At 40.6% G+C, this 72,089-nt stretch overlaps 3 protein-coding genes across 9 annotated transcripts in view; 1 reads left to right on the forward strand and 2 right to left on the reverse strand.

Annotated features, from left to right (window-relative positions):
* Positions 1–2,566: 2,566 nt before the first annotated feature.
* LOC139919462 (dual specificity protein phosphatase 19-like) lies at positions 2,567–10,879 on the reverse strand. Its single transcript, XM_071909216.2, has 5 exons — positions 10,708–10,879; positions 9,913–10,165; positions 6,366–6,412; positions 4,886–5,038; positions 2,567–2,920 (listed from the first exon to the last, which is right to left on the reverse strand). Exons 2-5 carry the CDS (start codon positions 10,139–10,141, stop codon positions 2,738–2,740), a joined length of 612 nt encoding a protein of 203 aa, XP_071765317.1. The 5' UTR covers positions 10,142–10,165; positions 10,708–10,879; the 3' UTR covers positions 2,567–2,737.
* A 962-nt stretch (positions 10,880–11,841) lies between these two features.
* On the forward strand, positions 11,842–49,445 carry nckap1 (NCK-associated protein 1). 7 transcript variants are annotated; one of them, XM_071909202.2, is made up of 32 exons: positions 11,842–12,132; positions 19,663–19,680; positions 24,527–24,637; positions 28,654–28,746; positions 28,832–28,888; positions 29,633–29,775; positions 29,985–30,075; positions 31,014–31,151; positions 31,821–31,869; positions 32,289–32,445; positions 32,695–32,751; positions 33,519–33,615; positions 34,922–35,028; positions 35,182–35,314; positions 35,781–35,862; positions 36,063–36,121; positions 36,866–37,011; positions 37,489–37,621; positions 37,901–38,020; positions 38,716–38,855; positions 39,435–39,566; positions 40,281–40,499; positions 41,901–42,031; positions 42,196–42,293; positions 42,538–42,631; positions 43,484–43,566; positions 43,822–43,902; positions 44,058–44,151; positions 44,278–44,394; positions 45,310–45,419; positions 45,729–45,818; positions 46,551–49,445. In XM_071909202.2, the coding sequence occupies exons 1-32, from the start codon at positions 12,025–12,027 to the stop codon at positions 46,665–46,667; spliced, it is 3,405 nt and encodes a 1,134-aa protein (XP_071765303.2). In that variant the 5' UTR covers positions 11,842–12,024; the 3' UTR covers positions 46,668–49,445. The 7 variants fall into 7 exon arrangements, with proteins under 7 accessions (XP_071765303.2, XP_071765304.2, XP_071765305.2 ...); XM_071909203.2 differs by having other exon boundaries at positions 36,066–36,121; XM_071909204.2 differs by having other exon boundaries at positions 28,660–28,746.
* Positions 49,446–51,802: 2,357 nt separating this feature from the next.
* ppp1r1c (protein phosphatase 1, regulatory (inhibitor) subunit 1C) overlaps positions 51,803–72,089 on the reverse strand; it is a 21,837-nt gene continuing 1,550 nt past the window's right edge. Inside the window, exons 2-11 of the mRNA XM_071909209.2 lie at positions 71,168–71,238; positions 70,894–70,966; positions 70,584–70,669; positions 69,382–69,696; positions 63,917–64,006; positions 61,444–61,504; positions 59,584–59,621; positions 58,788–58,842; positions 55,205–55,408; positions 51,803–51,852 (exon numbers count right to left, since the gene is read on the reverse strand). Coding sequence (XP_071765310.2) covers positions 51,803–51,852; positions 55,205–55,408; positions 58,788–58,842; positions 59,584–59,621; positions 61,444–61,504; positions 63,917–64,006; positions 69,382–69,696; positions 70,584–70,669; positions 70,894–70,966; positions 71,168–71,176 — 981 coding nt within the window. The 5' untranslated portion in view covers positions 71,177–71,238. The remainder of the gene's footprint in view (positions 51,853–55,204; positions 55,409–58,787; positions 58,843–59,583; positions 59,622–61,443; positions 61,505–63,916; positions 64,007–69,381; positions 69,697–70,583; positions 70,670–70,893; positions 70,967–71,167; positions 71,239–72,089) is intronic.

Consider the following 72,089-nt stretch of genomic DNA (forward strand, 5'->3'; position numbering starts at 1 on the left):
CAGATGTATTCCAAATTGAAGAGTGGACCCGTATGATTTGGAAAAGGTCTTTAGTCATGTTCTAGGAGGTACTGCATGTTTGCCAAGAAGCAAGGCAACGTTAAAATGTCAAACTGCGGCATGCAGTTTGGTCAGTGCAATGTGAGAGTGTAAGAGAAAATGAGAGAATCAGGACTAATGTAACCCAGATTCCCTGAAGGAAGGTTATGATTACAAGATAGATGTGTATAGCAAATGAGAAAAATATGAGAATATGATGAAATTTGTGGATTTACAGCATATATACAGGATGTGCGTTGTATGTGTGTTGCATTTCAAAAAGTATCTAAAACATGCATGGTAATAAATGTCACCTTATCAAATTTATTCATTTCACAGATGTAGGTAAATATGTACACAACACTCAGATTTACATATGTGCAATACGAGCTTTTCACCTCATCATAAGCTCCAGATGGAGGTTCCATAGGTACAGAAAAGGTGATAATGTGCAAGGGTGCATGTGCATTGCTGTCTGTTCTCATTGTCAGAACATATAGATGGAGGTAGCATGCATTCAGAGATATGCACTGACTCATATGCTCAGAATGTATAGAAATGTGTGTAAGCTGATGTATAGAATACTTCTCAGCATATAGGAAGGCAAAAAAAAGCAGTTCAGGATTCTCCATAGTTCAATCCTGCGGTTCACTAAACCTATTAAGGGCCAACAAGCCTCCTATCGTTGTACTGCTTTAAGGGATACATTTGTAACCCACCTTTCCCTGTCAGTTAATACTCTCCTACATAGGAGAACGCAGCATCCTGCTCTGACGAGGCTGCACAGACTGAGATGGTGGTTCTGCCCCATGAGACCCTGCAGATGGGACAGCTTGTGCCATACTGTGGGCCATCACATCCAGACGGTAAAATGTCACAAAAATGTCAGGGGAAACCCAGTTGGCTGCATAGCAGACACTTTTCAGTGACACACCATTGAACAACACCAAAGAAAAGGCCATACTCCCCTACACTGAAGTGGTGTCAGAGATTGCATATTGGCACAGTTGCCATTAGTCAGACAGTGTTTCAATTTTTTATTTGCCAGCTTTTCTTTCTTTTCTCAAAGCAACTATAATGAGAGTTAAAACTTAGCTGTTGGCCCCAAATATTTGGTTATTGAGTAGTGTGACAGAGGCATGATTTTGGTAATCAATCATGGAGTGGAAATTTGCTTTTAAGAGGTATAAAGTAATCGATGACCTTTATAGGACCACTAGGAATTGCAACCACATTGGCAGAACTTATCAAGCCTCTGGCAGAGCACCAACCTCCACCCCTCCCCTCCCCTCCTCTGGAGCTATGGTAGCCAACTGATACAAAAAATACAAAGCTGCATTTTCAAAATAGAGACGAGTAAGCTAATTAGAGCTGAAATCCAACAGAAACGTCTAGTGAAGAGGTAACATATCACAATGCAAAATACTGTAATAATACTAGTACTGTCATCCATTGTCGAGAAGTTTGTTTCAAAACAGAGTTCGGCCAGGAAAGTGAGTTCTGAAAGTTAGAAATCTCAGCTCCTGGCGAAGCAATCACTGAGTCACTGGAATTAATCAGCAACCCTCTATATTATGGCCATTTTGTGCTATGGGGCAGTAAAACCTTCCCTTATTTCCTGCTTTAACACTGAACCCTACCCAGAGCATGTATGTTCTGATGAAGGTGTTATAGACCGAAAGCCTAATCAATGTAAATTGCATAGACCAAAGTGTGTGGGAGGTCTTTTTCATTGTAGATTTGACTGGTAACTCCAGCAAAGACTCTCAGCCAAACCTTACTTATTTCCCCCTTCAACACTGAAGATTAGAACACCTCACCGACCTTTTCTGTCCATGAAATCATGTGCGAGTGCTCAAGGACACACAAACACATGATGAACATGGCAGGGAGTTTGTGGTGTTAGGAGCACATCCTAGCATTATTTGTTGATTAGTGGCCAAGCCAACTGGATCCTCCCTCATAATTTAACAAGCTAATTACAAGCTAATCATTTGAAGGGGATGAGGGAGGCGTTACAACACGGCCAAAGCTGCAAAATGGATAGAAACAATGCTACAGCGAAGACAATCGGCAGAATGGATTTTACAACTGTTTATATAGTTAAAGGAATCAAGCTGTAACTCAATTAGAAAACTGAATTTATACTGAAACTAAAATATCTGACACCAAAATTAACTGATTCCTTTAATCTTTATCTACTGTTAAGTGAGAGACAGAATGATCCCAGTGTTGGCAAACAGTTTTTTTAATTTACTAATTGTATTTAGACAAGCAACGGCAAGCAAAGGAGAGTGTTGAAAATTACCCACTGAACACACACACACACACACACACATACAGGGCATATGCATGGCATGGCATACAGACAAACACACACTATTACTATGTGTGTGCTATTTCCTGACAAAAAATGTTCTTTAAATGGCAGTGTATTTAAATTATCTTCCAACTGTTGTAGGCCTTGCAATTTGATGACATCCTACATTTATATTTTCTTTGATCATGTAACGACATCACAAAATGGTACAACAGAAAAAATACTTTTATTGTTTTAGTATTTGCTAGAGAAAAAACACACCCCAAAAATACATTTTGGTGGAATTGTCCTTCAAGTTCTGTAGGTGTTGGCAGTTCCCCAGGGTTTGGGTCTCATAGTCCTTCAAGGCTCGTTTTTAAAGTAGGGATTTGTAGTTCTTTAAGGCTTGTAGTTCTGTAGTTGCTGGTAGAAGCCAGGGTTGGGGCAAACCGAGGGCCTCGCCTGCTTCACCTGTCTGTACGCATCATCAAACGACAGCCCCTCCCTCAACATCAGGTAGCCAATCACGATGGAGGATGAGCGTGACACGCCGGCGTTACAGTGGACCAGCACCACACCGCTCTGAGGAAAGAGAGAGAATGTTAGCAAGCGTAAGTGCAACTTTACATTTCAAATTTATGTTTACCACACAGGTGTTTTGATGGATTTAAGGTCATGTAATGTGACCAAATCCACGGGTCCAAGCCGGCTCCAAAAAGACTCAACTCCATGCAAGTCAATGGGACCACAACCCAACTTCTCACTCACAATATAAAGTCAATACATTTTTTCAACAAGACATTATGGTCTCAGTAGCTAATTTCACTTCTTCTCATGTGTGTCCTTATGGCGATTTTCAAAATAATTGTGTCATTAACGGGATAGAATGGTTTTCCTAGTGATTGACAGGTCGCCTGTCCAGTGATTGACAGGTTGCTGATTCTGAGCCAATAGCAGGAGGCGTGGCGGACAATCCTTGGCAGCGCTGGCTCCAAAAAATTTTAACTTGGCGGTGATTGTAAACCCAATCTCCAGGCTTCAAAACACCCTTCAGAAACCTATGGGTGACGTCACACTCACTACGTCCATCTTTTTTTTTTTACAGTCTATGTGTATGCCGCAATGTTGCCATGACGTCAGATAACTGCAATTTGGAAAAAACAGGGTTGAAAAATCTTGTTGAGTTTTCTACATGTGACTTGAAGGGCCGTTCCATTGCATTTTTCCCAGTTGGAAGTCCGAATTTTTGACTTTCTGACATCTCTGAAACGCAGCATTAGACAGAGAGACAGAGAAAGACAGGGACAGAGAGAGAAAATGAATCTGTGGTTGTGTGTGAGTGCGCGCGCGTGTGTGTGTGTGTGTGTGTGTGTGTGTGTGTGTGTGTGTGTGTGTGCGTGTGAGTGTGCATGTTTCATAGTTGGTGCTATTATTAATATTAATGTTGATATAATTATTTTACTGCCTAGAGTGTCAGGCTGGAAATCAGATAAATTGTTAAAATTCCAGCCACAATGTGCGCTGGCCCACAGCTCATTTGTGAAGCTCACTGTATTGACATATTTGTCACTGACATTCAGTATGGAACCTCCCATCACAGAGGAAAGTCTCTTTTTCTGGCTGAAATAGAGTGGAATAAAAAGTTCAGTCTCACTCTTGGATTTTAGATGTCACCCAATGCCCATCAAGGGACAAGAGTTTCAAATTAGCTTCGGCTACACACACATACAGCACTTTGGATGCTGTAATTGATGCCATATCACTGTTATCTATGCTTGTTCCTTGAAAATATAGCAAGTAAAGAGTAGCTACAGTCGAACAGACAGGCTAAAACAAAAGACTTTAAAGGATAATATCAGGGTTTTGTTTGTGCTAATCATCTCCGTTTCCCCTCTCCTTTGCATTATTCCTGCTGCCGTCTGCACACAGTCAGCATAGTTGGAGATGTCAGCTCTGCTTACTGTCAATCACCAGGACACCCACAGGAAGAAATGGAAGTCTCCGCCTGGAAATAATCCCTCAAAAACACGTCGCCTTACAAACTTCATTGTCACATCCATGTCTTTTTTTTATTTAGGGCATCAGGACAGTAGTTCATTTCAAGTCCAGTCTGACGCTATTTTAGAAATGCCGAAAAACAAGTAAATGTTCAAAAATCTAATTGCATATGGCATGAATTGCAAAATAATTGAGGGAAATGTAAACGCAGATGGTGGTAAATGTGGCTGTAACTCTAAATGACAACGGCATTCTCCTTTAATAGGTTACAGTGGATTACAGCATGTATAGGCAGGTCTTCTGGCCACCGAATGTGTCTTTGTCAGTGAGGTAGCAGAAAAATATTATGACACTACGAATTGGCCAGCAGATCATCTAAAATGCATTTTTAAGCGCTTACCAGTATATCCAGGAAGATTTAAATATATTTGATACATTTTTACCTGCTAAAACGATCAACTTCTGGTGTGTGGGTGTGACTGTCTATGTATGTGTGTGTCTGCATCTGTCATTGTGTGTGTGTGTGTGTGTGTGTGTGTGTGTGTGTACCTGCTCTCGGGCCTGGTCTATGAAAGAGCTGCAGTCCCCGAGATAGGAGGTGATGTCGGTGTCTGGGAGGTCCAGGATGTGGAGTGTCTTATAAACCAACTGATCTGGGAACAGATTGGCGACTCCGTAGGCCACATTCAACACATGAGACACCTGGCAGAGAGGAAGGGAGAGAGAGAGACAGGCAGAGAGAGAGAGAGAGAGAGAGAGAGACATGAGACTCCTGAGTGAAAGACGGAATGTCACAAAATATGGGACCATTTTATATAGCCTAGCTCTAATATTCTGTGCAATATTTATTGTATTATCTTGTTTCAAAGGCTGTTCTTGCTTTAGCAATATTGTAAAATTACAGGTGTGACTGGTAGAGCCTTTATATATGTGTCACTGAGGAAAATGTGATTGTAACGTTTGACACAGACTTTGGATTCTTGGCATGACACTTCGAATTTCGTACTGGAATTTACGCACCTGTGTCAAGAATTGATCATATTTGTGCGCAACAACAGTCCTCTCTATTAAAATTACAGTTGTGCCAGTAAACTTCTTATTTTGACTTTTGGAGAGAGTGAGAGAGAGAGAGAGGCGTGTACTGTCGGCCATATTGAAAACATGACACACCTGAACGAGACAGAGAGGGAGAGAGAGAGAGAGGCGTGTACTGTTGGCCATATTGAAAACATGACACACCTGAACGAGACAGACAGAGAGAGAGAGAGACTAAATTCCCTCTCTACCTCTTAGCACCGTCCTGTTGTCCCCTGCCCTATTTCTGTGCAAGGCTGCTTGTAACATGAATTCCATTTCCACAAGTTAACAACAACATAAGACGCTATAAAAAAACATTTCATCACTAATTGCTGCATTGTCTGTGTTGATCATACATTTGATTTCCCCACCCCCTAAACTAATATGCATTGTAAGTAATATTACATGTTCGAAAAGGAGGAGGAAGAAGCAAACACTTATTTCGTCCTACCCCCTTTCTTTATAATCACATCACATAAATATATCCATATAACCATAAAAGTTATAAAGGTAAAAACAGATCATTTTACCAGCTGGCCCCCTGTCCCTGGGTTAAGCTATGTGAGAATCCCTGGTCAGTTATTATGCAGCTTGGCAAGTCAAGTCCCAGAAACCGGAAGAGAGGGTAACTCTACTCCCTCCCATGTATCGTCCTGAGACTGCATGGGCAGCAGCATGAGCGACCTGTGAGCAGCCACTGCAGAGAGCAGCAGGCGTATATATATTCTGTGATGTGGAGAAGCGGTGCTGGGACGACGGTAATCATTTACTCCCTCTACTGAGCTAAACTGTCACTGCATGTGTCAACCGTCTCCTCCACCTATCGGCGGGCTGGCTGGCTGCTGCCGAACCCCAGAGGGAAACGCACCGACATGCCTGCCTCTGATCTCATGTCACCGCTCATGCTATCAGAGCAAGGGCATGCCCGCTCTATTGATCTCTCTGCACCGACCTTATACCTCTGCAGAGTGTCAATGTCATGGGCCGCGTCCTGAGAGGCTGAAAAAGCAGAAACATCTAGATGAAAAGACACATTTTTAAAACACATCCCCCATGCTGACACTGATAACCAAGTTATGAAATGATCAAATGCACCTCCTCCCCCTTGTTCACATGAATAATTAACACCCTCTCCCTTATTAACTTCATATTTTAGGAAAAAAAGCATCCGCCAGCTCGACACAGCTATACTATAAATATCACCTGCCTTTCAATTGTGATGATGATGGTGGTGATGAGTTTTACTGATAATGTTGACAGTTGTGTTGCTGCTGATTTTGTTAAAAATTATGCTTTTTTTTTTTTTTTACAATAAAATACACCAGGGAAAGAACATGTGCTTCATAAAGGGAGCAAAATAACTCCACATAAATCTGTATTTCTTAAGAAGTCAGGCATGTGGAATTCAGCAGCAGGTCGTAAAGATTGCAGGATATCAGGACCTGGAGGAAGAAGGCAAACATTCGCACTGAAAAGCCCGTCTGAGGAGCGGGGAAGCCAAGGAGGGAAAAGCATCAGCAGGTAGAAACCAACAGTACAATGGCTTAAAGCTATACTGAAGAAAGGGGAATAGGAATCAGCTAACACTGCTTTGGATAACAGGAGAGAATAGACTATTCAATATTATCTACAACTGCAGAGAAGAAAGCTTCGGAGTTCATGAAAAAAACAGAGAGAGAAGGCAGTTTCACAACAACAAAAACAGGCTGGCCAACAGCAAGAGATTGGATGACTAATGCAGGAGAAGAAGCAGGTCAAGAGACAATGGAGGAAAGCTTCAAAAACATGAGAAAGAAGGCAACATACTACAAGCAAGCATGAAGAAGCGTCTGCGTTGAGAAGAGCAGACAAGAGAAAGGATGAACTCGGACATTGTTTTACAAGAACCCCTTTCAATTTGTCTAATAACTCTTCACCGAGGACAGCAGTGGTACTCTTAAAGGATTAAAGCAGCAAGGAAATTACCTTGAAAAGACTCACATGGATAGGGAATAGAGTAGGGAGGTAGGCCTTTCCCAGATATCCCACCAAATCAAAGCCTTCTGTGGGTAGCATTTGATTTCTTTTGAGTAACAAATGTCATAAAACATCTGGTTAAAGCCTATATCCACTATCAGTCGGGCACTAAAGTGGGTTGAAGGTGGAGATATAACTGTGACAACCGCATCCTGGACCAAAAAGCCGCCTGCCAAGTTGAATGATACCCTAAAATAGGCTTGGATAAAAGAAAAAAAAACCATGCAAATCAACAAGCATCTCTACTGTCAAGGGGAAACTGTCAGACGAAAGATTCAACACTTGACAAAAAGGCAATTCCAACAATATAGATGCCAGTCAAAAGTTGAACTAGATGGTTTAAACCTTACAAAGAGCCGATTCAGGGGTTAAAAGAGCATGTCATGAGAAGTTTAGAGTAAATAGTGTCTACAGTTTGGGCTGATGTGACCGTGGACGGTGTATAAGATTCCCAACATGAAGGTAGAGACATTAGAGAGCATTAGATTACCTCGTATGTTAGGAAATCACTAAAGGAGTCCCATGCAGTGTAGCACTGTATGGGAAGTGGTGTCCTTGAGTCACCTCTATCTCGCCTAACAGATGTAATATTTTATTGATCCCCGTAGAGAAATTATCTTTTTGCTTGCTCTCCTCCAGTGAGGTCAGAGTGCAGCGTCGGCCACAGAGCAGGGAAAGCACCCTGCAGCTGGTATAGGGATTCAATGTCAGGCTCTAGGACACTTCAGCAGGGTGGAGGCTTGCTGACATCGGGAGCTTGAACCTTTTTCTCTGGCTGAAGAATTGTCTTTTTACCCAAAAGGAATTCAAGTATTTATGAAATGGTTTTATCTGGAAACAAACCAGGACCTATAGCGTCTGGAGGACTGGAATAGTGAAATGACGAGACGCTACACACACATTTAAAACCTCCACACGCTCCAGCAGGGCCTTCTCTCTACGACTGGCACTGTGCTGCCTCAACCTATACTAGGGCTGGGTGATACGTTTGAAATCAATATCACGATAATCATAAGGATTTTTTTCCCGATAACGATATATATATCACGATACGGCTCACGTATGCAAAATCACATGTTAAATAATCAAATAAATGTTCATCCCGTTGAACCGAATGGTAATGTTGGGATGCAATGTCACTGACACTGAACACTGAAAATTTCAAATAATTTTCGTACCATACCTCATTTTATCCGAGTTTTTGAATAAAATGTGCTTGTTATCATCAGTTCAGACAGCAGAAATGTGCGTCAAGATATCCTAAAATCTCCATATCATCACGATATGATTCCACTGAAAGACGATACACGATAATATTGAATTATTGCCCAGCCCTAACCCATCAACGTGTATGTAAAATGTTTGTGTAATATGTCAGGAGGGAAAGTCATTTAAATAATACTAGTAGTAGTAGTAATAGTAGTAGTAGTAGTAGTAGTAGTAGTAGAAACCAAACCCCCTTAGTTTTATCCCTGAAATGTTCTCATTACATAAACATGAATTATCCATTAAAAAATAACATAGCTTTAAAAAAGTAAGGTTACTTTCATGGGTTTTTAATGGATTTATTCATGGGTTGGTTCGTGGAAACACTAGAAATTATTTTTTTATGCCTTTTCTGCAGGTTTACAGGGTTATTAATGAGTTACTAATGGAAAGTTCCTGTTTCCCTGAATTTTACATTAAATTAGAAAGTAAGGAGTCAAACATTAAGGGGTGTTTAAGGTGGTTTTGAAGGGGTCTCCTCCATTAATAACTCCCTTAACTCATTTTAAAGGGGATTTTGCATGAATTAAGGGGATGAATTAATGTAAATGTAAGGTTATTTTAAGGTATTACTGGTTCGTAGAGAGTAGTAGTAGTAGTAGTAGTAGTAGTAGTAGTAGTAGAAGTAGTAGTAGTGCTAGTAATGATAGTAGTAGTAGTAGTAGTAGTAGTAGTAGTAGTAGTAGTAGAAACCAAACCCCCTTAGTTTTATCCCTGAAATGTTCTCATTACATAAACATGAATTATCCATTAAAAAATAACATAGCTTTAAAAAAGTAAGGTTACTTTCATGGGTTTTTAATGGATTTATTCATGGGTTGGTTCGTGGAAACACTAGAAATTATTTTTTTATGCCTTTTCTGCAGGTTTACAGGGTTATTAATGAGTTACTAATGGAAAGTTCCTGTTTCCCTGAATTTTACATTAAATTAGAAAGTAAGGAGTCAAACATTAAGGGGTGTTTAAGGTGGTTTTGAAGGGGTCTCCTCCATTAATAACTCCCTTAACTCATTTTAAAGGGGATTTTGCATGAATTAAGGGGATGAATTAATGTAAATGTAAGGTTATTTTAAGGTATTACTGGTTCGTAGAGAGTAGTAGTAGTAGTAGTAGTAGTAGTAGTAGTAGTAGTGCTAGTAATGGTAGTAGTAGTAGTAGTAGTAGTAGTAGTAGTAGCAGTAGCAGTAGTAGTAGACAGTAATAATAGTATATGTTACCCAGCAGTAGAAAGGGTCTGACGATCCCGACTTGAAGGTCCAGGCTCTTGTCTTGAACAAAACCACATCCTGTCTCCTCCTCCAGCTCCTCCACCTCCTCCGTCTCTCCCTCCGCTCCATCCCTCCTCCTCTCCACCAGCCTTTTACCCATCACTGTGGTCACATGAGTACACTGTTTCTTCAGACGGGTTTTGGAGAAGCCTTGGATCTCCTGGGCCAGCGAATGCATCACGTCAGGGTTGACAGGACTCAGCTGAAACAAACCAAGGGGGGGTTACATAGCCAGATTACTATCAAAATGATTTGGTTATATACAGTGATGCAGTGGTAAATAAAAAAGGTGGGGAAACTATAACCTCCAGTCTGCGATTTTCTTGATGCAAAAAAAAACACCAATATAAACAAAAATAAATTATTTTTTTATTCAGGAAAAAGCAGTAATTTATGCTTTTTTTAAAGACACTGTCCTCGTTTAACTTCATAAAGATTTATATCAGCCTAAATGGTGGATAAACTCTATTCTACAAATAAAAGAGGTGGGTAAACTGAACATACAGTAGGTAGGTTTACCCTCCATTACATTAGTACTATCTTAAAATGATTTGTGAAGTTTTGGATTTAAATCTGCAAAACCAAAACTGAGCATTAGGTTATGGAATATCAATTAGTCATATTGAAGATGACCACTGATACTGAACAAAACAAGAAGAAAAAGAAGGATTCATGGTATCTTTACAGTTATATCTGCCTAGCTGTGTAATAATAGCCTACTGCCTCGTGCATTACAACACCCACCTGGTCCTAAATGTTTTGAATTCAGGCGATCGGCTGCAAAAACGTTCGCCCACCACTGCTCTAAGCCTAACTATACAGTGTTGTAAGCTGTGTTTTTCAATATAGTACCAGTATTATGTGAGAAATAGAGCTTATTTTGATAAAGGTTTTAAAGGGAACTGTCAGCTGGCAGCCTCATAAAGTCGGAAGCTGCGTCAACAAAATGGTGCGTTCAAGTACTCCTCGTAAAATAGTAAATTAGTTTATTTATTTAATTGCCAACTTATATGAGATGACAGCCCCAGCAGCCTCACAGTGTCGCCGTTAGTGTGTGTATTTAGTTAGACAACTTGGGGTGCAACAGGTTTTGATACAATGAAATTGCCATCAAGCACCACCACACAATGTGTGAACTGAAATAAAAATAAAATGGTGCAACAGAGCAGAAAAAAAGAGGTCTCTATACGATATTATCCAAAAAGTATTCCTAAACTGCCCCCTTCTGCTTTCTTGCCCGCTACCAATGCCATCCAATGTTCAATCTTTGGAAACACAAACACAGCCGACTATATTTATAATTTTCACTCGAAAAAGTGACAGGTCAGTCATTCGTTACAATGGGTAAAGTCTTTTTAATAAACAACAACTTTCCCCAACACAAAAACACCATAATATTCCTATAATATTGTTATAGGGACTTACTATTACATGGTGTGTTTGTTGCACTCACTGGTGAGTTTACAGTGACCTTATGGTATTTATGGTATTTTTATCACCTATGTTATCACTATAATATTCCTATAGGGACTTATAGTTTTGGTGTGATATTTGTATAGAGCTCTAAAATGTATTATAGTTTGTTTGACAGTTTTGGTTACAGGGTAGTACATCACTGAAACCAGTACACAAATAGGATAGGAAATAATATGAACATCATGCCAGGGAAAGGTTACAATATAGATCTTATAAGACAAGCATAGTATACCTACGAAATTTGAATATTGTGGAAATCAAATTAATCTCCATGTAGTTTGTATGACTTTACCAATTAACGAGGCTCACCTGAACGCACCGGGAGTCGTTCCATCGGTTTGCAGGAAAAGAGCCTCGTTGTGAAAACCAGGACAACTCCTCTCATCCCTGTGGCAGAAAAAAAAACACAGACAGGCTGGGAGACGGTGGGGTGGAGTACAGGAAGCTGTTGTCCCCGAACATCTGAACATGGGCGAAATCTAATCACTGCATAAATCACTGCTTTTTTTCTCTGCTTACGGACCACAAGCCGCGGAGATTTGAGATTTTTTTTCGGTTGAATTGGTGATTTAATCGAACAGCAAGATGTCTCGGGGAGTGATTCAACCCAGCCAGCAGAAACTGGCAGAAAAACTCACCATCCTCAACGACAGAGGCATCGGGATGTTGACCCGGGTTTACAATATTAAAAAGGTTCGCACACTCACAGTTATATCTGCATCAACCACATAAGACTGTTAACAGCTAGACTGTATTAATTATATCTGCACCTGCACCTTATACGACTGTCAGAGTAGGCTATAGCTAGCTAACGTTAGTCAAACTGTGTAAGGATGCCCCTCATGAATGCTTGATTTGCACTGACTGTTAAACCACATAATGTTAGCTTTAGTTAGACAGTTTAGTTTAGCCTTGACATTTTGGACATTTATTAGGGGAAAGATACGTGTATTGACACTTAAGTTAGTCTAAAAATGTCTTGTTAGCTTTCCTCGCTGCAATCTTCGGGTTCTGCTAGCCACAAGCTATCGCGTTAGCTTGCAGTTTGCGGTACCCATTGGTTTTAGCGAGGAATGCGTATTAATAAGCCGTTTTTAGGGTAGGTTAAATACAAATGTGGCAGTTTGCTCCGCACAGTGTGACAAGTGTCTACTAAATACAAACAACTACTCAATTTTAAACTGAAAAATAACGCCCCATGAGCTAATTTATATCGGCAAAACCGGGAGACTGTTGTATCAGTCCAGGCCTGCAGTAGCTTTACCTAGTTAGCTAACGATGGCTGGTAATGGCGGCTGCTAGCTAAGCTAACCAACGCTAGCACTCGGTCGGGCGTCGTCTCTGTCCCACAAAACACAGCAGCTACCAAACACATATTTGATGCTACTACAGTTATCAACGCTAGCCAGCTAGTTTTATAGCTTTTGCACATCTAAGTCGGAAACGTTAGCTACATGTACTTCCCACAAATGTAGGGGAATCAGTTGAAACGAATTTATGTATGGCACTAGATAGTTATTTGGTATGTTAGCTGTAGCCATTTGGCCCTTTCCCTGGTTGTTGTGGGTGTGATGCCCTACTTAGCTATCGCTATAGCACAGGCGGTGATGCCCAGATTGACAGGGCGAGGTTGGTATTTTAAATCTAAATCCATTCTCAGTCCCTGAGATTTAACACTGCAACAGACAGAAGTAGACACACAGACTATTAAGTTTAATATAAAATTCATTAATGTTATTGAATCTCTAACCGTCTATTTACATTATTACACCAACTGCTTGTGTGTGACAAATAGTAAGAGGTCTGTGTGTGTAAGTGAGGGAGTGTTTGTGCCTGGGTGTGTATGATGAATAAAAAGAGGGTCGGAGAGAGGGAGTTCAGTCATATCCTACTAAAGTCTTTCACAGTACAGAGTACTGTCAGACTGTCTGAAAGCCCATACTGTTTCCTATTTATTGGGCATTTTGAGACTACTGGCTCTCATACTGTTGGACAGTTATTTTCAGTGTACTGAAAGGCATCTTCAGATTACAATCTTATCTTTAACTCAAATAAAACATTACATTAGAAATTGAAGCAATCATAGAAGACACGTGCTTGACTACAATCTTTTACTTTGCATGATGCATTGATAATGTGTTAGTTGCCTTAGTCTATTCTCAGTGCATGTTATTTAGAAGATCTGTCAGACGCAGCCACTGAGATTTCCCCACTAATTACTCTTCTTGAAACGCTCTTCCCTTCTTCCCTCCTTCCTTCCTTTTTCTTTCTCTCTGTCCCATCACCTTCACATTTCTTCTTCCATCAGCTATCCCGATCTGCCTCCATAGGGCTTTTGAACTGAAAGGGGAATGTCCACCCTGAAATGCTGTTCATATGTTTTGTTTTGTTTTTTCCCTTGTGATATTGGGCAATTTTCCAACATCTATTAACATTAACAACGGCATCCCAAAGCTAGACAGCAAAGAACCAGGACATTAATCGGTGATATCATCAACAGACTCATTGTGGATTGGCACCATCAGTAGCGAATTGGAGACTACTTTTGTGGACCTAGAAAGTTTGAGCCTTAAACCCAATGAGTTTAATTTTATTATAATAAATGTTAACAATTTTGAAATGCCTCCAGAAGCCACCCTGGGCACTGACAAAATGTCCACAAAGTTGTCTCTAATTCATTGACAATGGTCTCTTCATGAAATCACAGATGACAGACTTGGTTGTATGGTTTCTGCCTTTGGGATAGAGTTATTCATGCTCACTAATACGATAATATTGTCCAAGATCATAGTAATTTTATTTTCCATTTTAAACCTATCTACTCATCATTACACATCAGTGGCTAGTTGCAGAAAAACATAAACTGTATTCCTTAACTTTTCCTTAATGGTCACATTATTCTTGGCTGAGCATAAAACTTATTTTTTGCTGTGCTTATCTTTCAGCTGAGGGACCTTCCTTCTAACATCATTTTTTGTGTTGCATATAGCACTTAACGGTATTTATTTTCCTTAAATGCTCAGGTAACCTCCATTGTCTCTTAACTAAGTGTGCAGTTAGGTAATAACTGATATTTCCAAATATATCAATACAACATTCAAAGAACAGGCTGCATTTTGTGAATGGAGAGTTAAGACAGTCAGATATTGTTAACAGACTGATAGTTCTGTAATTAACAGTGCAATCTTACAAGCTAAAAATGGCTGTATAAATGTTTCCTTTTCAACTAGCTAGCAATTATCCACCCATTTGTTCAAATTACTCAGAAGATAAACAGGTTTCCGAGAAAATAATTATGCACGACATCAATCAATATCAAATACACTTGCTTGCAGTGTGTTCCATAAGAATAGCCAGTCAGGGGGGTCTGATTAAGGATAAGAAATTAACTTTTTATTTTTATTTTTTTTCAGAAGGATTTTTTTTTTTGGCAAATAAACACTCTATTTGTACCACTACGAGTGATCTTATTTTAAAGCAAGCATAATACATACTTTAGAGGATGGTGTCGTTTCCACCACATCCCCAACCAGTCCATCTTCCGTCCCTTGATTATTGAGGGTTTTTTTTTCTTTCTTTTTTTACAATTTTGGTAGTTTTATTTTTTGTTGACACAGTGGTTTGTGTGTGATCAGCATTTTCTTCTGCTGGCTACATGGTGCCAACATTTTCTACTGCTTCAGGCTGCCTACTTGGTGGTTTTCTGATCAAAATCCGCTAAATTTTACTCGCCCCGAACACACTGGAAAGAATCGCTTGGTCATAGGCTCCCACAAATCACCTATGGTGGCCCACAGAGGACAGTAGTAGCAGAAAGTGTGAATAATTGACCACTCAAAGAAAAAAGTTTGAACAGGGTGAAATGCAAAAAAGGGTATTCTAATTACCAGGGGCATTTTTTGACCCCTCATTTTTATTTCAAGAGCATTTTTGCCCTGATCCCTCATTAATTTCTGACCCTGGTCTGATAGCATGCTCCCCTGGGAAAAAAATGCATACAAGCTCAATTTTAGTCTATTGCACATTGAAAGGATTTTTTAATTTTTGAAATTAGGAGGGACTTGACATACCAGTCTGTTAGATGGTAGCAAACCTCTAAACATGGAGGCTATGTATATGCAGTGGTCACAATGTTTGCTGCAGGTACCCATTAAGTAATGTGATTCTGAGTAAACACATACAGAAGTAAGTGTTAGTGTGTGTGTGTGTGTATTACAGGCATTAGTAAAGGGTACCGTAGGAAAGAGGATCTATACATCAACTCAGAATTGAGTAAATTTTTCCTCCTTATTTTTAGGGTTATTTAATTTAGTTACTGAGAGGCTATTTCCACATTGAAGAAAAGGATGAAATGAGAGTAGCCTAAACTTAATTCAAAAGTTGCTGAGCCTCTTAAGGTGTAGAGAAGAAGAAAATAAATGTATGTTAGATGCTAAATAAAAAAATTAATTGGATGACAGTAGTGTTAATACCTCACCCTGATTGGAAAATTCCCCTTGTCTCACTGTTCTTTCTGTCTCTCGGCCATTTTGTCTCGCTCTGTCTCTGCTGTCTTTCTTTCCTTGACTTTCCCTGTCCCCCTTTTTCTTCAGCTTCCTAAAAAACCAACAGATAGGAAAGTTGATATATCAAATCATACATTTTGTAGTTAATGTTGCATGTTTATATTGATGCTTAAATCATTGAAAACTTAAACTGTTGACACTGTTGAAACTTTGCACTTTATTGCATACATTAGACAACCTTTTTTTAAAGCAATATTCCACTTAGTTTTAACATGGGGGTTATTCAGCCCTTGACCGCCATGAAAACCCTAATTTGAATGAGGCCACGAAAATAGCCTGAAAACTTACATTTAACACGTTCGTGAACAGATTCAACAATCGATCTCGCTACTGTACTATTTTCAATTGACTGTTGGTTGAACGTTTTAGAACATAATTTCGCTTAATTGCATTTTTATTGATAGAAGAGAACATAGCAGAGGGATACCATTTAGGAGAAATAGTTCCTGTTTGGGAGACCGGATCTACTTTTATTTTTGAATACTAATTTTAGTGTAAACCAAGAATAGAAATGCAAAATGATGACCGACCAATTACTACTTTATTGTCTTAAAAGCGGGATGTTGTTGAATCTGTTTTTGTTGAAAAAGTTTTCAGGCTATTTTCGTGGCCTCATTCAAACGGTAGAAACTCGTCCAGCTGCATCCAATCTTGGTGAGTAGTTTATATTCTGGTTTTCATGGCGGTCAAGTGCCAAATAACCCCCATGTTAAAATTAAGTGGAATATTGCTTTAAGGCCAAAAGGGCACCAAAGATCAGCTAATAGCAGACAGCAATTTCAGTAGCATGCTTTTTATCATTACATGTCAGGCTTTACACAGATTTGAGTTTGGGGTTTAGCTAATCTTTAATTCTGGGTTTCTTCAGCGGTTTCATCCTGGGTGGGAGTCACCCAGGAGTCCAGCAGGGGGGCGTGGCTTTGAAGCCAGGCCTTGACAAAGCGAGGGAATTTTGCAGTGTTGGCCATATCTAACACACACCAATACAAATCTCTTGCTGGTAAAAGCGCAAAATAAATGATAATTCCCATTATTTTCAACCTGGGCCTTATTTTCCTAGCTTTTGCCATAATGATGATTGATTGTGTTCAAAATTTAGTCACTTCATTGCAGAGCTCTACGTACCCCTCAGCTACAGAGAGAGCTGCTCTCCAATACACACCCACAGGGCCAATGCAAACTCCAACAGTTGAACCCAAAAAGTGATTAAAACATGCCCTTTCCACACAGTAACGCTCACACTGAAATGGGACCTGCCTACATCTGATTTTCCGATTATTCAAGGCCTGAAACTTGCGTATATTGCGGTAATAGATGTTATCTCAACTAGCACGCTAGTTAAGTTAGGCAAGTAGATTATTCAAGTACTCTGATGCTGCGTTCATGTCATATCAGATTTACTGTAAATATGAACTATCTATCTAATACAAACTATATGAATTATCCTTTAAATCGGGCAGTAGACCATCATTCATTGGTGCACTGTTATCTTATAGCAAGCCAGCTGAGCTGGGATTGACGCTAATGTTAAAGGGAAAATCCACTTGTTGCACTTGTTGTTTGGTGGTGTATTTTTCTGGCCAAAGGTAGACATGATGTCACGTCAAGATATTTCCAGCACAGCTACAATGGGGTTTAACAGCAGAACAGTTTTCAGCACTCTAAACCATCAACGGTAAACATAAGGTTTTGGTGTCAGTCCCTCACAATCAAAGAGTTGCCATTTTGCACCAATGTTCAACAATCATACAGGGAGAAATCCATCATAGATGAGGAATAGATAACGGCTTCTACACCAACAGTAACCTCAATAGACCAGAATGCAATGTAGCCACAAGACATGTTGCGTTTTTATTAAGGGTGCAACTCTTGCTTTTTCTTGAAAGGAAAAACCCACTCTCTTGCTCTTACTATTGGTATTGCTATTGCTCTTTCCACCCAACCAACAGCTGGATTCAGCAAGGTCAGGCATGTTCTGAGGGTTGTTGAAAGGCATTTTGTGAAAAGTAGGAAATCACTTACTGAACTACACAGGACAGGTTGAGGGGCAAGTGGCTACAACATCACAAAATAACTCCTGGAATATATTGAATATCACAGATTGATGATATATAACGGTGTAAGAGTATCCAAGGGTAGAATTTTCGTTTAATGCATTACTTCTGATAGGCAGAGCTGACTACAGCAGTGACTCTAGTATTAAGGTACTTTTAATTGGCATAGCTTTGTACAGGCTCGACTTGCATGCAACTAATGTGGCAGGAACAGGCTACAGCAGCATGGCTGCAAAAACACATAGGCCTAAATAGTGACAGAAATTGACTCAAAATTGCACTTTAGGATCGAATAACAGAAGCTTAATCTATTCCTGTATCAGTTCAGTCAGCAGGGACCTCAAGGTTTGATTTTGATTCAGAGAACTATGATTGGTTTATAAAACAATTTTTGATGAATCGGTTCTAAAATTGAATATATGGTTATAAAGGTTAAGCAAGTATATACAGTATATCTACAATATATCTCATACCACAACTCTTGTTAAATGGGGACCCTAAAACATACAAGTACTCTTGTCATGTGGAGACTCGCCCGAAATAGTTCTGTGACCCATCATAGGTCCTAGTCCTAGTCTAGTTTAAGACACACTGCTTTAAAGCTAAGTGTTTTCATTGTAAGGGGTTATGGGAGCAGAGGTGTGCATGTTAGTGTAACCTTAAGCTGTGATCCTGCCCAGCCATGCCTCCTAGCTTTTGGTCCACACACCGCAGATCTGAAAACAACTGAACAGGACTCGGCAACATGACTGCCACTCCACCACCAGACTGGACCCACTCTCAACAGCCCGAACACAACTCCACGTCAAAGCGCCAAAACAACAAAGATCCCCTAAAAATACCACCACAGTCCCATTGGAATACAATAGAACTTGGATGTTTTTTAGAGCCGAGATGGATTTGGGAGACTGGGACCGGACCAGAGCCGTAGACAGTAATAAGCGCACCCAGTTGCTGCATGTCGATACAACTAGGAAATGACGGCTTTAAACATGTATCAGTGCCTTCCATAGCATCACCAGCAATGAAATGCCCAGCCACTCTAAAGATGAGGAAACACAGCATTACCAGTTACTAAGCAACAGCCATGGAACAGAATTGTGCAGCTAATACTGCAGCCAATGATAAATGTGCAGGGTCCAAAACTTTGTCTGCATACAGCTTTGGATAAGACTGTTGAGATGCTGACAGCTGGAGTGTCAGCCATATTGTTTCAGCCCGTCCACACTCTTAAATTGGAGTTGTCATTTTCAACGCACCTGAGCGCCTAGGTAGCGACACCACACCTTGTGTTACTTTCAAGACAACATGCGTTATAGATGTGGTAATAGCAGCACATGTTGTCACAGCATGTGTTGTTATTCACACGTGTTGTGTTGAAAAGTAACACACGATGGGTCATCCCTATCTAAGCACTCGGATGCGCAGAAAATCATCATATCCTTTATGAGTGCAGCTGTTTTGAGACCTGTGTGTGTTTGTTGTATATATGTGTGTGTGTGGGCGTGTGGACCAATGAGCTAGCAGTTTGTCTGGGTGGGCTCTTTGTTTTGATTTCTTCTCTTCTTCTCTCCGTTCCAATGCTTCCCCCCTCTCCTATGCAGCAAGGACAAGTTTGGAAGGTTTGCAAAGTTTATCACCTTCCACTGATGAAACCCCCTTCACCCTTCCTCAACTCCTTCCCTCCCTACCTTCCTCCCTCTCCTTCCTCCTGGCTACCTGTACTGATCTGTTGCTCCTCTCCTTTGTGCCTCACTCCTCTTCATGTTTCAATCTGAATGCTGGGAGCAGGGCTGGGCTCCATTCACTGTCAGTTTTACCAATTCACAGTGGAAATTTAAAGTGTAATTCATGTGCTTATGATAGAGCATTCATTCGTACACTAACAGTTTTTCTGTGTTACAACTGTGGAAAGGAAGTGTGACTTATTTCAGTGCAGATGTATGTTATGTAAGAAGCTAACCAGCCAGTATAACAATAGATATGGGCCAAAAAGAGATTTAATTGACACCCTTTTATTGTGTATGCCAAAAATGTGCAACCCCTGCTTAACTGAAGTGATGGATGGCTTATCTATTTCACCAATGAATATAACATGTTAATGTGCCATTTGGTGAATGCTTTGATCCAAAGTGCCTTACAGTATGAGTAACCTACATATATTTTTAGTATGGGTGTCCTCATACCCCCTAACCATGACAGTGTGCCATGTTTAACTTCTGCTCAGCCATAGAAATTTGGTGATTTGTTCTGGCAACTCTGTATGTAGCTTACATTTTGTTAACTGAGTAATATCTGATATCTTTTATCATGTATATATAATCTAATATATTGCTAACTAATACATCACCCAGCAATTAATCACCCAGTCAGTTAACCAGCCCCATCCTAAGTTTTGATTGTGAAGAAAATCCACTTCCTGAATTGATTGAATTGACAGTCAACTGAGCCCAGCCCAGCTGTAGGAGGGACATTCAGCCTCAGAGCAGCTGAACTGAGCAGAGTTCCCCAAGGACATCTTAGCACTAATATCAACATCATCCCAACAGTGAGTCATTGTAGGAAATAGCGTAGTTACAATTCAGCTGATGCTTTTATCCTGAGGAAGTTGGCCCACAGCAGAATGTCAGAATTTGTGAATTACACAAGTCCAAGTATCCTAGTAAAGAACAAGTACAATACAGTGCTGAGAATGGAAAAGGAGGGTGAGGATAACACTATAGCCAGCCAGTTAGCAAGCTAGGCAGGCAGCCAGCACTTGTTAGGTTTTACTGGGTCTATTCCCAACTGTGTGAGACCATCCATACTTTACAAGCTCTCTTTTCTTTTCACAGCAGTTGATCTCACCTTGTGAAAATGAGAGAGCTCACACGACCAGGAATGTCACAGACGAACGCTAATTCATCCCCTTGAGGACAAGTTTGTTTTGCATTATATCTCGCTGGTTCTCAACGCGGAGTACGGGGACTCCCAGGGATCACTGAAAGCGTCCCAGGGGGCCGTCTGATTATTTCATTCAGTAATTAGCAGTCGTGATTAGCACATTGAAACACAGTTTTCAAATGTAGGTTTCCTTGGCCCAAAGCTATGTATTCGGGGGTCCCCTGCCATATGTCGATCTATGTGGGGGCCCTTTGAGAAGCTCAGTTGTTACCAGCTGTTGGTTGGAGACCGGAGTGGAGAAACGATGGTGGAGCCGAGAATAAGGTCTGTTCTGGTATCCAGGCAACAGCCCCCTTACTCCTCCCTGACTCCTGCTGGTTCTCAGCTTATTCCCATGCCCCATCCCTCCATTCACTGCGCCCCTCCTTCCATCCATCCTTCCATCCAGCCCCCACCCCACCCCACCCCAACCCAGCCGGCCAGCTTTTTGCACTAGCCACCACCACTAATGGACAGTGCCACTCCATTTAAATGACAGAAAATGCTTTATAAGGCCTGTTTGGTTTTTGTTCTGTGATGCCCAGCAGCGAGTTAGCCGTTTCTGTTGTTTGCTTGTTATGTTAGTAAAATAGTTAAGGATAAATCTACCACAGTAAGTAAACTAGTTGAGGTTAAATCAACTAAATTTACAAAAATAAAGCTAGCTCGCTTGTCTAGGCTAGTCCTGTGGTAGTTAAACTCAGTTTTTTGCCGTAGTTAAGCTAGCACACTGATATGAACTAGTAAATGGACAGTGTTTTTTTCCCCCCACAGTTTCCCAGGGCGGGTCAAAGGGTAACTTCATTATAGTAACCAATCAGCAGGCTAGTTTGCCGTGTAGGGCGACGCTAGTGTTATGTTAGAACACCAGTTAGCATTGTGATAGCGAAATAGCAAGGCTTGTGCTTTTAAAATTGCATGGATTTCAGCAGTCACATCTTGGTACCTTGTTTCTCATTTTGTATATTTAAAAAATCAGGCTGCCTCTCACACACCTAAATGGAATTTCATTGGCCTATAGCAGTTGAGTAGACATACAATAACACCATGTCCTCTCAATGAGCACTGAAGGCCATTGAAGTTTGTAATTTGGTCCGGTGTGAGGGAAGAGGGCACGAGGAAACAAGTTGAGACTCAAGGTCCAGTCTGTGTCATCGATGGGTATTGAAACCATGTTGTTGTTGTTTCCTGTGTGTCGTATCCCCCGGTCCCAGTGCTGTGTCCCAGACCCTGCAGTAGTGTGTGTGTTTTAAGACCCAACTCTACAGAGCTCAGCATGCTCGGTTCTGTTGTAATGCTCCAGCTTTCAAGATGAAGGCTTTAATTGGTGAGCTAGCTACAGGCGTACAGACTCTTTGACAGACTAAACTAGCTGCATACTCGATAGAATAGGAAGCTAGCTTATTAAATACTCTTTTGTTGACCTAGCTAGCCAGCTATGCTTTTTTTTGTCAGACTTTTTTCCAGTGAGTTAAATAAGGGTTTATTTTACGCTTGCACCATTTTGCATCCCTAGTTCAATTATAGCAGATGCTTACTAGAAGAGATGCAAAATGGCAGCAGATACTGATCAGTGTTGCCTCTCAAACTCCCAGTGAAACATGAACATCCACGCCAGTGGCATTGATATGGTTTTACAGCAGCTTTAGCTAGCCAGTGTTTCTGTTCCAAGTGTGAGACCTTGTTATCTGCCGTGCTTGTGTTAAATAGCATGTGTCGCTGTTTCGTGGTTTCATTTTGTACTGGCTGATGCTGGAAATGTTTCAGCGCCATACAAACTGAAATCCCAGTTTGTGGTTGTGGTGCTGTTTCAGGCTTGAAGCCTGTTGGTTCGTTAGCTGTGACATGTCACATTACATCGGGTCAAAATATTACGTTCGTAGCATAGTTCTGTGACATAGCTTTCATTTTGTAATCCTGTGTGACCTTTGTGGCTTTTCTAAATGTGTGCTTCCACTTTCTAAACTTAAACCGTAAACGCTAGGGATGGGATCCTCAGAACGGCCGGTTCGCCTCAAAGGCTGGACCGTGCGGCAGCCATATTGGTGTGCCGCACTGGCCCCTTCTAGGATTCCTCCTCTATGCTGGCAGCCTGCAAAGTTTATACAGACACTCTGTTTATGGCACATGCATGGACCACATCCTCCTCACCATTCACTACTACACTACCCATAATGCATGAGTGCTGTTGCTTCCTGCCAGCTTCAGGGCAGCCAGTCTGATACAGAGACACCTGGAGGAGGAGGAGGATAGAGTAATAAGAAAAACAGCAGTGCAGTTGTAGTGAAGTCATTACACTGTTGCTCTCTGCAGACAGACACAGCTCTAGTTAGGTTTGTAGGACACAGGGAACATTAGCAAGGGCTTTCTCTCTGTCTGCTTTTCTCTCTCTTTTTCCCACTCACTTTGTCTTTCTGCCTCTCTCCGCCATCTTCTCTGTCTTCGTTTCCCCTTCATTCTCAAGATCTCTCCCCGTCTTCCCTTTCTCTGCTTCTTTCTGTATCTCTGTTTCTCCCCTTCCATTCAGTCCCTCCTCCACTCTACCTGTTCATCACTCTGCCTGTCATTCAGTTTGTCTGTGGTACTAACCAGTGATGGCTCAGAGGAACAGTTTGAAATGGAAACCCTCTCATGCCTGGGTCTCTCTCAGTGGTTCTCAACCCTTTTGTGTTGTGGTTAACTTCGGCACAAATTCCATGGCTCACCAAATTCCTGGCTGATCAGAATAAGGCACACCAAGTTACAGATTGGAACAAGGCACACCAAATTATTGGTTGGTTTGGACATTTCACACAAAGCTTATGGTTATCATAAAGGGGGGCCAGCAAACACAATAAGCTGTTGGACAAGGCTGATATTTCTATATAATCTAAAGGAAAAAAGGTGTGATTATATGATAAGGTAAGAATGTAATACAAGTTAATGTCATATTTCTGTTTGATATTGAACATTTTAATATTTAGGCACAGCTGAGCTCACTCCACAGCACAGCAGTTGAGGACCACTGATCAATTTGGGCTCTTGTTCAAACTTTTACAACAGTCGAACCTGGTTTATCCAATCCTCAAAACCTCAGACTTGCAAACTTCCCATTCTAGTGAATGGACTTAAGATGAATTCAGCAATATGGAAAATCTGCCCTGTTGATTGCGCATAATTGCTGGAATCTCCTTGTTGACATGTGCATCTAAACAACAAATTAGACTGTACAGGTCACAGCAAAATGTTTGTGTGTGTATTTTCATGTGTTGAATACACTTCTGGTCTGGAATTTCACTACATGTCAATGTTGTGAACATTTCATTCCTCTTAACTCTCCCCATTTCTGGGGCCGGGATAAACCAGTTTTCACTGTTGGCACTAAATGTTTCCCTGGTGATGACCACACATCTAACATGCCTGACCATGAAAAAAGAAAAGGAAAACAGAAAATCAGACAGAAATACAGAAAGAAGACTTGCTGTTTCCGTAGCAGAAGTGCACTGACCATTTTTTCTTGTTCTGTCTCTCCTCTCCTCCTCACCTCCTCTCTCTTCTCCTTTCTAGGCGTGTGGCGATCCCAAGGCTAAGCCCTCCTATCTGGTTGATAAGAACTTGGAGTCGGCTGTTAAATTTATCGTCAGGAAGTTCCCTGCTGTGGAGACACGGAACAATAACGTAAGAACGGCTGCGTGCGTGTGTGTGTGTGTGTGTGACTGTATGTGAGAGAGGGAGAGAAAGAGGAAGAGAATGAATGAGTATTCACACACGGGTGTGGTTGTTTGTGTTGAGGTGTGTGGGTGTGTGTGTATTCAAGTCCACATTGACTGTGATACCTTGAAATCTTGAATGTAGGCTGTAGGCAAAATTTTCTACACCCAGAATTTGCCACAATATGGGGAACAAATTGCGATTGCTGCGTCGGTTCTTCAGCCACACTAAAAGTTCTTAAGGTTGTTAGGAGACGATTGCGTTGGGACGACGTTTCCAAAGCAAATCAACTTGCTCAACACAAGAATTTTCTGGAAAAAGTATGGAAAATACATTTGATCATTTCCACGACTTGAAAAGGTTGCGAGTTGCACAAAAACAAATGAAAAATCTGGAAATGTTTATTTTTTCCTGATAAACATACTTATTTTATGTAGTTGTAGACCCACTGTCACCTCACACATTGTGATATTAGTTGTTGACAATAATCAGAGTGATATGGCCTGGTAGTCGTATTAGCCATATTACGTAGCCACTATCAGAATATATCATACTTGCCAAAATATCCAAATCCAGTTAATAAATTAAGGTCTGGAAAAAGTATATAATTTTTTCAATATTATTCATCCTTATTTCAGTATACTGTTACTGGTTCAGGAAAAATTTCGAAACAAGTGAAAGAGCTATGAACAAATGAAACTTACTCACTCCAGTGACAGATTTTTTTGTGTGAATGTTTTAAGAAAAATATGATTTTAAGACTCACCACAAGATTTGTTGTAACCTGTTGGGATGTCGAGATGTTTTAGATGCTTCACTGTGTACTACCCCTTGATAATTAGAACTTTTTAAAAGAGAGAAAGCTTTGATTGAACAATCCTCAGGGACATGATGGAATGATGGACAAATTCAGCCATCCGCTCATTCCTGTTTGTTTACATTGTTTAGTACATAGTAGGTACCATAAGTTGAAAGCTAATGAGCTAGCTGACAGCTAGCAGGACCGCATGGTTTTATTGAAGAGTGCCAACAATGCTGAGAGTATTTGGTTATCTGTAGTGAAAAATGTGAAAGCAAAATAAGAGTATTTTCAAAATTTTAAAATATCCCTCCCTGTGCACTAAAGGGTGTGTGTGTACACCGAGTGAACTGAACTGACTCATTGCTCATCCAATGTTTCTTTCAGCTTTAACTGTTAGCTTAGCTCGTAGCTTCTGGCGTGTGTGTTTGTGTGAAACTGTCATTCAGCAAACTGCTGTGAGTGTGTGTATGTGAGTGTGTGTGTGTGTGTGTGTGTGTGTGTGTGTATGTACCTGTGTCTAGCTAACTGCTTTATTCAGTATAACTGTGCCAAAATTGTCTCTTACGTTGTTTTCTGCTTTGTTTCTGTGTTTGTTTGTGTTTTGTTTTGCATGCTAAACTTGGCTTATTCCGGACTTGTGCTTTTTGGTAAGTTTTTGTATCTAAGTTTTTGTAACTGAGTTTTTGTATCTTAGTTTATGTATCTAAGTTTTGTGATAATGTAATTTTTTGTAGCTATTTTGGAGTGTGTTTTGCTTTGCTCTGCCTTCTCTTTCCTCTCCTCTCTGCTGGCAGCATTTTTACTTTCTCTCTTTCATCCCCTGAGTGACTGTGTGGCTGGTTAACTGCCTGGTTTGCCAGCCAGCTGACTGCTAGTTGGCTGACTGGCTGGATGACTGGCTGGCTGGCTGACTGGCTGCACTAAGGAGTCTTACTTGTTATTGTGTCTTGATAAAATACAGCTCAAATATTGCCAGCCTGTATTGTTTCCTGCTAGTCCTATAAAGTTTATATGGGCACTTAATCTGACCATTAATTCCTTAATCACATCTCAGATTCTTAGAGGTTTTACATACGCAACTTCAAATTGTTCCAAATTTTTAATTAACTTACAGTGTACCCCCCCCAAACTCTAACTGGACATGACCACCGCATCCTCTCCTTTGTTTTTACTCGGTGTCATGGACGGAGACGTCGGCTCCTTGGTGCAGCAGCGGTGTCACACGCCGCCTAAACCTTGTCATTTCTTACACTTATTCCTCTGGTCCTGGTGTGTGGAGTAGCAGGGGTTCAGACAACAGTCTGTACCTCTGACCTCAGCTCAGATAGATGAAGTGAGCTTACAGCTAACCAATAACGCACAGAGCTTCAGGGCTGCGCTCAATTCACGTTTACCTCAGTCATTTCAGCTGTGTGAAATAGAAACAGCAAAAATCATCAGCTAAGGATAGAGCTTTCATTTTCAATTGCGTCTTACATTTATATATTTTCTAACCTGTTAAAAGATCGATATGACAACCTTCTCAAGACAAAAAGTTTTTAATTCTTGGGAGTTTGAAAGAAAAAAAAAAAGCACACTGAGCTGACTGAATAGAAAGGGAATTGAACCAGCTCCTCTGAACACGGTATCCATAGCAACAGCTGTTTCGATACCAACAAGCGCGGGGAAAGTTTTGTTTCTTTGGGCTTCATTTGCTTACACTGATTGTAGTTTCCAATCTTGCCTCTGTCTCTGTCTCTAAACTCTGACCTCTAGAAAACTCGATACAAGATGCTGTTGGGTGGACTGGTTAGCTTTGCTTTGAAAGTCAGATTTTACTTTGGTACAACGTTTTCATTTTCCTGCACGTTCTCCTCAACCTGTCACCATGAACAGTCAATTTACAATACAAGCTGCCTTTGAGTTATTTATTCACCACAGACTTTCTTCTGACTCTGGTTATCCAAAATTATAAACAATGATAACTTGAAAAAGGCGACAAAGAAAACTGAAAATATGACTTCATATATGTTAGAAGTATGATTTAGAAACGTTCTACCAAAGTGAAATGACTTTATATATCTTTGGGATATTGGAGAGGGTTATTGATTTTTTTTTTTTTATTAATCTTTCTATCTAGGTATCTATGTTCCTATCTGTCTGTCTTAAGGAAGGAAAGCCAGAGCTTTGCTAGCCCAACATCAATGAATTATTCAACATCAGTATCTGATTTATTTCTTCTCCACCAGGGCTGGGCTCAGTTTGCTGTTAATTCTGTCAGATCAAAATGAAAACAGAAACTGTAATTCATTTAAGATGAGATAAACTGTATTGATCCCCGAAGCAAAACTGAGTAATTGGGAACATTTGCTAATGAGAGAACATTTGTCCACCATTAATTCCTAATGGCTTGCAATCATTCATATGCCAATCTTCTCATTCCAGTTTTTCAAGATTTGGGTGTGGAAGAAAATCACTTCCAGAGCTGAGTTGTGAACCCAGCCCTGATTTGCATGAGAGCAGCTGGGTGTGCGCTTATTTTAGAGATGCTCTGATTGAGTTTTTTCAAGCTTTTCAAACTAATCTAATCACCGCTTAATTTAAATAAGACAATTGGCCAATACAGATCTTTATACCCATGCTTTTTTTTTTAACAATACTGTATCTAGTCTTTTGTCTGATGGAGTATGCCAGAAAAAAAAGTTTAACCCTCAATACACATCTTTTCTGGTAACATCATAACACTTTTTCAACAGAAAAAAAAAATCTTACTTTAATGTGTGAGTCTGTAAATTTGATCCTGCGCTCATAGATGGTTGAATTTACAGTCTCTCACCTGTAACAGATAGTAGTCAAGGCACCACACGGATGAAGCAAACTGTTGACAATCTCTGCTTCACAGAATCAGATTGCACTATGGGTAGGCCAATCACCAAGCTTATATTTAAAGATACTTCCCCCCCCCTCCCTTTTTTTTTTAGATTTAGCTTCTTTAGGTGCATTTTTAGGTGTACTCTGTGCACTAGGGCACAAAGAAAGTGAAATAATAACATCTCATTTCTATTACCATGATCAATCAGAACATCCCTAAGAGCAAATGGGTTTCACTGATACATATAGATCAGATCTATATATCTATTTATTGTAGATTTTTTCATAACATTTTTGTAACTGCACCTGTTCTGCAATGTGGTTTTTACAGCAACAGCTGGCTCAGCTGCAGAAGGAGAAGTCAGAGATTCTCAAGAACCTGGCTCTGTACTATTTCACCTTCGTAGATGTCATGGAGTTCAAGGTAGGAAAACACACACACACAATAATGATGATGATGGTAGTGGTGGTGACTGTGATGAATGTGTTTTTATATCAACCTTTTACAGGACCACGTGTGTGAGCTGCTGAACACCATTGATGCCTGCCAGGTCTTCTTTGACATCGTAAGTTCAATACCCAAATGACTCAAAGACTTGTATAACTGTTGTTGTTTTTTGTTGTTATTTTATAGCTCTTCTTTAGGAATAACTGGCCACCTGTGATATTTGTTGAAAAAGTTTGTATAGATAAGAGAAAAATACAACATGTTCTTGGCTTCCCTGAGAATTGCAAAAAATGCAAACAAGACATGTTTAGGGTAGATTTGCAGGAAATACCCAGTGACACATTAAAGTTGAAAATGTGTGTTTCCTTTTAAATTGCATTAATATACACCACAAAAATTAAGTCATTGTAACACATTAAGGTTATTTCTAAGGTGATTTAAGTCCTATCTTTTGTCGTAACCAGATAAATAATTTCTTCCAAGAAATGCTTCATATCCCCTCTCCCATATCCTCCTCCTCTTCTCAGTCTAATATGCCTCTGTCTTGAAGAAACCCACTGACCTGTTCTCTCTTTTCTCCTCAGTTCTTATTTCTTTACCCAGCACTTCTGTATCATACACGACCTTTTTAGGGTCACAGGAATATTTAGTTAAATCTGTTGTCTGGGTGTCCAGGCGATGACCTTTGCACTGCTTACTATAAGTCGCTTGTAATGATGGTTATCTTGGCATTGATGCTTATTCTACTGTTGTATTCAATTTAATTCTCTCAGCGTAAGAGCATCTTCAATGTAAAATATAATTTCACCGTGAAGAAAATCAGCACTTTTTTTAATCGTGTTGCCTTTGTGTTTCCTGTCAGACGGTGAACTTTGACCTGACCAAGAACTACCTGGACCTGGTGGTGACCTACACTACTCTGATGATGCTGCTGTCGCGCATAGAGGAGAGGAAAGCCATCATAGGACTGTACAACTACGCCCATGAGATGACACACGGGGCTAGGTAACTAAAACACACACACACACACACATATAGATGAAAGTGTATCTTTTGCCCCATACAAACGCACACAGACTCGGAACAGAAATTGTAAAGTGTAAACTATCCACATGTTAACAGTTCGAAGTCAAGTGGTAACTATAGTAACCATGGAGTCTTGGGGTCTGTGCGGTATCCGTGGTAACTGGTGGTGTGTGTGCTGGTTCTCACAGTGACAGGGAGTACCCCAGGTTGGGCCAGATGATCGTGGATTATGAGAACCCGTTGAAGAAGATGATGGAGGAGTTTGTTCCACATGGAAAGGTAAGAGAACAGGGCCCGTGTGCATGTGGAACAATGTTGATACTCAGTCGTTTTTTGTTCTTATTGTCCTTTGTATTTGTAGTTTTGTGTCTTTTGTTTTCTGTAAATCACTGTGTGACAATCTCATTTGTTCAAAGTGCTCTAAATAAACTTGACATTCAAGTTAGTTGTACACGTTCTGCAATTTAGAATGGATTTCATGGTTTTTTTTTTTACCACGGGACGGTTGCCATAGCACCATGGTCCTCAAGTGCCGAATTCAAGTCAGTCAGGGTGAAACACTGCTGTGATACAGTGATACATGGTGATATATATAGCTAAATCTTTTGATAATTGCAACACATTCAGGGCACAGACAACACTTTTTTTTTTTCATCATGTTACTATTTATTAAAATATGAGAGCATGATAGAGTGTACAACTTCTCCAATATAATAATTTCATGTCATTCAGTTATTGATGAAAATATGTCAAAATGAAAAACACTGCAGAAGAATATTATCATAACTATCCTTGAGAAAGACGACACATTTTATAACAAATACATCGTTGTATAAGCAGTGCAGCAGTGTAACTAGCAAGCCAAGTAGCCTAACACTACCGTTTCTCCATTAAAGAGATCAAGGCAACTTATTAACTAGGGAGCCAGAAAGCTGAGATCACATTCAAATACACAGATAATTAATTAGGCCTGTACTTCATTGGCACAAATGCACCGTGGGACAGAAAATGTACTTTTTAACTTATTTTATTCAGTTGTGATTTCATTAATATTGAAATGAATTTCCTTTGCTCCTCTCTCATCCTCTCCTCTCTTCCCCTCATTTACCCTCTACTCTGTTCCTTTCCTCTCTCATCTTCTCCTCCTCTCCTCTCTCATCCTCTCCTCCTCCTCTCCTCTCCTCCCCTTCCTCCTCTCCTGCCCTCCTGTTATCCAGTCTCTGTCAGATGCGTTGATCAGTCTTCAGATGGTCTATCCCAGGAGGAATCTGTCGGCTGACCAATGGAGGAACGCCCAGCTGCTCTCTCTCATCTCTGCCCCCTCCACCATGCTCAACCCTGCTCAGTCAGACACTGTTAGTATGGAGAGGGCTTCACGATTATGGCTAGAATGATAATCCCAATTATTTTGTCAGATATTACAATCATGATTACTAATCACAATTCTTAGAGGAACACATTTGGCATCTGGTATCAGCAGTTTGACTGTTTTCAACCACAGTGGGCATTTTAAATGAAATGTTTAAAATTTGCAGATACTCCAATATTCAATGATTAGTAATTTTGGAAACTGAAAGACAACATACGATAATACAGGATTATTGCGCACCCCTACTTTGAAGACCTTGCAATTATAGTTACTTATGGATTTTTCTGGTCCTTGCACAGAAAAAGGTTCACTTTTGGGGTTAGAAAATGAATGCTGCAAGTATAAATTCCCACATTGTGTGTGTGCAACAAGCAGTAGACAGTGGCCAAAATACCCGTTGAGAAGAGTTGGCATTGGTTGTGTAGCCTTGGCTTTATCCAGACATATGACACATTCCCCTCAATGTGCTCTGTCCTTGGTTTTTACTCGGCGTCACAGCGCCCCTCTGTGGCAGATTTTTGTATTCCTCCTAGTGATTATTCTGTCAAACTAATAGTTTGATTCAACTGCAAAGCAAAATGGCATCAGTGAAACCAACTGATTACTGATACATCTCTCTCTCTCTCACACTCTCCCTCACTTTGTTTGCCTTTAGATGCCATGTGAATACTTGTCACTGGACACAATGGAGAAGTGGATTGTCTGTAAGTACACCCCTCCATGTTTTGTGTTTCTGATGCGTTTGTTAGGGCATGTTTATCTTAACTGGTTGCCAATTTATCATAATTGATAATAACTGATAATGAGTACTTTGGCTTCTGACTGCACTTAAGCTTCCCGCTGATAATCAATCTCTCTGTCCATCCTCTTTCAATCCCTCCCTTTCTCTCTCTTTCTCTCTATTGTTGGTAATAACTCGAGCAAACTGACTAGATTTAATATGATGTAAAGATATTTCACTTTGATAACAATCTGTCTCTCTCTTTGAAAGTGTGTTAATTTCTTTCCTTCTCTCATCTCTCTCTCTCTCTCTCCCTCCCTCCCTCCCTCTCCCTCCCTCTCCCTCCCTCCCTCCCTCCCTCCCTCTCCCCCTCCCTCTCCCTCCCTCTCCCTCCCTCTCTAGTTGGTTTCATCCTGTGCCATGCGGTGCTGAACAGCGACGCAGCAGCGTTGTCGTTGTGGAAGCTGGCTCTGCAGAGTTCCTCCTGTCTCTGCCTGTTCAGGGATGAAGTTTTCCACATCCACAAGGCCGCAGAGGACCTGTTTGTTAACATCAGAGGGTAGGGGCATCTGTAAATGTAGACACACACACACACAGACAAACGCACACTTAAACCGCATTCACAACATGGCAGAGTCCCTGTTGGACACACAGATTTATGTGACACATCCACAAGGAGCGCAAATGCAGAGTGCCTCTTTGGTACGAACACATAGATATAGAGCACATCTGCATATAAAGCTTTACAAATATTTTCTTACAGTACACTCTCTGTCATCCATTGTTAACGTGTGTGTGTGTTTTTCAGGTACAACAAACGCATCAATGACATCAGAGAGTGCAAGGAACAGGCTCTGTCTCACGCGTACGTACAAAATCTTATTATTAATCCCAACCAGGGTTTGTATGCCACTTTTACTCTTCGCTCCTCACACACAAACACTTATTTATTATTCATTATTCATGGTATTCATGTTTGTTCACGTTTCTTGGTTTTATTCATTGCCCTACATTTTCATTTATCTTGTAAAGAACTTAACACTCAAGAACTTGTAACACTGTTTTGATAAGTTCTCTAAAAATAAAGATATTAATATCATTATTGCATATACTGTATATCCCCATCTCCTTCTCTCACTCCACTTCATCTCTCCTTCCATTTCATTTGCACCCTGTCACCAGAGTAAGCTGTCTCACATGTAGCTACATCATGTCATTCATTCGCATTCATTCTCATTCTCTCTTCTCTGCTTTCCATCTTTCTCTACCTCCGTCTCTTCAACCATCATTCTAGCTCTGCCTCTAGCCTCTTGTCTCTCCTCTCCATCACATTAGAAAGTCTCACACATAGCTACTTTCTCTCTATCCCTCATTCCTCTTTCATGTCTTTTTTCCTTTCCTCTTCATCTCATCCCTCCTTCTCTGCACTTCTCTCCTCATTACTTATTCTCTCCTCCCCTCTTATCTTCGTCCTTCTCCCTCTGTCACTGTCATCTTCCCTCCTCTCACCCCCCCTTCTTTCTCTTCTTATGGCACCATCCTGAAAGTGTTAAACTATCATCATTTAATGATTGTGATTGTGTGTTTTGACATCCCACCGTCCATTCTGACTTTGTGTGTGTGTCTCTGCAGTGGCTCCATGCACAGAGAGAGACGCAAGTTCCTCAGGTCAGCTCTAAAGGAGTTGGCTACTGTCTTAGCTGACCAGCCTGGACTGTTGGGACCTAAGGTAACATATAATACCACCTTAAAACACTAAAGTACCACCTTAAATAGTTCCTCAGTTTAGGTCTGAAGGAGTTGGCTGCCATCTTAACTGACCAACCTGAATTACCGAGACCTAAGGTTATATGTAATAACACCTTAAAACACCAAAATACCACCTTAAGTAATGCTACAGAAGTTTCTTAGCTGACCAACCTGAATTACTGAGACCTAAGGTAGGCATTGTATGTAGCACCTTAAAACACCCATAATACTACCTTAAATAGCCCTACAGAAGTGTCTCAGGTCCACCTTGAAACACTAAAATACCACCTTAAATAGCTCAGTTCCTTAAGTTCCTCAGATCAGCTCTGAAGGAATTGGCTGCTGTCTTAGCTGACCAACCTGGATTACTGAGACCTAAGGTAATAAGCAATACCACCTTAAAATGCTAAAATACCACCTTAAATAACCCTACACAAGTCTCTCAACTCTGCTATAAAAGAGTGAGCTACTGTCTAAGCAGACCAACCTGGATTACTGAGACCTAAGATAGGTCTAATATGTAATACCACCTTAAAACACCCATAATACAAGCTTTAATAGCCCACAGAAGTGTCTCAGGTCAGCTTTAAAGGAGTTGGCTACTGTCTTAGCCGACAAGCCTGGACTATTAGGACCTAAGGTAACATATAAAAACACTAAAATACCACCTAAAATACTGTAGCTCTACATAAGTCTCACAGCTCTGCTCTAAAGGAGTGAACTAGTGTCTAAGCAGAGCAGCTTGGACTATTGGGTCCTCTGGTTACATATAATGCCACCTTAAAACACTATACCACTTTAAAACGCTACAATACCACCTTAAGTCACGCTACATAAGTTTCTCAGATCTAAAAGAGGTAGCTGTTGTCTTAGCTGACATGCCTGGACTACTGGGATCTAAGGTAACATATAGTACCACCTTTAAATACCACATCAAGTAAGTCCATCAACTGTCTTAACTAACCGGCCTGGGCCATTAGAACCTAAAGAAATAGATTTTACCGCCTTAAAAAGCCCTGTATAATGTATGTTCTACTGGCCAGCTGGAGGCCTTTATAAATGTATTACAGAAGATATTTGATATGCAAGACTGACTTTTTAAACAGATTGCATATTAGTTAAGAGACAGACTGCAAGAAACCCATGTGGTTTTTGCCAATTACACTTGGTAATTTATCTTGGAATTATTCTGGAGAGATTTTCTGACATTTCCTTTCCCCTTCTTTCTATCTGTGTCTCGCTCTACTCTCTTCCACATCTCTCTCTCTCTCTCTCTGCCTCGCTAGGCGTTGTTTGTGTTCATGGCGCTGTCGTTTGCCCGTGACGAGATCATCTGGCTGCTTCGACATGCAGACAACATCCAGAAGAAAAGCACAGATGACTTCATAGACAAGTACGCACGCATACACACACACAAACACACAAACACACACTCCTTTTCTTATTTTCCACTTGATGCTCGTGTTGCTCTAGTTCCAAGTCCGTTGACAAGTGTGTGTCTATGTGCATGCGTGCTTACATTTGTGTGTGTGTGTGTGTTGTGCAGACACATAGCGGAGCTGATCTTCTACATGGAGGAGCTCAGAGCTCATGTCAGGAAGTACGGCCCTGTGATGCAGCGATATTATGTCCAGTACCTGTCTGGCTTTGATGCTGTGGTGCTCAATGAACTGGTGCAGGTAGTAACACATGCACTCTAAACACACACACTCTGAAAACATAAAAACTAACACACATACTCCAAACACAGATATACATGCACTCTCTCTAAAATACAAACACAAATACTAACACAAATACTTGCACAGACACTCTAAACTCACACGTAGATTGATACACACTTTCTAAATACACATAGTTAACACAAACACACGCTCACTCACACTTAATTAGATGGCATTTTTTTTTTATCACACTGCTTGAGTTTCACAAAATCATACTGAAACTGAACACATTGACAGGATGGGAAATGCACATTTTTGTCCTTGTTTGAAAGATGAATTCAGTGTCCTACCGCATGAACTATTTTATCAGATAGACTGGGTTTTAGAGTAGACTAGAATAGACAAATTTACAATTGGTAATTCCCCATTTCCTGCATGCAGTTTTCTCTAACCAGTCTGATAACCTCTCTGTGTCTCTTAGAACCTGTCTGTGTGTCCAGAGGATGAGTCTATCATCATGTCTTCCTTTGTCAACACTATGACCTCTCTCAGCGTCAAACAAGGTAAACTGTTACTATTTGTAATATCAGTCATGAGAGAAGGAGTAGTACTAAGAGTAGTAGTAGTAGTATTTGTAGAACTAGTAACTGGTCTAATATTAAGTACCAAAATGTGAGTGTCATGTCAGTTATCAAACTAACCACAGGTGTGGGAAATGTAATCTGTATAATTTTGACTGAATTGTCCCTTTTGTGTGTTGCAGTAGAGGATGGAGACGTGTTTGACTTCAGAGGCATGAGACTGGACTGGTTCAGATTGCAGGTAGACACAAACAAAGGGGCTGAGGTTATGGAGTTGGATGAGAGAATGGTAGAAGTGATGGAGAGGTACTGCGTTGTGACTAATAGCATTGGCAAAGTGCTAACTGTTGTTCATACTAATTATAAACGTACTCATTTGCCTACAATTTATATCTCAATTGAAATCCACTCTGATAAATTCCCATTCTTTGTTGTAGACTGCGGCTTAGTAAATAAGATTATAAACGAGCACTAGAATTGGAATATGGCCATCTAACTTCCTAAATATAATCTAAACACTATATAAAACTTCTGTAGACTAAATATGAACAAACAAAAGTAAAAAGGAACTAGATTAGTCTTATAAAATGGTAGAAGAATGAAAAATTCAGACAGTCACACAGCTGGCTCTGACAAGTTTGAAAATGAGCAGGACGGTAATCGTTGCATTGATGATTTCACACATCTTTTATTGAACCGATGTCCAGTAATAATACTTTTCACCGTATAGAAGGCAAACAAACAAGTTTAGATATTGACAAATGTGAGTTAGGGTTTAATTGAATTTTGAGACATGACGCTAGTAACTGGCGAGACAAGCACAAAATCTCAGCCTGTACCAGTGTAGTTAAAGCCAGTCTGGTGCAGCTGACCATGAGAAGTTTGGTAAAATGATGACCTCCATTATCCAAATATATCACGCTCTCTCTCTCTTTCTATTCCATTATCCCTTCCTCCACACTTCTGTCTGTCTCGCGTCCTGCAGGCCTATACCAGTGTCTCTAAAGCCAGTCTGGGTATAGCCGATCACAGGGAGCTGGGTAAGATGATGAACACCATCATCTTCCACACCAAGATGGTGGACTCCCTGGTGGAGATGCTGGTTGAGACGTCGGACCTGTCCATATTCTGGTGAGACGGACACACGCACATAAACATACACACTTAAGTATGTACGCATGCACATACACAAGTCCAGCTCGTATTCAAGATGAACTGAAACCATTTCCAAGCTTTTATTTAGATTTATGGGTATGTTTCAGATAGGGCAGCATTCATTATGGCTAAAACGATAAACCTGATTATTTTGTTGGATACAGAGATAATAATTATTTTCTCAGGATGATTTGGGGGATAAAATGCACAAGCTACTAAGATGTACTTTTAGCATCTTTTATCAACAACTCAACTATTTTCAAGTGCACTGAGTGTTGTAAATTAAATTAAATGTTAATGCCAATATCTTGCAGCATTGCATCATTCATTGCATCAAACATTTTAAGATATTTTGACTTTGAGGAACTTATTTGAAACGGGTGTGTATCTCTTGTTTATTTCTCTCTTTCTGTGTGTTTTAATGTGTGTGTGTGTGTGTGTGTCTGTGCGTAGTTTCTACAGCCGTGCGTTTGAGAAGATGTTCCAGCAGTGCCTGGAGCTTCCCTCCCAGAGCAGACACTCCATCTGCTTCCCTCTGCTCTGCACACACTTCATGTCCTGTACACACGAGCTCTGTCCCGAGGAGGTAACTACACACACACACACACACACACACACGCAGATAGATACACACACTCTCTTTCTCATACACAGATGCATACAGATGGGAAACATGCAAAACATACATACTAATCTCACTTGTTAATTGCTGGTCGTCCACCGTGACGTTCCTACACACAGATCGACAAAGACACACACTCTTCACACACTTTCACACATCAACCTAAGCATAATGATAAGGATAATAATGATTTTTCTTTGTGTGTGTCTGCGTGTGTTTTTAATCTTCTTTTTTTTTTTCCAGCGTCACCACATAGGGGATCGAAGCCTGTCGTTGTGCAACATGTTTCTGGATGAGATGGCCAAACAGGCCAGGAACCTGATCACTGACATCTGCACTGAACAATGTACACTCAGCGACCAGGTAGAAACACACACACACACACACACACACACACAAGTTGGGAGCACCTGTTATATAAATGTACTTACACCATTCGCAATAATACTCCAGAGGTTGTACCTATGATCACAAACAAGAACAGAGTTGTGGGTGTTAAGGCTTTTATGCAACAGTTACCAACACGTATACTCACCGAATAGTTTTCTTGAAAGTATACTTAAGAATTAAAATCGAGAGAAACCAAGAAAGATCACTAACAAGCTCCCTGGTTACCACCATACTTGGCATAGCAACATGTACCATATTTGAACACATGGCTAGCTGTGAGCTTTGAGGGAACTAACAGCTCGGTTGAAATCTTTGACCGATCAAATTATTTGGTCTGTAGTACCTATTTTATAATATAACACACTGTTGAATTAATGTTGTGATTCCTTTGTTGATGCATGGCATTAAAAGCTGCTAAACTGTACCTCTGTATGTCTGTTTAGCTTCTTACTTAAAGAACTATCCAAAAAACATCAACCAGACCATTAATAATAATCTCTTTCTCAATCTCTGTTTTTCCCATCTGTCTCTCTTTGTCTCAATCTCTCTTTCCGCCTTGTCTTTCTTTCTCTCGCCATCCGTCTGTCTCTCTTCCTCCGTCTGTCTCTCTTCCTCCGTCTGTCTCTCTTCCTCTGCCTGTCTCTCTTCCTCTGCCTGTCTCTCTCTAGCTGCTTCCCAAGCACTGTGCGAAGACCATCAGCCAGGCAGTGAACAAGAAGAGCAAGAAGGCGACGGGGAAGAAGGGCGAGCCGGAGAGAGAGAAACCAGGAGTGGAGAGCATGAGGAAGAACAGACTACTGGTCACCAAGTTAGTAACACTCACATGCACACACACAAATATACAAAAGAAATTCAAAGACTTCGCTCTCTACTTCCCCAGGCTTTGGTAGCTACAAGAACACTCTCCGTCTTTGTATCTATTGGTATCTATTCCTATCCATCTGTCTCTGTTTATGCATCCATTAATAATCCTGTAATCATTGTTAATAATAGATTAACAACCCTGTTTTTTATTTTCATTGTGATAAAATTCCCCACATCACTGACTGAACTGTTTCTCCAACTATGTTCATGACAATAATATTAACAGTAACATTTAGCTATAATTACCCTCATATTTTGATATATTTTGGTATGTATTCCACACTTACTGTTTCTTTGCCCCACTGTTGTTATTTTGCACACCTTAAAATGTTGTAGTTCATACCATTTCCCAATTATTTATGCATTCTACTTCTTATGTTCTGGTGTTGAAATTGTCAATTACACAACCCCCATATGCTCTACTCTTGCTTATATTCTGTTGTCTGTTTATGTTGTATTTTTCTCCACTGTATCCTATTTTCATCTTATCTTAGTCAACCTTGTTGTTTTCTTCTTCTTCCAGCCTGGATAAACTCCACACAGCGTTATCTGAACTCTGCTTCTCCATCAACTACGTTCCCAACATGGTGGTCTGGGAGCACACGTTCACACCGAGAGAGTACCTCACCTCGCATCTGGAGATACGATTTACCAAGTAAGCATGCAGATCCATACCCATACACACACACACACACACACACACACACACAGATGTATAGTTAACCCTGATAGTTGTCTCTTCCTTCCCTTTCTCTGCCCTCCCACATCTCTCTCTCCCACCACTCTGTACATTTACATTAACACTGCATATTATTAAGCTGGCACTCTTATCCAGACTGACGTACAATGAGTACAACAGTAGAATAAGCATTAATTCCTGGATCACCATCATCACAAGCAGCCATCCGTAAGGAGTTGCGAGGGTTAGAGTCATAGTGCTTTGACAGCAGATTTAACAATATTCCTCTGACAAATGAATGAGCATGTTGGAGATCAGTGCTGGGAAAGGAAATAAGAGCAAAAAAGAGGGCATCTACAAGGGAATCACAACATTAAAAGAGGGAGGAGGGTATGATTTTGTTATTTTTATCAAGATAAGAACATACTGGCATATTGGAGCAAAAAGAGGAGGAATGTGTGGGTTGCTCACTCTCTCTGACTCTACAGTGGAAAAAAAAGTTCTGACTGTATGTATTTAAATTTCATTTGTCCCTGAGTAGATTTCTGGTGCTGTAGATTTTGTTATGTTATTTTCTTGTGCACTCTGTCTGTGGGAGTTGATGAGGTTTTAAGGTGTTTTTAGCCACTTTTTCCTCTGTTCTGTGGTGGGATGTCCCGTCTCTGACTGTCTGACTCGCTCTCTCTCCAGGTCTATAGTGGGGATGACCATGTATAACCAGGCTACTCAGGAGATAGCCAAGCCCAGCGAACTGCTGACCAGCGTCCGGGCCTACATGACCGTGCTGCAGTCCATAGAGAACTACGTCACCATCGACATCACCAGGGTCTTCAACAACGTCCTCCTGCAGCAGACGCAGCACCTAGACAGCCACGGGGAACCCACCATCACCAGTCTATACACCAACTGGTGAGTTAGCTGCATTAGTCTCACTGGAGGAAGTCAAGTCATTTTCATAGGGATTGGACGATATGCTTATCTCAGGATATAATTCGATACACGATATGGGGTTCATAATTCAATGCAACGGCGTTACAATATAATAAATGAAAGATCAGTGACAACAAAACATGACTGCGCAGAATTATAGCAATGGCACTGGCCTGGTAGAATGTAAACACCAATTTAAAAATGTCATTACAAAGTGCAAATAATATAATTTCGATGGAGAGCTTGTGAAATTGTGATGGCTAATACATGTCATTTGTGATTACTACAGCAGAATAAAATGTAGTTAATATTGCGATTCATTTTTCTGCCCCATGATACGTATTGTCACATTTTTTGTATTGCGATATATTGAATTTCGATATATCGTCCCTATGCCTACATTTTCACAAATGTAATTGAGTGATTTTCGAGGCACCATGAGGGGATAGGAACACAAGTTGAAGCAGAAGTATGTCCAAAAACATTGTTTGGATCGCTAGAATACAAACACATTTCCTTGTGGATGGCAAAAGTGTAGAATAAAGGATTCAGTTAGTACTTAGAAGTTTCCTTGACTTCTCCCAGTCAAAACTGTGAGATCTCGCACTGCAAAAGCACTCTAAGCTGTTGAGAGACGGCTCCCACAAACAACATCACCTTAGAGCGTAATCAGTCAAAATTGGAGCCCACATCCACCAATTACCAATTGTTAGAAACCCTTTTATCAGCCCAACTGATAAATTGGTCGACCTCTAAATTTTAGTCCCATGCAGATGGGTGTCATTAGTGATTGTTACGGGGCGTGTGTCCCAGCGGGAGTTATAGTAGCAGGACAAAAAACTAAATGTTTTTCAGGCATCTCCTATGTTCTCTGACAGTTCTAGTGCTGTCTGGATCGTGTTTGGTGCAAATCAACAATGTTAATTAAAAAATTCAACCCACTGTTTATACCCACTGGCTTGGCACCCTCTGCTTGAGTTGTATGTCTGCAATACTAATCACATGCAGGCAGGGCTTATTTAGACACAAACGACTGGAATATTTTGCTTGCATTTGCTATCAAACTAAGTGTAAAATTTAAGAGATTTTTATTTTTTTATTATTTTGGGGACACCTTCAGGTCACTAAGTGCTTGTGTTCTACCATTAAAACAAACTGTCTGAGTCGGTGCATTATTGCAATAAAAAGACACCCATTCATCTGCCTTGGTGGTCTGATAGGAATAGCTGCTAGCATGAATGATGTACAGCACATTTAAAATGATTTTCCTAAAACAGACACACTGATAGACGGATAGAGAGGCAGAGACCTGGAGCCCATATTGAGCAACTCCCTCCTCTGTATGTGTGTGTGTGTGTGTGTGTGTGTGTGTGTGTGTAGGTACTTGGAGACGTTGCTCCGTCAGGTCAGTAACGGACACATCGCCTACTTCCCCGCCATGAAGGCCTTCGTCAACCTGCCCACCGAGAACGAACTGACATTCAACGCTGAGGAATACTCCGACATCTCTGGTATGAACACAGACACACAATACCTAGACAGTCTAATGAGAGAGGGAACTACTTATTTGATCCAGGTTTTATTTCTGTTGTCAACCGCACATTTTGTCTTTTCTGCTGAAAGCATCTGCAGCGATGGGCTGTCTTTGTAATTTGGTGTGTTTTTTTTTTTCCAGAGATGCGCTCTCTATCGGAGCTGCTGGGGCCGTACGGCATGAAGTTCCTCAGTGAGAGTCTGATGTGGCACATCTCCTCACAGGTTGCTGAGCTGAAGGTAGGCACACACACACACACACACACACACACACACACACACAATAGGTGGAAACTACAGAATTACAGGATACAGAATAGTTTTTCATTTTCATACAATAGCCTGCTTAGTTTAACACCCATAATAGAATAGAAATCATAGAAAAAAGGATAATGCTTGTAATATAAAAGTGAAGTGAAATATCAGTTTTAATGCTCATTGTTTATCTGTGTGTGTGTGTATGTGTTTTTGTGTGTGTGTGTAGAAACTGGTGGTAGACAACGTGGAGGTGTTGACCCAGATGAGGACGAGCTTCGACAAACCAGACCACATGGCAGCTCTCTTCAAGAAACTCACCTGTAATCACAAGCACACACTTAACACACACACACTTGTGCACATACACATGCTCATGTTTGTTAGTACCATTTCATTCAAATGCAATATTTTGCTATTTTTTAAACTTCAATTAGATACCAAATACCGACAAAATAGTGCAAATCATAACTGTTTAGCCCAAACAACGCTTTATATTCACCATGCACTGCTTCAGTTTGTTTGATATGGAAATTTTCTGAAGTAACATATCATATCTGATCGCTAATGTTGGACTAAATTCACACACAAAACACTTTGATTACACTGTTTTTCTAGTACTGTTGTTGCCTCTCTTCTGACCGGCTGGCTTGTTTTCTTGTTTTCTTTCACGTCTGTGTAAAAGTGATTGGAGTTAATTTGTGAAACTATGTCTGTAATTCTGGATACAAAATTCTTGAATACAAATTTGTTAGTGCTTGTTGTAAAGTTAATAGTTGCTGGGCAAAAAATGATTCAGAAATAATTCAAATCCAATGCAAAGATTCGGCAAAGTACAGCACAGCCAAGCCAAATGTTTGTAATACAAGACATTTTAAAGGAAAGTGAGATTACAGACGTTTGGATGTGTGTTAACAGATTATTAGAATATAATGAAGGGTGAACAGGTCGTCTAATCTGCTGCCGTCTTCCTCAACGTACCCACTTTACTCCTAAGGGTTTAATAAATTGATAAATGATATTGATTGTGTGTGTGTGATGTACGGCTGTGGACAGGACAGAGGAAGACCGTCACTGACTAACTGATCAGTTTGTTAGATTCGTTTGATAGCTGCATTTGTTAAATGTTTAATTGATGTATTTTTGATTGATTTTGTGTGTTTGTTTGTTTGTAGCTGTGGACAGTGTTTTGAAGAGAATGACTATCATCGGAGTCATCCTGTCCTTCCGCTCCCTGGCTCAGGAGGCTCTGAGAGACGTAAGACACACACACACACGCCCTCACGCATATAGACATGCATGTAGACACACATAACGCATGCAAAGACTGTTACACACAACACACAGGCACAGCTGAAAGGTAAAACATCAAAAACACACGGGTGCCAATCAGGAAATGGACCTGTCCCTGTTCCTAAAAAGTCATTTTACGCTGATGCTGATCTCTCTCTCTCTCTCCCTCTCCCTCCCTCCCTCCCCCCTCATCTGCCTCTGTTTGACTCTCTATCTCTAGGTTTTGTCTTGTCATATTCCATTCCTGGTCAGTTCAGTGGAGGATTTCAAGGACCACATCCCCCGAGAGACAGACATGAAGGTAACACACTGGACACAAATACTGGAAACAGTCCAAATTGCGTTCAAACCTGTTGTCTGTGTGTAATTTGCTTTCTCTCTCCTTTGTATGTATGCATCTTTGTGTCTGTGTGTGTGTGTGTGTGTCTGTCTGTGTGTGTGTGTGTGTGTGTGTAGGTGGCAATGAATGTCTATGAGCTGTCGTCGGCAGCAGGTTTACCCTGCGAGATCGACCCTGCACTGGTGGTGGCACTGTCTTCACAAAAGAGTGGTAAGATACACACACAGAAACACACAAATAAACACACACACACACATGACAAACACACATACAAGCAGGCAGCCACGCACCCCGTCTCCTAATGGTTGTCCTGTGTGTGTGTGTGTGTTTGTGTAGAGAACATCAGTCCAGAGGAGGAGTACAAGATCGCCTGCCTGCTGATGGTGTTTGTGGCCGTTTCCATGCCAACGCTGGCTAGCAACGTGATGTCGCAGTACAGCCCCGCCATAGAAGGTAGGTCGCCATGTTGGAACGCATCAACAACTGTATGTAATATCAGGCTAATACCAGGATAACACAGGGGACTGGTACGGAGCGCAGGAGAAAATAATATATAGATCTCATAGTTTACTGCATGAAGGGCGTGAGATGTATCGCATGCACATGATAAACTTCACGCCCTTGTCTTCATAAATTCACAAGATGCAAGATTCATCATGCCCTCACCTTTAGTATGTATGTTTTTTAAAGTTTGTGCAAACCAAGTGATTTATTTTGTTATATATATATATATACAGTTGAATGGCACTTTTGATAAGGTGTCATGGACAGAAATTAGTTAAGAGTTTTGCTCAAGGTAAAAAACTCGGAGGAGTTATGAAGTCATTACCTATTGACAACCTTGAGATGAAAGGCGTCGTTGTTGTTGGTAACAAACATTTGACAAGGATAATGAGAGCTAATGGGCTCTACTGTTGTCAATATGCAGACTTGAGGAATGTTGTAGAATTAAGTTTCAGTTGTAATGATTTGTTTCGATCAGCATTTAGAGTTGTCCAGTGTTCAGAAAAGTGTTTGGTGCGGCTGTACTGCCACTAAATATTAACTTATAATTACATGATAACATTTTATATCTATTTGCACTCTTTTTATGAAACTCAAGCGCAGGTTTTATATATCGTGCACACACAATAGCGTGTCGTGTGTCAGTATGAAATACTAAACCAGAATAATCTATTTCCCCTCAGGATGGCCTGTCCCAGGCTCTATATGTTGGAAAATTTCTCCAGTTCTATCCAAAAAAAGACATACACATAACATGTCAGAAATCGAAACAAAGTTACTTGATTTTCTCATAGCAAGGTTCTCTTGTTCTTCCTCTTGCTGTTCTTCTTCTTCTACTAAGTGTGTGTTTGCTGCCCCCAACAGGCCACTGTAACAACATCCACTGCCTGGCCAAAGCCATCAACCAGATCGCTGCGGCTCTCTTCACCATCCACAAGGGAAGCATCGAGGATCGCCTGAAAGAGTTCCTGGCTGTAAGACACATACAAGCAATTTAATTGTTACTGATTTTATTTTCTTTCTTTTTTTCCCAGTTCATTTTATTTTCTTCATATGATTGGATTAAATATTCTCATTTTAAAATCTGTATGTAATGTATTCAATTCTTGATTCTAAATCTTTATTTGCAGCTGTCACATCTGAACTACTAGGTTAACAAATGAACATTAAACACACATGCAGAGTAAGATAGACAGTGACACACATGCACTATTTCTGTATCATAACTGTTTTCTTTGTGCGTGTGTGTGTGTGTGTGTGTGTGTGTGTGTGTGTGTGTGTAGCTGGCCTCATCCAGCCTGTTGAAGATTGGTCAGGAGACGGACAAGATGACGACACGCAACCGAGAATCTGTCTACCTGCTGCTGGATATGGTGAGAGAGAGAGAATGAGACACAGGAGATGGAGAGGGAGGGGAAGTGAGGGGAGGGAGTTGATTGGCCGGAAGAGAGAAAGACAGAGAGTGTGAGTGAGATCTGACGAGTGAAAAGCAGAGAGTGATGGGAGTTTTCCCAGCTGGTAGCTCTCTCTGTCTCCCTCGTGCCGGCTTTATTCCCTGTGTGGAGTTCAATGATTTTCTTTTTTTTTTAGGAACAATTATTGACATTATGCTTAGAGATGTGCAAACCTACAGAAATGTAAATTTAATTGCTCAGAAGTAAGCAAACATATGGACAGCGCAGCGACTTGTTTAATGTGTTCGTTCAAGATAAGAAATTTGTATTTTTCTCCCTTAAAAGTTCATAATATTACTACATAGGTTGAAACGTTTGCACTAACACAAAATATGATTTGATTTATTTATGTAATAGGGACAGTGCATATAAGTGAACATTTAAAACCAAATGTAAATATGATCCACCAGGCTAATTTTCATCTGTTGTCCCTTGGCAGGTTGATGTCACAGTTACAATACATGCCACAGTTTAATGAATCTACACCAAATAATTATAGTATAATAGCATAAATAAATCTGGTTACACTCCTAATGAACCAATAGCAGAATCATTCTGGTTTCTTCCTCTGCGTCTAAGCATGCCACTTCCTTTTATATTTCTATTTATCAGTGATATGAACCAGGTTTCCGTCTGCCTCTTGTGTTCCAGATCGTCCAGGAGTCTCCCTTCCTGACCATGGACCTGCTGGAGTCGTGTTTCCCCTACGTTCTGCTGCGTAACGCCTACCACGCCGTCTACAAACAGAGCATCAGCGCCAACGCATAGACACACACCCACTAAACGATTCCTACCACGCTGTCTCTGAACAGCAGTAGCGCTAATGCATAGACACACACACACTAAACACACAGCGAAACGCCTTCCGTGCTGTCTGCCGTCGGAGCATCGGTGCTCACGCATCGACACACACACACAGCAAATACACACTAAACGATGCCTGCCATCTTCAAACAGCGTTAGTGCAAACACATCAGCGCACAAGACACACACTAAATCCAAACTAAACACACTGAACACAGTAAACTATGCCTACAGTGCCATCACCTACCACTCTGTCGACAAAGCAGCATCAGCGTTAACGACAACACAACCACGTTAACACGCACTGAACGTCTACCTTACAAACGACGCCGACAATGCATTAGCGCTAACGCGAAAACACACCGCGCTAAATACGAACAAATACACTAAATGCAAACACACTTAAAACGCCACAAGAACGTACAAAACGTCTACAGCGCTGTGTACGAAGACCGCAGAGGCACACACACTCGACACTAAAAGTACAGACCGATGTGAAATACACACTAAACACACACACGCTAGCTGGATGAAGTTGGGGGATCAGTGTCTTTATTTTAATCATTGTACTTTTTTCATGATGTTGCCAGGGACCATAACCATAGCAACACAAATATACCATACGTTTGGTTGGTTTAAAAGAACAAAAATATAAATATATATATATATAGTTGACACTACTAAAATATTCCTTCTTTGTTTTTGTTTTTTTTGGGACGAAAGATTTGAGATTTTCAGCATATTTGTGGTGATGATTTGGATGCTTTGTTTTGGAATGGAAATGATTCTGATGTAATGCGGGGGTTTGATTTTATCGGGGCGGGTAATGATTCCTGTGTTGATAATGAAAGACATGTTGCTTGTTAATGTAAGTTTACACACACACACACACACACACACACTGACAGACATACTGAACACACGTATACATGCACACTAATCTTCCAACAATTCATAATGAACACACACACACACACACACACTTATATAACATGGTGATGTTTTCTTTCTTTTTTTCTAGCTAGTCGTAACATGAACTTTTTGTGGGTAAAAATATAATATCTGTATTCTACTTTGATGTGAACTGAACTCGTCTGTTTTTAATGTTTATGTTTTGTTATTTTTATGATGACGACAATGATGACGATTTTGCCAAATGTGTTGACACTAAAAACATGCATCAGGGCTTGGAAGTGGAGTGTTTGGATGTTATTGGGTGAAAAGCGTTTGGACGGTAAAACCCTCTGGTTGTTCTGGAAACAATCCGCCTGACTCTGTGGCAGCTCGGTTAAGAGGAGGAGGGGATTACACAGGCGTTTCTCCAGTGGGAACCATCTTTAAAATACTGCAGTAGTACTACAGTGATAGCTGTGGTAAAGGCCTCCTGTCTTGCATTCATGTACTTTCCCTACACCTGAAAATACTCCCCTCGGTTATCGCTGTCAGTAAGAGTTTGTTAGTCATCTCTCCTGGTTAAATAAAGGTCGAATAGGTTCTCCAGTGTAAAGTAGAACTGAACAAGCCAGTATAAAACAATTCATTCCTCTCATGCGGTTTCTTGCAAGATGATTCCTCGCACCTTCCGGCTGCTGAAAAGAGATTGAATTTTCCGTTTTTGTTGACCTTTATTTATCCAGGGAAGGTTTGCTGAGCGCACACAGACACACTTTTTCAGCAATGCCCCAGCTTCACATTCTCAGTTACACACACACACACACAGTCTCTGAAGCAGCTGGGGGCGAAGCGCCTTGCACAAAGGCACCTCGGCAGCAGCTGTCGAGCGAGGGGAGAGCATTTCTCATTCACCATCTACACTCCATGGTTAGATGGATGTGTTGCCAACTATTTAACTGTAATCGGAGCGAATAAACTAAAGCTAACCAGTGCCATCCAAGCAGAATAAAAGCGAATACTGACCGGTAACACATTCTCAGACCTGTTAGACCCGTAAAAGTCTTAACACACGAAAAGCTGGAGCCGCAATAAAACAAAAATTCAATTGATGTATTCTCTATTGCTGCTCGCACACTGAAACTTTCATGTAACGACGGGGGGGAAAAACACAAATATTTTTTAGACGTTCCACTGGATTTTAACCTGCGGTCGACGGGGCATCCCTGCATGTTGTGCGGGACCTTATAGGACAGACAGATGGGGAAAACCTTTATAAAAGTGCAGTCTGATTTTTATTATCAACGCATGGCAAGGGCTACATACAGAGACACGAACACAAACCACGCTCCCTCTATGCTGGCCCTCTGCTGATGTAGTACTAACACCGGGACTCTGTCTGGAAGCTCATATTGCATACTAGCCAGTCAGTATCTTTCAATATACTTCTAGTTTAGAGCAGTTTGAAGTTTAATAGAAGTAAAAACCAGAAAAAGCAGATGTTGCAGTTGCATAATGCATTGACATTTATGTAGTAGGAATACACTAAAAACTATTTAGTAGCTATTGTGTCTTTCTGCATACTGTGTAGTATGTGTATGCCTACTGCGTACTATCAAGTATGTAACGTGTGTATTCCTACTGCATACTTTGCAGTAGGTTCTGTGTATATTTCCACTGCATAATTGGTAATGGGTATGCATTATCAGCGTGACGGGACAGGTCCATGGAGACATTCTGCCATTTGATGTGGAATGGTTGCTGTTTTCTCTCTAACCTCTTTTTTGTGTCTCTGATTCCACCGTGTAACTTTAATGACATGAATAAAATAAACTTTAGGGCTGTGTCAGACTCCAGCTGTGAGTGTCTGTGGGTGGATGGACGGATTTATCGGTGGTTAGTCTCAACAGTCAGACTCGAGTCACAATTTTTTGTTGCTTGAGACTTGACTTGATGCATGAAGAGAATATTTGAGACTTTGACTTGGGTTCTGGTGACTTGACTTTGACTTTGACTTTCTAAAGTCTTGACAAAAGATCTTGTGTTTGTGTAAATGACTTGGATTGAAAGTGATGAGATTTGTTCCACCAGATGACTGAATTTAAATTCTGTTTTCTGAATTTGTGTGGAATGATTGTATTGAAAAGTCCTAGACATTTAGGTTTCTTAAAGATATTAAATGGATTTTTTCTGACTTGATGTTCTACATTTAGACTTGACATTACTGACATGGACTTGATTTGGTAATCTACATTTAGACTTGGGACTTGACTTGGCCACACCTCTGGTACAAACACATTACATGTATTGAAATTTGCCGTCTGCCATCTCATTGGTTCATACTTAATAAATTATTGCCAAGTACGGACATCTACACCTGCAGGGGTCAAGACAGGTCTAAACCAGTCTTGCTGTGTCCTAGAAGAACCACCAGGGGGCTCCACAAGAGCACTAACAGTTCACATCACAAAACTGGAATGGATAGAACAGGAATTCACATTTACCTATATATTTTTGTCAGGTAAAATTTATTTTTCACTTCTAAAAACAGTACATAGTGTGTCATCATACAAGACAATCTATGCTGACATGGTATTGCTGGTTTTGGTATTAAATCACAAGGATACAGACAAGATGAAAAGGTGAAAAGAAACAAAACGTCAATAAAAACGGACACACAACCCCCTTGATTATCACAGTTACCCACCATGCCACGATAGAGTGAAACAGAACTGAACAAAAACATCTTCCCACTTCCAGTTTTTCATTTAAATGTTTTGAAAAGAAGTGAAAACCTGTGCTGGTAAACCTTTAAAGAGATATTTCATTTTGGTGTAATTATTGCAGTTTTTGGCGTCCCTAAAATATGGAACAGCCTGCCTGAGGAAACACAAATAACAAATTCTGTATCTTGATTTAACACACAATTGAAAATTATTTTAAACATGCATTTAACTGGCACTTTGTTTTACTCCTGATGCTGTAGTATTGTTAATTTGAATTCAAACCTGATTGCTGATGTCTGTTTTGTCCCTTTATTTCACATACAGTTATTAATTGTTATATTCCCATGAATGATTAGCCACCAATATCACTCATCCAAGTCATTCATTTGCTCTGGGTTTGCTTCTGTTAGCATGAAAATCAAAATCAGACCCCGTACAACATGGCAGACGGGGAGTCATTCAGTGTTTTTGTTTGTGTTCTGGTGAATAAAATACTCCAGTAATGGAGGCAGTCAGAGTCTTTATGGAGTCATGTTGAGGTGAATGTGCTGAAAAATGACAATGTACAAGTAACAGTCAGTTGGAAACAAAACAAAAAACAATTTATTCACATTGCAGTCAGTTTGAACACTTGGGATGGGAAACTACCTGGAAGAGCAAGTCCAGCCAAGCTCTGTGCTACTGTTGTGTACCAAGATACATCAGACAAACATTTATCATTTCACAGATTCCCCACTGAAAAACTTAGAAATAAATGGATATAGAATCCGGAGGGATAGGTTTGAATTGTAATATTTGTTCCATTATCGCTAGCTACCAAGCCTAGCTAGCTACTAAACTAACTAGCTACCTAGCTAACTAACTTCCTCGTTGTTGTTGTTCTGGAGACTGCTAGCTAATTTGATAACTGTTAGGTCTATGTGAAGTCCTTACTTATGTGTTTAAGTATAGAGAGCCTAAGTCCCTCCCCTTCCGGTGGACCACCATGGGACCTTATTTCGGAAAAAATATGTACAGTAGTCAATGGCGAGAGACAAATAATTGTTTAATCCCGTTTGAATTGTGCCATGAATTACACATATGATGTTTTGTCAATTTAAAAGATAATTTTGCAAGTCAAGAATGTCTCTCACCGTTGACTACCATACATATTTTTTCCGAAATAAGGTCCCACGGGGGACAGCGGAAGGGGAGGGACTTAGGCTCTCTATTGCTAGCTATATGCCAAAGTTTCCCACCCAAGTGTTCAAAATGGCCGCTGTGTGAGGTCAGTTGTTTGGACCAGTATGAACCCAGGCTGGTTCAGAGAGAGTAGAAGGTCAACAGTCTGCCAACAGTCATACAATGTCCCGTCATTTAGCTGCTACATAAGATGGCTGCCATACACGGGTTGTTCAGAGAAAATTATTGCTGTTCAGAGTGTATGGGGGAGGAAAAAATGGCCGCCTTTGTTGCAGAGTGATTTTTCTCTCCGTCAGACCATCAGACATCCTGAGGGCTGGCTTCCTCGTCTTCTTCAGGCAGAGAACATTCTGGTTGGACACACATTCAGAATTGTCAGTTAAGATGTTAATTCTGTCATACGATCACATCAGCATGTATTGAAGGATAATACCGGTGTTTCTCCAGTGGCTAACACTGACTTTCATTGTTGCCTTTGTGTTTTTGCAATGCTCCTATCTATAAACATTTGGCTTGTCAATCAGCTTTGGTTTAGCTACGCTGCATGTGTGATTTGTCTTGTACAGCAGGTCTACTGCGCTTTCTTATTCTATAAAGTATGCTACCAGTTGTCAAATATACCATTTAAAGGGACCCTACTATTGGACTTCAAATTGTCCTCTATATGCATGTATGATCAAAGATGTTTAGTGAAGACGCTGTTAATTAGATTTTGTCTGAGTGGTTAAATCTAAAGTTATTGCATTTTCAAAAATCACCTTTTTTAACAGGCAGATGAACTTCAGTCAATGCATCACTACAGGTCTTGCTCTTGATTGGCTCCCCTCACTAAAAAACAATTAATATCCTTCCAATCAAGCACGTTTGCAGCATTTTAATTGACAAACCATCTGTAAAGCCTCCACTCAGCAGGTTTACCTCATTTTTGAATTAGAAGAGCTGCTGCTGTCGGCCAATCGGAGTCCAGTATCGTAACTGTGAGGACTTTGTCTTGCAATTTATTCAATAAATACCCCTTTAACTAAACTACAAATATTTGCAGGAAGAACATTATTCTTATCCTGAGCCACAGTATATTTGAAAATCATGAAACCGAATAATATGGGACCTTTACTAAAAGAAGGAAGGAAGGAATCGTTGGCAGTAAAGTGTGAGCAGCGCACAGCGAGACTAATCCTCCTGCTCCCAGTCCCACTGCATTCGTTTTGGACGCAGCATCAACAGGAAATACCTGCTAGTCCTCAAAGACGGGCAGGAAAGAGTAAGACGGGCAGAGATGGAATAAACAGCCACAGGAGAGCCATGATGGACTTTTTCAGGTCAAGTGTGGAAGCCCAGAGATTTCATAAAATCAGATTTATGTGATTGTTTCTCAGAAATCACATTTAAATTACAAGTTGACAAGGAAAACAGGTCTGCTATACTTACAGGTTTGGAGATGATAGATAGATAGATAAATAGATAGATAGATAGATAGATAGATAGATAGATAGACAGACAGATAGATAGATAGATAGATAGATAGATAGATAGACAGATAGATAGATAGATAGATAGATAGATAGATAGATAGATAGACAGATAGATAGACTCAGTGTCTTCCTTTCTTTCTGTTTTTTCCCCCCATCCCATCTGTGAATGTTTTGCCTCTCAGGCCACAGTGGGACACATGTTGCATAAATCACACACAAACACACACACACACACACACACACACTTAAGTTGTTAGTGCAGTTACAGGGGAAGTTGAGGATGTTGATCTGCAAACAGTGAGGTCAGGCAGATGTAACACTATTTATATGGTGCATATTGCAAAAACAAAATCATGTCCTCTTTCCTCTTAAAACCTGATTTTTTAGTCTTTTAACCTTTTAATATTTTAATCTTTTAATGGTTGTTGACTTTGAAGAAGACATCCCTGCACTTTGTTCTGTCCCCTTTTGGTTTAGATGTCTCATTTTTTGAACTCTTTGATAAGAGAGGTAGAGATCATCACAGTTACATTTAAGATATGTCACCAATATTCATTAAATTCAACTTGATTTTTGATATTTGCAGGGAAATATTTGGGTGAAGACTCTCTCGACTCCTTTAAACAGACTGAAGGATACTCAGATATTCAGTACATATTTCAATATAATACAACTTTATTCACAGCCATCTCTTTCACAAGCACAACCTCATCATCATCACCTACAGTACTAACTTAAGACTGATTTAATACATTTAAATAAAACCTCTTATTGTCTGAGTGTGTATGTGTGTGAGAGAGAGATCAAATAAGTGATACAATATTTGTGTGTATGTTAACGCACGGTTAAGTGAAGCGGTGTGTTAATGGTATGAGAAGAGGAGGATGAGAAAGAGACAGAGGAGGGAGACGGTGGTTATGGAGAGACAAAGAGAGAACGACAGAGCTAGAGAGAAAGAGAGAGAGAGAGAGAGAGAAGGTGGAAAGGTGGCTATCGAGAGACGGAGCCGGGACTGGACACTTCCTCTTTTTGGTCACATGACAAGTCTGAGAAGGAGAGAGAGAGAGAGAGAGAGAGAGAGAGGTGGAAGATAATATGAAATAGAAAGACCATGCAAAACCAAGAGGAAAGAGAAAAGAGAGGGAGAGATAGAGGGGTTAGTACTATTAGTAAGTTAGACCTTTCATAAGAGAATGACAGAACAGAATGAACACAGACTGTTGTGATGGCAATGTTAACTTGGAGTGAATAATTAGTGAATAATGAATAATTGATTGGTTGATTGTGTGTGTGTCAAGTGTTAATTTTGGCAGCAATTTTAGATTTCATTGCAGTCTTATAGTCACATTTTGATTGCATGCATTTTTAGTTATTGATCTTGTTTATAGTCTTAGTGAAAACAATCGTCAATCAAAGTGAATCGGTTATTTAAATCAAATAATACATAATACACTGAGACATGGTTCACTCCGGCGCTCCATGCTAACACTTTAGCACACACTGTGTTGAGTGATAGTAGGCGACTAGCATTACCTCAAAAGTGAGAAAATGAGAACTTGTAGCAGCTCTGAACCTAAATGGCAAGTAATCTTAAATTATATGTGGCCAAGTCTGGCACTTTTGCGTAAGAGATTGGTCAAATTTTGATGAATCATGATTCAAAAGTAATGTAATGTTTTTAGCTAGCAGGCACGTCACTTCTTGTTTCCATAGGAAGTGAAGGTGGTGGGTGAAAAATGAAGTCGTGATATTTAATTTTGAAAATTTAGGAATCTACAAGCCATATGAAACACCTAACCACTAACTGTCTGTCTTTTTACTTTTTTACTGGCTAATGCTAATACAAATATTCAACATTGTGTATGCTAATTAGCATTAAGCACCGAAGCGAACAATCTACTCGGGACACGTGAATGACTTTGGTGTTTATACTTTTATCACCAGGTAAGTTGACCAAAAACTCTGTATTTCTTTAAGACAAACCATCATTAAACATAATTTAATGTTAAACATAAAAAGTGTTTTTGCCTCCTAGTAAATTTTACTTTAATTGATGAAAATGCAAAATAATTTTAGTCGAGTCATTCTTTTTTGAAATTCATAGTGTCTAGTTTTTATCCGGACTTATAGATAATTTTCGTTATAATTTTGTCAAAGTTAACACTGATGTGTGTGTATTTATATATTGTGTGTCTATGTAAGTGTGTAAACTTGTCTAAGAGGCGTTTACCCCCTGAACTGTTGCTCTCTGCCACTCCTCTCTCCTCATTGGCTAACACCAGACTCGCCTCGTTCCCATTGGCTTCCTCTGGCCCGTTGTGATTGGCCCACAGGGAAGCGTTGGCATAGAGCTGCGCTGTGATTGGGCTGAGCTGGCTGTCAGTCTCACAGAGCCCCGCCCCCAGAAGGTGTTGCTCCACCCCCAGCTGGAGCTCTGAGGAGACAAGAGCGCCTCTAGTGGAGAGAAGCTTCCACTACAACTACTGCGACAGAGCGGAGAACTGATTCATATGCCTTATCGTACTGAAACTGAACCAGAGGGAAGAAAGTCCCAACTGAAGACGAACTAAACAGGGAGAAAGAAAACTAATAAAACAAATAACTGACATAAAGATAAGCGGCAACATAAAATACATCAGAGCAGCCCTGCCTGACACCTGGCAAACCTAAATATCTCTCTTATTGGCTTGGGGTGAGGAAGAGCGATGCGATTTGTCTCACTTGTAGATAGTTAGCAGTATATTTATCCAGGAAATATGGTACAGTGGACTTTTTTTTTTTTTTTTTTTTTCAGGGTTTTTTGGTGCTTTTTTGGGGCAGTTTTATTGAACTATGAAGTAAAACATTTGCACTATATATTGGCAAATAAACACCCAATTTGTACCACTAAGATTTGTTTTATTTTAAATCATTATATATCATCTCAAAATCAGAGTAACAATCAGAGTCATTTTGTACTGCCATTTATATAAAGCTAAATGATAAACTTTTGCATGTTGTACTACCTATTTTCATATAACTGTTTTGTATTTTAAAGTCAGAATCACTATATGAGATGCCAAATGTAGGAGTATAACAGCAAGAGATTTGCACGTTGAAAATGTGTTGTGAAAATCCAAACTATTGTAAGACGACAATGAGAAAACCAGATTTGCGCCACAAAGATTAAAAAAAAAAATAAAAATACATTTTTCTGATGCTATGTAAATGCAACCATATGGTAGATCGCTCACAAGGCTATTAGCTAACTGGCACACACACGCACACACACACACACACACACACACACACACACACACACACAGCACTCAGACGGGATCAATAAGAGAAAAGCTTTTACTGCCTCCGCTTCCCGGAACCAAGTACTGCACTCATTGGTAGAGAGCCTCGCACACACACACACACACACACACACACACACACACACACACACTATCTCTCTCTTTCTCACACACACATGCATATAAATAAAAACATACAAAACATGCACACGCTCATTAACACTCCAACTTGTAACTCTCATACTTGAATTTTCTCTTTTTAACACAAAAAAAGCGTAAAGCTCTTAGTGACTCTAACTTTGCATCGTCAGTCTCTTTACTGTTGTGCTATAAACTGAAAGCCTGGCCCAGTACTGTAGCTTCTTACTGCTTCTTCTGCCCATCAGGACTTTCCAGGAGCTTCATAACACTTCTTCTATAAATTATTCACATCTGGGCAATCATAGCAAAACAGACGAGATTCCTTGACAGCAACAAAGTGTTTTTTGGGGGGCCGCCGGTCCTGCAGAACACTGTGATCCAATGAGTGGTTGTTTTCCTACAAGCTGATAATTTATAGGCTTAGTAGTTAGTTCCATAGCCAATCCAGTGATGTGAAGGAGGGATTTGAAATATACACTGAATGTAGAAAGTGTTTTCATGAAGCACACTTATGAGGTGAATCCAGATAAAAGCCATTATCCCTTATTGAGTTCCCTTATTAAATCGATACAGATCGCAAAGGAGGAGATGTAGATAAAGAGAAGCAGACGAGTTAGAAGAGGATTTTTAAGCTTTGAGACAATTGAGATGTGGATTGTGCAAAAGGGGCTGCAACTCAGGAAGACGACCCTAATATTTTGTATATTCAGCGTAGACTGAATGAATGTTAAACTTTGATGTAAAAATGACATCCTTGTTGATGTAGGTATTTATTCATTTGATTGCTTTTCTCTCTCTCTCGTTTTCATTAACCTACATGCTATTTTACAACCTGACATTAAATCTAGCAAGCGATTTGGTTCCTTCAGCAACTGTCGGCAGCGTCGATGCAGCAGCCTCTTTCACAGGGATTTACTGTTTACTGATTTACTGTCATCCATCCTGATGTGCTTCAAGGATGAAAACAAACCATCAAGAGGATTGTTCTAAGCATTTCCTTCCCGCTACCTTGCAGATGAAATTCTTCAGTGAATGATGAGGGCAGGTGGCTGTGAGAACTTGAACTACACTTGAAAGCGCTGACGTAAGGTTTGATTCAATTGTTTTTGGTATAGTAAAGTGCCGGTTGACTAAAATTGCAAGCACTCTAATGTCAAATCTTTAGAGTGCTTGCAATTTTATGAGGAAGTGTTGTTGCAGTTGGCAAATTTGAAAGCTGTTACTATATTTGCATGGATTTGTTGCACTTGTGTGAATTCTTACCATGGTGAAATCATTAAATCCTGTAGTTACTGACTGGTCCTGTTGTTATGTGGGGACGCAAACTGAGCAAATGTGGGATTAGAGTTAGACACAGGGACACAGGAACACAGGCCTGTGAACCATGTGGGGCCCCAGCCCATAGTTTAAGCAACCTGTCTATCAGAAACAAGCTCCCCAGGGTGCCGTGACTCCAACATCCCCCTCCACTTCCCCTGCCTGCACCCCCCCGGCCATGCCAGGGCCTCTCTCAAAGGGAGACTGAGAAACAAAATTTAAAAAAACACAAAAGAGGAAGGGAAAACCAAGAATAGCAACAGATAAGGCCAACAACATATACTGAAAACAAAATAAAGATAAATGACATCCGAAAAACACACACAGATACTCGGAGACTGGTGTGTACACAGCTGCAGCCAAACACACCGGCAACCAGAGCCAGACATTACATTTCAGCATGTGGTCCTGCAGTCTTGGGGTTGCCTAACTTTATGTAACGTATGGCTCTGGACAAAGAGCTGAAATAGACCGAACACTTCCTGATGAATTACAAGAGAGGTTGGTAATTTGCTAAGTGGCTCATTAACTATCATTTTGACTGTTTCCTAACCACATGCTGATTGCTGGCCTTGTCACTTCTTGAATCTAATTCGGTGTAACCTCATTGCTAACAGATAAAATATGGGTCTGTTGCCTCTGAAATAAATGAAGAAATAAATGCATCAAGACAGATGCTATAAGCCTAAAAGAGTTTACCTTTAGCTTATTCCGGTTTGCTGTTCTCGCTAACTCTCGCTAAAAAAAAGACTGACATTGCACAATTTCATTTCTATCTCTGTCTTCATGGACTCCATCACAGACATTTACAGTTACACACATGCAACTGTTTTCTCAGCAAAATGACCAGACTACCTTCTCTACTTCTACTTCTCTTTTACACCTAATTTGTTAAACATCTATACGGCATCGAACTATTTCAATGTCAACATGCTGTCTGTCTGTTTCTAGTCCTGTCTCCTATCTCACTTTTTCGTGCACGATGCATGTCATTTTTGCATTTTTAGGACGTTGCTCTCATTTCACAACATTTTTTGGGAGACCAGGCCGGAAAATTACGCATCCTTTGTTTACCTTTCATGGTGGGCGGAGCATAGGTCCCCTGCTTCCTCTGACTGGTGTCTGGACCCTGCAGACCAGAAGAACGCGTTACAGCCCGGACTCACACCGCCACCAAGTTAAACAGTAAGACACCATTGTAATAAAAAGACAATCATTCATGTTCAATAAATCCTTCATTTATAATGAATGGTAATTGAATAATAATAAACAATATTCTTCAGCCAAGCCATGTCTAAGCAACACATAAGTACCAGTGTGAGTGGTGATTTTTGGTTTGCGCGTTAAATTTTAAAGTTAGACGGTTAATGTTAAATAATATTCTTTAATATTCTGTTCATTTTCCATTATTCAGTTAAAAATCTGCATGACAGTTCATATTAAATTAACTTTCATGCAGTCACAGGTTTATGTTTATTGGGTATTTTACAACTCAAGCGACTCGGCCAATCATGTTCTTGTGGTAGAAATGACTGAATGAAAGAAATCTGATCTCTGCATCTCTGAGTGAAGATGCCATACAGCTAGAATGGACATTCCCATTCAAATCATTCATTTTAAAAGAATTATTAGGGTTATTATTAGTAGTATTACAGTTATAGTTTGATACTGCTGTCATAGAGATTAACATGTGAAGAGTATATAGCTCTCTTCATAGTGCAGCCTTCTTTTCTCATTATTTTGAATTCCCTGGAATTGGCTGTCACATTTGGTTCACCAACATCATAGAAATATATGGTTTGGAAATTAATTTAGCAGGAGAAGAATGTTTTCCTGCATCTCTCTATATAGAAGAAATATTTCTACAAACCTGCGTCTCTCCACTGGCAGTGTGCTGCTCCCCAACATCTGCAGGAGAGAGCAGATAGCAGCAGTTAGCTCTTTAATCCTCTTTTAGTTTGTCACTTTTTTTAAGATGACCCATTACTGTGTCACCATCTGCAGGACAGATGTTTTTTTGTGAAGCCTTGCTGTGATCGTGTTGGAATCAGGCCCCCACAGGTTTGTGTCAGCTCAACTGGAGCCAGCGCTGTTCAGATAAACTGTTTGTTTGGATCAGTACAGCCACAGCTGAACAATTGTGAATGAAGATTACATGCCGCTATCCACTGAGAACATGGGCCACAAAGTGAGTTTTTATGATTGGGGTTGATAGTGTTGTTGATCAACACCAAAGACTTGAGGATTACGTTGCCTGGTACTGAGATTTCTGGCTTTCAGAACTCACTTTCTGGCCTAAACTCAGCCTATTAAACTCACTGTCCCGTTACTTTGGCTTTAAAGTGACAAACTAAGTGCTTAGGCTGCAAGACCAACTACAGAATAGTTTACTGTTCTTATAATCAGGTCCGATCAACTTACAGTGCCAATATTTAGGATTTAAAAGTCCAGCTCAGCTTCAGCTCACTGTCCCAATGAACCAGAGACTTGTGTAGGAGGAGACAAGTTCTACTGATGTTGTTGTAATTCCTGCTGGTCGCCAACAATTATTTATCGGCATAATCTGACACTTTTTGTCAAAACATAGGTCTTCTAATACAGTGAGAAAAAATATTGTTTGGATCAAGGCTCAGTGTGCGGTGACTTCTTGTTTTCACTCATTAGTTTGTCTGTCAGCAGAATACCTAAAAAAAAGTTATGAATGGATTTCCATGAAATTTGGTGGACAGATCGGCCTTGGGCCAAGGAACAGTTGATTATATTTTGGTGGTCATCCAGATTTCCACCATTAGACAATTATGTTTTTTTTTGTCGTAACTGTGAAACTAACAGAGATAGAGACTTGATTGGGTTTGTTTGCAGGGTGAAGAAATCAATTTAAACGTAAAATTGCAATGATAGGAATGATGCCTTTGGGTGTAACAGCGAGTTGGATGAATTGTTCACAGTGGTGGAGGTTTCCGCTCTCCGACTGCCTTCTAGTTTTATTTTATTTATGTTATGGCATGACCAGCAGTTAAATATTCCAGGAGTCCAATCCCTTTCTCAGCCTTAACATCTTTATGTTCCCTGTAAACATTCCCCCTACTCTCCCCAGTATGTTTGATACTGCATGCCAACGTTTCCGTTCTCTTGTTTCTGTGCAAAACAGACAAAATGGCCGGTTGAACGCACCTCAGGCCCCTGCAGGGCTCTATACAACTGTATTGGAACCAGGCCCGCAGAGCTGAGCTCACTAAATGGAATCAGGCCGATTATTCAATCATCCAGTTCCTGTAGAAGGATTTATAAGGTCTGAGAGTTGGCTCAGCACACACACACACACACACACACTTTCTCTCTCACTCTCTCTTTTTCCTCTTTCTGTCTCTCTATTTCTCTCACAAACACTCTCTCTCTCTCTCTCTCTCTCTCTCTCTCCCTCTCTCTCTCACTTTCTTTTTCCTCTTTCTGTCTCTCTCTATTTCTCTCACAAACACACACACTCACACTCACACACACACACACACACACACACACACACATCGTTAGGCATCCATCAGTGCAGTCTGAACACTGCAGATCACTTACCAAAAGCTCCAGTAGAAATCTAATAAAGATTCCATTATAGCTACCTCTATTTCTCTCTGTCTCCCTCTCTACCGCTCAGTGTGTCTGTCTGTCTGTCTGTCTCTCTCTCTCTCCCTCTCTCTCTCTCTCCCTCTCTCTCTCTCTCTCTCTCTCTCTCTACCTGTGCCAGTTGGTTGTCTGTAGATCTGCAGAGTGGCAGGAGTTGGTCTTCTGCGTCGGATCTGAGGGAGACACACACACACACACACATTTTAATTTTGACTTAAAAATAGACTTCATTGCAATGTCTTTAAAAATCTGTAGTACTTGGTAAGACCTTCTCTAGCTCAGTGTTTCAGTAGTGAAAATTACAAACATTTGTCCCAGCACTTAGCTTATTGTCCTTATACTCATATACAATACGACGACAATATTTGGTCTTTAATTTTTTATTAATTTAATAAAATAATACTTTAATACTTCTGCTTAAAAATACAAATTTTAATTTACTGTCCCTGGCTTTAAAAACAACAACTTATATACTCCAATATTTAGGCTTTGGTGAAATGGAAAACTTTAATTAATTGTCCAAATACCAAACTTGGCTTATTATTAGTTATTACATAGCTAGTCCTAATACAACTTGAGCTCACCGTCCCAGTACTTCCATTTTAAAATGTCAAACTAAGTATTGTCCCAGTACTAAGGCATAAGATCAAGTACAGAATAGTGTTCTTATAATCAGGTTTTAAAATTTACTCCATTATCTTACAGCCCCAATACTTTACTCTTCCACCTCACTCTTTCAATAGTTAGGCTTTAAAATGACACATTTTCATTAATTGTTCCAATAATAGGTTTTGCAATAACAAACTTAAACTATTGTCCCACTACTTAGGCTTTAAAAAGAAGGATTTTGCCAATATTAAAATTGTTCAAATCACTTTTAGCTTGCAGTCCCAATATTTACCAATCCAACCTACCTGACACATAGCCTACTTTGAAAAGATTAACTTTAGCTCACTGTTCCAACACTTAACTAAGTAAAGCTCACTGTCCCAATATGTAACTTTTAAAAAGACCAATTAAAGCTTGTTTCACTTTTTAAAAAAGACCAATTAAAGCTTGTTTCACTTTTTAAAAAGACCAATTTAAGCTCACTGTCCCAATACTATCTGCTTTGTTCACAACTTTGTTTCTCCGTCCCCAGACTAAAGGAACGATCCTGTCACTCTGCTGGAATGTAAATGTTCAGCGTCAGCCTGCTCGCCCCCCAGGAGAGGCTTTGTTTACAAGTTGGTATCTCATAAAACCATTGCTAAAATTTATCTTTCACTGCTGGCGATGCTGACAGTTTCCAGCTCAGCCCAGTGGAGCCGGCAGCCGCAGCGGGGCAGTAATCTGTCACCGTCCGTTAATCAATTTCCTCGGTAATGAACGACTTCCGGTTTCAATCAACCAACCGGTGTGTAAAGATGTGAAGAAGATGTTAGGCTTCAGAAAGACTGATATCTTCTCTTTAGCTTTAAAAAGAGCAGTTTGAGCTCTCTGATCCAACTTCAGCTCACTGTATTACTTTGTAGACTCTTGACTGTACAGGAATAAAATAGAAACAGTTAAAGGAAAAATCAGATTCTCTAACACTGTTATATATCATCAATCTATGATGTTCAATGCATTTCAGAAGTTATTTTGTGATGAATAGCGTTGTAGTTTACCTTTTTGTTGCACCCGCATTCCCTCTACCTGCCTCGTGCACTTCTACTTAAGTTAGTGATTTCCTACATTTCCCAGAATGCCTTTGGACAACCCCCAGAGAATGGGCGTGAACATGTTGCATTTCAGCTGTGGGACGCATGTGATCGGAGCAAAGTTAGCTTGATATTATTGAGCAAATACTGGAAGAAGGAGGAGGAACAATCTTTTCAAACAGCTTTTTTCAATATTTGAGAAAATATTTTTCGAACGCGACATGGTTCATATGGGAGACGAGCTATGGAAATTTGAAGGTGTGTTTATATATACGAAAAAATATTAAAAATTAATTAAAACGGCGTTGTAGCTCAACCTGACGTCACGCTATCTATGTTTAGCCAAAAAAAAATACAGCAGCAAAACACGATATGGAGCCAAGAATAAAAAGTACATTGCCAATAGCTGTGTTTTGTTAACAATATTGAAGTTTAGTGTGGATTTTTCCTTTAAATGTCCATACCATCCCAACATTGGGATGGTATGGACACGACTGCTGGCCTATAAAGGCATGAAAACACACAGCAGCTTGCTAAGTAGAAAAAAACAAATAAACACTCAGATACAAACACTGTCACATGCACTGCTGCTCAAACATGACAGACCCATTAAACACACACACACTCACCCAGATACACAAACACCACTTTTCACATGGCAGACCTACCCAGCACACACACACACACACACACACACACACACACACACACATACATGCTGACATGCACCCACACATGCAAGATTCCAGATGCAAGACGGCAGATAGAAGCCCTATTCAACTCACATACGCATGCACCCACACTCTCTCTCTCTATCTCTCTCTATCTCTCTATCTTTCTATCTTTCTGACACACACACACACACACACACACACACACACACACACACACAGATGCACTCACATGTTCGGCGGCCTGTGGGTCCAGCTGTCCCTGTAGCGGAGGAACAGCAAACTGGATCTTCTTTGGACTGCTGGGCTCCATTATTACTGACTGAGAGATAGAAAGAAAGACAGACAGAGGGAGAGAGAGAGAGAGAGAGAGAGAGAGAGAGGGAGGGAGAGAGAGGGAGGAGACAAGAGAGAGAGAGAGACAAGAGAGAGAGAGGGAGTGGTCTTCTTTGGCCTGTTGGGCTCCATTATCACTAATTGACAGACAGAGAGACAGAGAGAGAGAGAGCGAGAGAGAGAGAGAGAGAGCAAAGGGGCGGGGGGAGGGGGAGAAAGAGGAGAGGGAAGCATAACCTCTATTGAATGGTTGGATTGAGGTGAGAGAGGAAGAGGATGGAGAGAAAGATGATGATGTAACTCTCCCTCTATAGCAGATTAAATTATTACGTCACACAGCTGTTTTCTATTTTATAATCTAAATAAGTTGTTGTTATGATGCCATTTTTCATGTATGCAACTTTTCCATCATTCTCTTTTAAATTGTGCTCAAGTTTATTCTCTATGTAATGTTATGTTTGGTTGCTGAATGGCATGTGATCAGCTAATGGGGAAGTCTTTAAATCAATGGTTCTCAATCAATGGACCCCGATCACAGGTTGAACAGTTCAACCAGAGAATGATTTTCCCTTTTCAGGTCATTTCATGTGATTGATAATCAGTGGAGGCCTAGAAGCTGAAAACTATTCAGTATTTCACAAGAAAAAAGCAAAAATTAGAGAAAAAAACACAAAAAATACACATGATAATGAATTTCTATAGTAGAAATATGATTTTTTTCCCTTTCTTATAAAGCATCTCGCGACCCCTCAAAATTATCTTGTGACCCCTTGGGGGTTCCCGACCCCCAGGTTGAGATACCGTTGAATTAAATGACCAATTAACACAGAAGGAGAAAGCTGGCAGTAAAAAGCGACATTTTCTCTCCTTCTTTCAATTCAATTCAATGTGCATCAAGATAAATATATAATATAAATATATAAATAATAAATCAGCTTTATGTTATATTCCCTCTTTCTTTCTCCACCTCTTTCTGTGTCGCTTTTGTCGTCCTCTATGTCTCTTTGTCTCTTTCTTTCCCCCTCTCCCCCTCCACTCTGCATTTTCTTTCCCCCCACTCAGAAACCTACATCTTTTGCGACCAATGATGTCAGCGTGTGTGTGTGTGTGTGTGTGTGTGTGTGTGTGTGTGTGTGTGTGTGTGTGTGTGTGTGTGTGTGTGTGTGCGCGTGTTGGCAGTAGAAGTGGAAACACTTTGCTCGTTGTAGACATCTGGACAGACTTAGTGGCTACTGTAGGTGGAAGGAACCACACACACACACACACACAGAAATACGCACAAATCCACACACAAACAAACACACACACACTCACACACACGCTTGATACAAAGAGCCTCTTGTTGTTAGACTGTAATTGGAAACTATCCATCTCTGCTCTGTGAAGGTGAGACCGGAGCAGAGAAACGACTCGATGGTAAACAAGCACCTGCAGCGTTTCCTCCCAACACTAGCAGAAAAAAAAAAACAACTATTTCCATTAACATTCGTAGCTGCAACAGTCTGCTTCCTTCATTTGTGACATTACGGGAAATTTTGGGCACAGTTTTAAAAGTGAAATCTCAAGGGTGCCTTTGCAGTGGGCTGTTAAGTGACACTTGAAAAGCAATAAAGGAAAGAAAATGAAATACTCTGAAATACGCTGTAAAGCAGCTCACAGGGACCAGAGAATCTGGTGCTGATGGTTCTTACTTCTCATTTTTATTTGATTCATTTAGTGAAATCCAATCATGCATTGATTTTTCGTTAGCTGAATAGATTTTTTAACATTGAAAAGGCAACATTCAATAAACATCGATCTATAGTGGGCCTATCTTGAGCAGCCTACTTCGCCTTTTACATTGTTTTTTTTTTTTGTGTATTGAAATTTGAAGATTCCCTCTATTGGTGTTCAGAGTGTGCACACACAAAAATAAATAAATGAATTTCTGCGTCCATCACTTGTAATATTTTCAGTTCACAGACACGAACACAAGGATGTCAAAAGGAATATTGACAGCTATATCAGACTTAAAAGATTAATAATCTTTTATTTCACAGCATTATTCATTTTGGGTTGATAGCAAACATCTATCAACACAGTTACAGTTAATTATAGGCTACATACTATACAATTTTATGTAAGAATTCAGTAAAAGTGGTTGTCACATTTGCACAGTGTGTTGAACATAATCAGTCACCTGCTCCTAAATAACAAAGTGGAATATTTGTACAGAGGATGACATGAGAACTTGAGACCTCATTGCTGTCTCATTAACTGGATTGAATGTATTTATTTAGGTGTAGTCTATCACAGCATGTCTTAACCACAGACTGTTATCTGAACCTTTGGCCGCCTGACTCAACAGGATCAGCAGCTCGTCAGAAGTCAGCAGATTGTATGCTTGAGTGCTTTGGAGTAAATGTTTGGTTTGACATCCAAGACTAAGAGGAAACTGAAATGATCTCTGACAAGCTGAGCTGGAGTTTCAATCAGCAGCTCAGAGGAATAAACTGTTTCAAGAGTCCGGTGAGATTGCAGTTTACAACCCAAGTCATTTTTCTTTTTTTGAGAGCCACTATCCAGAGACTTCCAGAGAACAAATTCAGAAGCTAAGCCTACTGAGATGCTGTGAGTTGCTGAGTTTCTGCCTTTGACACCAGTGAGTGTCAAGAGGAAACACTGAAAAGCTCTCAGGAAAGAAGCGTCTGAGGCAATGTGACCCAGTGGCTCAAAGTGCTGGACAGCTGTGAGCATCTTTTGACGTCCTGTGTTTCAAGGTTTAGGGCCAGTTTCCACTCACGGGTTGCCAGGAACGTCTGAAAGCCAAACAACCCAAGCAAAGATTGAAAAGCTCTGAGAAAGAAAACCTCCAAAGTGGTGAGACCCAGTGGCTCAAAGCGCTGACTTTGAGTTAAGACAGTGAATTTTGAAAGCGTACATCCTGAGTAAAAACTGAAAAGCTCTGAGAAAAGCACTCTGCAGCGGTGTGACCCAGTGGATTATAGAGTTAGATGTCTAAATTAAGGTTTCGAGGTTGTTGGTTGAAGCCTGAGTTTTGATAGCCAGCATCCAAAGTAAAGATTGAAAAGCTCTGACAAAAAAAAAAAAACACTGTGAAGCTGTATGATCCAGTGGCTCAAAGTGCTGGACAGCTGCACTAAAGAGGTTGTGGGTTCAAACCTGAGTAAGTCAGTGAAATTTAAACGCCGACACCCAGAGGGAAGACGAATGAAAAGCTCTCTGGTTGATGAGGTCGCCGGTTCGATTCCCTCTCCATCACCAGTGGCTGGAGCTCTAAAATACCATTCCCAACCTACCAGAGAGCTGAAAGGTGCGGCCTATGAAAGAGGAAGCCACGTCCAGCTGAGGTTTTCCCAATATGTCAAGGTTGTTAGAAATGTTTTAGCATTTCATTATGTGTGTATTACAAAAGCAAGTAGGCACCGCCTGCCTATATGCGTACTCTTGTTTGGAGTTTCTCTACAAGTATTTTATATGCTACATATTGTTGATTGATTATTGTCATATATTTGGGATTTGTCTCTCCACATACTGTGTCAACTACACATTGTATCTGTGTCTACATGTTGTACAAGTCTATGTGACTGCTTGCAGGAGCCAGTGTGTAATACATTCCTGACAGTGTATTTCTTTGCAGCGGCCTATAGGAGGCAGTATATTGCTCTGTAAGCCAGTGTCTTTACCAGTCATCTTAAAGATATTACATTGATAACATTTCCCCTCCATCAGGGATCAAATCAACACTAGGGCCGTCAGGTAGTGACAGTCTGACAGAAAGACCAGCTGCTGCTTTGGATGTCCTACTGTTTATCATCTTCTTTCTACCTGTGTTCACACTACTGACAACAACAGCATGGAAAACCTTAAGAGTGAGAGAGCTGGGATTCAAACCAGCAACCTTACACATGACAAGCATCAGTTGATCTCACAGAGCTATAGCCAAGGACTGCTTACATTTCATTCATCACCTTATTTATATTCAAACTACTGATGACAGGCTGCATCATTGTAGCTGTGAGCAATAACCGCACCGCTTGTGTCTAACATTTTTCAGCTTACAATTGTTGACATTTTTGAGCGTGAGAACACTTGAAGCAGCACCCTGCTGCATCGATCCACCTGTTTATAAGATTTCAGTTTCCTCAAACCAAACATTTACTCCAGGAGGCTTAAACATACATTCTGCTGACTTCTGACTTGCTGCTGATCCTGTGAGAAGTTCATCTCATCTCATCAGTCTTGTCCGTCTTCCTCCCCCTGCCAACTTTACTTTGGTACATTTTTATTTCACTTTTCATTTTAAGGGAGGTACAATAAAATAAGTACTAATCTATATTCAGTATATGGGCAACTGTACTTTTTTTTGTTGGTTTTTTTTTGTCACTGAAATGTGAATATAGATTTGTACAAATGTGACGTGACAAATGTTTGATGCAGAAAGGAAATAAACTAAACTTCAAAATGCCAAAATTGTGTGTAAGTTTAAGGCTCATGTTCGATAACAAACATTTCACTGAACTCATTACCCTCACATGCAAATCTCTTTATTTGTTTCACATATTCCATTGACTGAATACTGATAAATATCAGGGCTGTATGGGTTGATAACTCTGCTGTACTCTAATATCTGGGTATGTGTCCATTGTGTGTGTATGGTATGGGAATGTGTGTATTGTAACAATGCCAGCATGTTTGTGGTGTGTGTGTATGTAGTGTCTGGGGTGTGTTTGACATGTGTGTGTGTGGTGTTGGAGTGTGTAACACAGGAAATGTGTGCGGAGGCGGTGGCAGTGGCGGCGGCAATCCCTGCCCCCAAACTGGAAAAAAGGGTTGTTGATGTTGTTGTTGTTGTTGTTGTTGTTGTTGTTGTTGATGATGTTGTTGTTGTTGTTGATGTTGCTGATAATGATGTGACAGCTGATGATGTTGCTGTTGCTGATACTGATGTTGCTGATTTGTCGGTTGTTGCAGTGATTTCTGTTGCCACGGTAACCCCGCCTGTTGCCGCTGAGATGCTTGCGGTGGCGGCAGGCTGTTGCTCCCCCTTTTCCTCTTCTCCTTCTCGTCCTCCTCTCCCTCCGCATGGCGTCGGGAGGTGAAAATGGGCGCGGTGTAGAAAATGGCGTCACTGTGTTCGCTGGGCTGCACCTGTAGGTGCAGGGTGGAGACCACTCTGGGCGGGCGAGGCAGGAGAGAGAGAGAGAGGACGGAGGGAGGGAGGGAGGAGGGCAGGGAGAAAGATTTGACAAGTGGGGCTCGTCTAGCCATTCCCTCCCTCCTCTTCCTCTCCTGACCCTCCATCACTTCTCCCCTCTCCTCTCGGCTTCCCTCCATCCCTCTCTGTGTGGCACTCTGCACCTCCGCTCGCTCAGCCAATCCGGCCCCGTCTTTCACGTCACACCCGGGCTCAGAAACACCTCCAGGTCCAGATCCAGGTGAGTCCTGCTCCGCTGCGGGTTTCTGAGGCGTCCCGGCTGAAGCCGGCCCAGAGCTGCAGCTGGAGTCGGAGCTGGACTCCGGATCGTCTGAGTCCCAGTCGCAGTCCGGCCCTGAGCCGTCGGTGGCAGAGCTGGACTCGCTGTCGTCCCCCCCCCACCGAGGCATACAGCGCCCCTGTGGGTTGTAGCAGGCCGCACAGCGAGACAGACCCAGGAACTCAGGGCCTGATCCTGACTGGACAGACAGGGAGGAACTGTTTAGTTCAGGGACGGGCAAGAGTCTGCAGGATTTCATTCCAACTAAACACTACACCAACTGACTTCACCGACTAGTTCCTCCTGTCTGGTTGAAGGTTGTTAATCGGTGAAATTAGCTTCCTATCCCCAGTTTAGTTAACTGTCAGTCAGCCAGTCACTTGGGTAGAAAGTTAGTATGAGTCAGTTAGTTGGTTGGTTAGTCTGGTAAACAGCAGAGTAAGTTAGGTCATAGGGATGTAAACAATAATCCAGGTACTCGGTTACCCGTTTTAATTTAAAACAAATAGTGAATAGTTAATTTCTATAAAAGTACTATTCCCATTTGTTAAAACTGTACAAAAAAGTGACGTTACACCTCCTGAACGCACAAGAAAAACAGGTCAATTCGCTCAGCAACGCTTGGCTACTGTCATGTCTACCATTGGTTTCTACATTAGCAAGTCTAACATTAGTTATGTCACACAGTCCTAATAATGCAAATGATGCCGTATATACGGGTGGAAAAAGTAATATGTGTAACCACCTACAAGCAAAGCATCCTACAGTTGCCGTAATCATTTACTCAGACTAAACTATTGGGTTAGAGAAAACGAGTACTCAGTTACTAAATTATTAGTTATTTATATCCCTAGTAAACAATCAGTCAGCAAGTAAGGTAGGTCAGGCAGTAAGTAAGTAGGCTGTAAGAAGTTTTTTCTTATCTAGTTTGAAAGTCACTTTAGTTAGTTAGTCAATCAGTCAGTCATTGAGTTAGTTATGTAGTTAGTCTTTTAGTCAGTAAGTCATCACTTTGTTGGTTAGTCAGTCAGTCAGTTAAAGTTATATCTGTTTATAGTGTGTCACATATAAAGTGTGGTCAGTTACCTTGTGAAGTTTCAGACTGTCTGCAGACTGGTTCTCTACGGAACCACCAGAGTCCACTGACTGCTGGCTGGCTCCTCTAGACAGGACTGGACAGAGAGAGAGAGAGAGAGAGAGAGAGAGAGACAGACAGAGACAGACAGACAGACAGACAGTCAGACAGACAGACAGACAGACAGACAGACAGACAGACAGAGACAGAAAGAGAGAGACAGCAGTTGATTATTTTCTCCACTAGGCTGCAGTGTTTCCCAGTCAGTGTCGTTGTGGATTCCTGTGTTTTAAGGTTTAGTCACATCTGACACAAACTCACCACCTTTTCTCCTCGCTCCTCCACTCATCCCTCCCCCTCTTTCGCTCCTTCCATCGCTCCTCTCCTCAACACCCTATTGGCGAGAGAGACGGAGAAAAACAGCGAGTCAGAGTTTAGTTTAAACGTGTACAAAATGCATTTTTTAAAAGATAAACAGATTGGTAGGAAATTTGGGAAGGGAGACAGACAGATAGATAGACAGACAGATAGATAGATAGATAGACAGATAGATAGATAGATAGATAGATAGATAGATAGATAGATAGATAGATACCTCTTTCATTAGTAGCTCCCAGTTCAATCGTCCAGCAGCAAACTGGTCTTCCCAACCAGGCCGTCAGTTCACTGCAGGTTTAAAAAACACATTTCCTTAGACCTTACAGTAAGTTGTCCAACACACGCAGTGCAGTTTTGTTTCTTCACACACACCTCTGATACACAAATACACACCTACACGTCTCACCACAGGAGTCAAAGTACAGTCTAGGCGCTCCTATCGCAGGTAGGGTTTCATTGTTTTGCTCGAGGGGAAATGTTAAAGGTGAAACAGCTGCCATTGTCGCACAGCCTTAAGTAATTCAAATAAAATAAATTCTGATAACTTTATTTTAGGCACAACATGGTGCATGGTCACATAAAATCATTGCCTTGATCGATGACATATAAAGTGATAGTCCACTAAATCCTGTGTTTTTTACTTTAGCGACATCTTTGTCACTAAGCGCTCATCGCTGTGGTGTTTCTGCACTGCTCTTCCCACAGATCACCTGTCAATCAAACAGTGTGGGCGGGACTGTGACGTCTCTTTCCTTGGATTTTGTCTGTTTATTTAGTTTGAGTTTCTGTAGGTGGCGCCGCTCTTTTCTCTGTCTGTTCAGCCACGGTGGCTATTGCTGCTCATGCTAACTACCCAGTTCTTCTTCTATTCATTTCCAAACAAAGCGCTGTCGCTGCTGCCGGAAAGGTGAAACGCATCACTTCCTGTGCGGCAGTGGAAAGACCTACCAGACACCAAGAACAGCAATTGTAAAAGCTTTCATGAAGTAGATACAGGCTGAATCACTATTTGTGTTATTTTAATCGGTGATGGAGAGGAAAATGTCACATATTATTACTTTAAGCTCACTTTAAGATTGCTATTGGGGAGACCGGAGATGATTGTAACACATTTTGACACAAAGTACCCACATTTATCT

The sequence above is a fragment of the Centroberyx gerrardi genome, chromosome 15 (genome assembly GCF_048128805.1).
Source record: "Centroberyx gerrardi isolate f3 chromosome 15, fCenGer3.hap1.cur.20231027, whole genome shotgun sequence".
Taxonomy (NCBI): Eukaryota; Metazoa; Chordata; class Actinopteri; order Beryciformes; family Berycidae; genus Centroberyx; species Centroberyx gerrardi.

Coding starts and splice junctions, on each gene's coding strand:
- LOC139919462 (XM_071909216.2), bottom strand. CDS start 10,141: ATGCATTCGCTGGCCCAGGAGATCCAAGGCTTCTCCAAAACCCGTCTG. Junction 5,039..6,365: donor ACACTCTGCAGAGGTATAAG/GTCGGTGCAGAG, acceptor CCTCTCTGCCAG/GTGTCTCATGTGTTGAATGT. Junction 2,921..4,885: donor TAGACCAGGCCCGAGAGCAG/GTACACACACAC, acceptor CTCTTTCCTCAG/AGCGGTGTGGTGCTGGTCCA.
- nckap1 (XM_071909202.2), top strand. CDS start 12,025: ATGTCTCGGGGAGTGATTCAACCCAGCCAGCAGAAACTGGCAGAAAAA. Junction 31,870..32,288: donor AATGGAGAAGTGGATTGTCT/GTAAGTACACCC, acceptor CTCCCTCTCTAG/TTGGTTTCATCCTGTGCCAT. Junction 37,622..37,900: donor ACGAGCTCTGTCCCGAGGAG/GTAACTACACAC, acceptor TTTTTTTTCCAG/CGTCACCACATAGGGGATCG.